At 37.6% G+C, this 72,089-nt stretch overlaps 2 protein-coding genes, 1 long non-coding RNA gene and 1 pseudogene across 3 annotated transcripts; 3 read left to right on the plus strand and 1 right to left on the minus strand.

Moving 5' to 3' along the window:
• The first annotated feature begins 22,711 nt into the window (after window positions 1-22,711).
• LOC133788975 (L-type lectin-domain containing receptor kinase VII.1-like) lies at window positions 22,712-25,657 on the plus strand. Its single transcript, XM_062226675.1, has one exon. The coding sequence runs from the start codon at window positions 22,840-22,842 to the stop codon at window positions 24,922-24,924; it is 2,085 nt and encodes a 694-aa protein (XP_062082659.1). The 5' UTR covers window positions 22,712-22,839; the 3' UTR covers window positions 24,925-25,657.
• Window positions 25,658-32,202: 6,545 nt separating this feature from the next.
• LOC133790055 (uncharacterized) lies at window positions 32,203-34,170 on the plus strand. Its single transcript, XR_009873868.1, has 4 exons — window positions 32,203-32,526; window positions 32,606-32,680; window positions 33,151-33,212; window positions 33,930-34,170. It is a non-coding gene; the product is annotated as an uncharacterized LOC133790055 (long non-coding RNA).
• A 21,341-nt stretch (window positions 34,171-55,511) lies between these two features.
• Window positions 55,512-55,623, minus strand: LOC133792904 (small nucleolar RNA Z247; annotated as a pseudogene).
• A 2,291-nt stretch (window positions 55,624-57,914) lies between these two features.
• On the plus strand, window positions 57,915-60,247 carry LOC133788976 (uncharacterized). Its single transcript, XM_062226676.1, has 2 exons — window positions 57,915-58,193; window positions 59,808-60,247. The coding sequence occupies exons 1-2, from the start codon at window positions 57,974-57,976 to the stop codon at window positions 59,960-59,962; spliced, it is 375 nt and encodes a 124-aa protein (XP_062082660.1). The 5' UTR covers window positions 57,915-57,973; the 3' UTR covers window positions 59,963-60,247.
• The last annotated feature ends 11,842 nt before the right edge of the window (window positions 60,248-72,089 follow it).

Below are 72,089 nucleotides of genomic sequence, written 5' to 3' on the forward strand. Positions count from 1 at the left end.
TGGTGAATTCCTCGACTCTTGTAGCGATGACTGCCGAATTGTAATACTTCTTGTGAAAGAGCTCCACAAATCTAGTCCATGTTATAGTGCGCGACATCATGAGTCTGCTGAACTAGGTCCCACCATATTCTAGCATCTTTCTTTAAAAGAGACAAAATTCGCGTTGCGGAGGTTCATGTGCACTAGGATCGGCTCTACATTTCTGAGCCATTCTTCCACCTTGAAGGGGTCGGTTGTCCCTTCAAAGTTTGGAGTGTGTTGCTTATGAAACCGCTCGTAGATTGGCTCCATGTACTGAGCTGGGTAGGGTGCATAGTTGGCCATTGGCCATCCCCCATAAGAACCTACTTGTTGGGGTGCTTGAGCAATTTATTGAAGCTGTGGTTGCGGCTGAGGCTGGGCCTACTGTCGCTGTTGCTGCAGCAATTCCTCCACTTGTTGTCGTAGCCTGACAATTTCTGTGGTGTTGTCAACCGGAGGCGGTAATGCACTTCTGTTAGCAGCAGTATTGGTAGCACGCGCTCCCCTTCTGCGAACTGGAGGGGCTTCAGTAGTCTCATGAGTGGCGCTAGAGGCATTGGCATTTGTGCATGCAGACCTTCTGAGTGACATCTTCAGCGGAGTTCTAACAGTCGAGAAAAACATGTTAGAACTTACCCTAATAGGCTCCAAGGCAAAAACTTAATCTAAGCAAACATAACTTGGACCTATTAATTATGATTTCTTATGAAAAAAATTATATAAGCCTTCTTTATAATTAGGGTGTGTTTCTATACTTAGAAAATTAGCCATCTTTATTATTTTCTAAGTCTGTTTCTAATCATCCTATATGACTTAATTCTCAGGCTCGAAACTCGTCGCTGTTCCAAAGTTAACCATATTGAGGGAGGGCTAGGATCAATAAAATTGTTCCCACTACTATGGCCCCCTAACTCTCAATATAGAACTTGGTCCATTGATTTGTATCCACTCTCACTGAACTTGGTCATTATTTATTAAATTTATTATTTATTATGATTGTAAAAGAAAATCAAACTCATACATGTCATTCAAAAATAACAATAATATTCATTTGGAAAAGGTTTTCACTAAATACAATCATAAATGCAAAGATAATAAATAAATAAACTAATCTAAAAATCAGGATCTTCTACATCTGATCCTTCATCTAACATATCATCATCTATCTCCTCATAATCATCATTATCTTGAGCCTCAAAATTTCCTCGAGGAAGATTCGTAAAGATTCTATGTTTTTGCTCATTAGTGAATTGGAATTTCATCTTAGAGGTGAACCTAAGTATGAGAAAATAATATCTCATGGCTATTGGTAATTCATCTTCATCATCTATAGTCTCCCATATTTCATCTAAAGCTGAAATTACAGAAGGACAATCTTTAAAAAGCCTAATCACTAAAACATATTGCTCGCTCTCGTCATGATTTGCTTAGTAGTTTGGAGGTGAACTATCTCCTTGTGGAATAAGAGTAATCTCCGAGTGATTCTTTCTAACACTCCTACTGTATTCCTTGGCTCTCTAATCCTTTTTAATGCCTTAATGGCTCGGATATCTTCATAGGTCATGGCTCCATCCATTCTTAACTTAAAACATAAGGGCTAAAACGTTAGCTATACACATAAACATAATAACTATAACGTAAACACTTACATTGGCGGTTAGATTCGGAGCTTGGGCGTGTGTATCAAGGAGAACTTCATGTATATGGACCATTGCTCTAATACCAACTGTAATGACCCAACTATTTCTAAGACCTTGGACCATTAAAACTACTAGCCATAGCTACTATTTTGATACAAACATAAGAAATAACATAACTTTATTGAAAACCCAAGATATTGTATCAAATACAAGACTATAAAAATAAAATAAAATGTGATATAGTATGGGATCCCATTGTTATAAAACGAAAACATAAACTTTAATTGTTTAAATACTATTTGCAGAATTACATCGAACATAATTTAAAAGATTTAAAAATAATTAACGTCATCCTCGATCGACACGCAGTCCATTCAATCCATTCATCCTTAACACACAAGCCAAGCTGCCATGAATCCTTCCGCCTTCCATAATCATTTTCTTGTATCACACTAAAAATAAAGGAATGAGCCTAATGCCCAACAAGGAAAATATACTAAAAGCATACATCATAAATCATAAACATAAGACTATATCATAAACATATACTATAAAAAACATATATCATATAGGACTACAATATTAATGTTCATTAACTCATTAACATGACATGTGATAAACCATCTAGGTCCTTTGTCTACTAATCGAGGTAGGTTAGATCACATGGTAATATATGATAACCCATCTAGGTCATCTACTAGTCGAGGTAGGGTCAATCATAACTCTAACCCATGAAATGATAAATAATCTTGGGGTTTGCTATCTAAGCAACTATAAGCCCCAAGCGACATAAAAACATTGGGGTTTGCTAGCTAAGCAACTATAAGCCCCAAGCAACATAAAAACATTGGGGTTTGCTAGCTAAGCAACTATAAGCCCCAAAGACTACAAGACATATTCATACATAAATATACATATCATAAAATAAAACATATAATAACATAAACATAAAAGCACGTATAATCTATCCTATTTTCCTTACCAAAACTTGGATATTTTGGAACAAGAACGGGATTAGAACACTCTGTTAGGAGTGTGTCCTAAAAGCATGTAAAAGACATTTGTTTTTTCTGTGAATAAATAAATACAATGGTTTATTATTATTGTTATATTTAGATTGTTAAATTATTGTTTGAATAATTTTGTAAATATCAGAAAAATTCCATATTCATTATTGAGGATGTGATCTTGTATTAGTACGAGAGAATTAAGATCACATGAATGAATAAAAATAGTCAACAACAACAAATTCAAGTTATGGAATTCTTTAATTGGAGTTGTAAGTACAGTTTACTGAGTATCATAATGATACAAATAATCTAGATTCAGATTATTGATGTGGTAAGACATCTCGGTAAATGTGCTTTATATAATATAATTATATAATACATGGACATTGTAATGCCCCGGATTCCCTATTATGGTTAATGGCTGGTTTAGTAGGCAGGGAGGGCCATAACTGTTTAATTATGCCATTTAAATGTGCTTATGCATGTTTATGAGAATTATATTATAATATAATGTTAAATGCATGCATGTGAGTCCACATTTGTTTACAGGGGTATTATGGTAAATTTGGCCCGTTGAGGGTATAATTGAATATTTGTTGTATGTTAATGACATATTGTGAGACCACATTATAATGTGGATTGGTTCGAGTATTCCGACATGAGACGATCGTTAAACGTGATTTATCGGTTAGGTCATAACAGGTTTGAGCCCGGGGCTCGGGGTGAGTCTCGGGGTGATATTAATGGCTATAGCGTTACCGGGGATTTTAGGGTAACGGGATATAAATTGTTGGTGTTTGAGGATATTGAGTTTAGCGAGAATTGGGAAGCGTTAATTATAATTAACGGGTTTAGCGGAATGTACCAATTTTGCCCTTGAGTTGGTTTAAGAGGCTTTGGGTGGCATAAGGGCATTTTGGTCATTTTAGTGAGGATTTATATAAGGTTTAGTGGCTGAAGGCTGTAGAACAAATAGAGTAAAAAAACAGAGTTTGCCTCTTCCATTCCCGTACATCCTCCTTGCTTCATCTTCTTCATTGCTTCTTTGAGGGTTTTGAGTTCTTGGTGGAGATTCAAGCTAGGGAAACTTAAGGGCTGGATTGGAGACTTGTTTTAGCTTGTGTGGGAGGTTTAAAGCTAGTTTCAAGGTGAGTTTTGGCTATATAACACAGCTGGTACTATGTTTTCGTTTTAGTTTTTAATTCATGGTTTTGATGTGGGAAGTGTGAATCAAAGGGGTTTTTTGTGTTGTTTTGATTGGGGTTTGATGAGGGTGAGCTATGGGTGTTATTTGGGGGTTTAATTGAGTGTTTGGGGGAGGTTTGGAGTTGGTTCGAAGGGTTAGTTCCAAGGGAAAACGCAGGGGCGGTTTGCTGGTGCGTTGCTGGTTTTAGGCTGAAAAGGCATAATGAGCCGCGGCCTGTCTATGGCGTGCCGCGGCCTGAGATGGCTGGAAATGTGAAAATGGCCCTGTCAGGAGGGTGAGCCGCGGCCCATCAGGGAAAATTTAGCCAAAAGTGGTTTTTAGCTTAGGGATTCGAACCATAGGCCTCGGGGTTGGACCTAGTACCCGGTTGGGTAGTATTTGATGTCTCGGGGGCTGGGATTTGGTTTGGGAACCCTTGGTTATCATTTTTATTGATGAATCCTATATTTTGGTTATGACCAGGTGACCGTCGAGGAATTTAAAGGTTGATCGTTCTCAGGGGTCGTTCATATTATAATACTCACTCGAACCAGAGGTAAGAAAACAGTGTATGAGTATAGTTGCACCCTGTACAGGTATATGGCATGTGTGATTTGATATTTGAGACATGCTGGTTGATATATGTGGACATGGATTGCATATTAAGTGCTCGTGAACGCTGATTACCTGCTTGAGACACTGACTAGTCAGGGACCGACTCTAAAGTTGAGAATCATGCATTGAATGGTTCTATAGCATTAATGCTTGACCGACCCTAAGGGTCGAGAAACTTACAAGCGCTTGCCTGGTCTATGACCAGATGATTATAGCCAAGGTATATGACCCCGGTGACCGTTTGTCACAAGGCTAAGGGACGTTGTCCATAGTTTCGACTCTAGAGTCGTGAGGAAGGTTATGTTGGTGACTAATCACCTTGCACCTGTCCTAAACAAACTTATAAATGAAACACTTATCGATTAAGCCCTGGTGACCCTATCGTCACATGGCTAGAGGAGCGATGCTCACTATTGTGACTTTTGGCTATTGTCACCTATTTGTTGGACTGATAGTCCTGAAGGAATAACTATGATTATTGTTGATATTATATCATGCTATATTGTGTTTTCTTGCTGGGCCTTGGCTCATGGGTGCTATGTGGTGCAGGTAAAGGGAAGGAAAATATTGGCCAACCCTGAGTGGAGAGCTTGGGCGATGTGATGTACATACAGGGCCGCTTGACTGCCACGGTCAAGGAGTTCTCAGAGGGACTAGGGGTTTACCCTATTTTTGCCGCTTAGGCCGGCGGAGTTTGTATATTTGGAACTATAGCAACTCTTTTGTAACTTGAACTACTTGTAAACATTTTTTAAAAGGCTCATGAGCAGTTTATTTACTTAATGAAATGTACCCTTTCCTTTTTATCGGTTTTTCACCTTAACCTGTTAATGGTACCTAGATCACGTTTTTAACCAAAGGACTCGGGTAGCGGGTCAAATTTCCGGTTCACCGTTCACCGTAACTGTTCTGGGGTAACCAGGGCGTTACAACTTGGTATCAGAGCAATGCCAAGGTTAGGGTTCCTGTAGACTGGCTGGGTATGTACACACATCGTCAAAGACAAGCTCGACTCACGGTTTGGTAACTATTTACGTGGTTACATGAATAATTGTTTAAACGTGATATATATGTGTTACCTGCGTGCATGAGATATTATGCTGAGCCTGTGCCCTGAAATATCATATCTTCAGCAAATGTGTACTGATTAGTACTGAGATTGCTGGCGCCTGCTTATCAGTATGGTTGTTTATGAGTTATTATGTGATACATGCTGAGTGCTGAATGCCATGAACATGTATCTGATTGTGAATATTGAATGACTGTGGAATGTGACTATTATCTGTTTGTTCTTGGACCGTAAGGCGGCAAGAGGTTTAGTTATTACTACCTGACTGGCCGTGTTGATTGTTGTTTCAGTAAGGTATCAGTGACAGAATGAACCCAGAACAGACAGGCACCTCAGTTGGCCAGAATGGTCAGGGTCAGAATAATGACAGTAGTCAGGGTCAAGAGAATGACCAATCTCAGGTTCCACAGCCAGTACCTGCAAACTGGCAGCAGTTGTTTAATGATTTGCAGGCTATAGTGTTGAAACAAGGGGAGGAGCTTCGTCTCCTAAGACAGCAACAAGTGCCAGTGGTAGCCAGTGTTGCAGAGGCACCTTCTGTGTCGGTGCCAGTTATTGGGCCACTGCCTGGGGTTGAAAACAGAGTGGAACCTCTTTATGAGCGGTTCAGGAAACAGCAACCTCCTGTGTTTGAAGGCAGTGATGATCCCACCAAAGCTGAACAGTGGATGAGCATGCTTACCACTATGCTTGACTTTATGAGGGTAGTTGGTAATGAGAGGGTGGCCTGTGCTGCCTATATGTTTCGGGAAGATGCCCGGATTTGGTGGGAAGTGGTTGGTCAGACCAAGGATGTTAATCTCCTGAGCTGGGAGGAATTTCAAACCTTGTTTAATGAAAAGTATTATAATGACGCCATTAGAGCGGCGAAGGCTGATGAATTTATGAGGCTACTTCAGGGGAACTTATCAGTAACCAAGTATGCCTTAAGGTTTGACCGTTTGGCAAAGTTTGCCAAGGAGCTGGTGCCCACAGATGGGACCAGGAGAGAGCGTTTCTTACAGGGGCTACAGCCCAGGTTAGCCCGAGATGTGCGCATCACCACTGTGGCAGGAGTGACTATTTATGCACAAGCGGTGGAAAAGGCACTTACAGCTGAAACTGCAGAGATTAAGATCTGGCGTGAGAATGCAGCCAGAAGAGATTTCAGGAGGCCAGGTCCTCCATTTATGGGTTCTGGTAGGGGTATTGGCCCCAGTGATCAGAAGATGAAGGTTCCTGACACCTTCTCAGTTTCAGGTCCTGACAGGAGACCTCGTGGTGTTACAATAGGTCGTCCTGGGGGCAGTGAAGCCTGGAAGTCCTATCCCGAGTGTCCTAGATGCAAGAGGCATCACTTGGGAGAGTGTAAGGCAAGGGCCTGCTTCTCTTGTGGAGCAGTGGGTCATCTCAAGAAGGATTGCCCTAAGGCAAGAAAGGAAGAGCCCAAGAAGGCAGACAGCTCGGCCCCAGCGCAAGTGTTTGCATTGACTCAGGCAGAAGCTGAGGCTTCCCCCTCAGTTGTTACAGGTCAGCTTCTTAGTGCAGGAACTGTTTATAATGTATTGATTGACTCAGGTGCTACGCATTCCTTTGTTGCTAGTAGCGTTATTGATAGATTGTGTAGACCTTGTGATTTTCATGCTGTGGGGTTTGGTACTTTGTTACCCACTGGGGAGCTGGTTGTATCCAGGAGGTGGGTCAGATCTTTGCCAGTGATAGTGGAGGGCAGAGAGTTGTCAGTGGATCTTATAGAGTTGGTTATGACTGACTTCGATATGATACTGGGTATGGATTGGTTGGCAAAGTATGGGGCAACCATAGACTGTAGAAGGAAGATGGTCACCTTTGAGCCTGAGGGTGAGGATCCTTTTGTATTTGTTGGTACTGTGCATGGACCCCGTATTCCTATGATTTCAGTATTGAGGGCTAGGGATTTATTGCAAGGGGGTTGCATTGGATTCTTAGCCAGTGTGGTTGATACCACCAAGGTCGTGCCAGTGAGACCAGAGGATACTAGACTTGTGTGTGAGTTTCTGGATGTGTTTCCAGAGGATTTGCCAAGGTTGCCACCACACAGAGAGATTGAGTTCGTTATAGAACTGGCCCCGGGGACGGAGCCAGTGTCTAGAGCACCATACAGAATGGCCCCAACTGAGTTGAAAGAATTAAAGGTACAACTGCAAGAGCTGTTGGATTTGGGTTTTATCAGACCTAGCTTTTCACCTTGGGGTGCGCCAGTTCTGTTTGTAAAGAAGAAAGATGGTTCTCTGAGGATGTGTATAGATTATAGAGAACTGAATAAGCTGACAATTAAGAACCGGTATCCTTTGCCAAGGATAGATGATCTGTTTGATCAATTGCAGGGTAAGACGGTATTCTCTAAGATCGACCTTCATTCTGGTTATCATCAGTTGAGGGTCAAGGAGGGAGACATACCGAAGACCGCTTTTCGCACTAGGTATGGGCATTATGAGTTTTTAGTTATGTCATTTGGGTTGACTAATGCCCCTGCCGCTTTTATGGATATGATGAACAGGGTGTTCAAAGATTATCTGGACCAGTTTGTGATCGTCTTTATCGATGATATTCTGGTGTATTCTCAGACTGAGTCAGAGCATGAGTATCATCTGAGGTTGGTTCTACAGAGGTTGAGGGAACACAGATTGTTTGCAAAGTTCAAGAAATGTGAATTCTGGTTGTCTCAGGTGTCCTTCCTTGGGCACATTGTCAGTAAGGAGGGGATTAAAGTGGATCCATCAAAGATTGAAGCGGTCAGAGATTGGCCAAGGCCAAAGAATGCTTCTGAGGTTAGGAGTTTCCTTGGATTGGCAGGGTATTACAGACGGATCGTGGAGGGGTTCTCAAAGATTACTACTTCGTTGACTGAGTTGACACGCAAAGGTCAGAAGTTTGTGTGGTCAGACAAATGTGAGAACAGCTTCCAGGAGTTGAAACAGAGATTGATTACAGCTCCAGTTCTGAGTCTTCCTATAGACCAGGAGAAGTTTGTGATATACTGTGATGCTTCTCATCAGGGCTTGGGCTGTGTTTTGATGCAATCAGAGAGAGTTATAGCTTATGCTTCTCGTCAGTTGAAGGAGTATGAGAAGAGGTATCCTACTCATGACTTAGAGTTGGCAGCGGTGGTTTTTGCTTTAAAGATATGGAGGCACTATCTCTATGGAGAGAAGTGTGAGATTTATACAGACCACAAGAGCCTGAAGTACTTCTTCACCCAGAAGGACTTGAACATGAGGCAAAGGCGTTGGCTGGAATTAGTGAAAGATTATGATTGTGAGATTCTGTATCACCCAGGGAAAGCCAACGTGGTAGCTGATGCTTTAAGCCGGAAGGGTCCGGGACAGATTCATGGTATTAGACTGATAGCCAGAGAGTTAGCTGATGATATGACCAGAGCTGGTATAGAGTTGCTGGTGGGCCAGTTGGCCAATGTTACGCTACAGTCTACGCTGCTAGAGAGGATTAAAGAGGGTCAGTTGAGTGATCCACAGCTGGTCAAGATTAGAGAGGATGTCTTGGCTGGAGCATCCAGGGATTATACAGTGTCTGATTTGGGGTTGTTGAGGTACAAAGGACGGATATGTGTTCCGTTAGACACTGCATTGAGGCGGGAGATTCTGGATGAATCTCATACTACACCTTACTCTTTGCATCTAGGCACCACGAAGATGTACTAGGATGTAAGATCATTGTACTGGTGGCCAGGGATGAAGAGAGATGTAGTAGAGTATGTGGCTAAGTGCTTGACTTGTCAACAGGTCAAGGCTGAGCATCAGAGGCCGGCAGGGTTATTGCAGCCTCTGGATATCCCAGAGTGGAAGTGGGAAGACATCACAATGGACTTTGTGGTGGGCTTGCCCAGAACAGTTGGTCAACATGATTCTATTTGGGTGATAGTGGATCGTTATACCAAGTCAGCTCACTTTCTACCAGTGAGGACTACTTATACTGTTGATCAGTATGCAGATCTCTATGTGAGAGAGATCGTGCGCCTCCATGGAGCTCCTAGGTCGATCGTGTCAGATCGGGACCCTACATTCACTTCCAAGTTTTGGAAGAGTTTGCAGACAGCCATGGGTACACGACTGAAGTTCAGTACAGCCTATCATCCTCAGACAGATGGGCAATCTGAGAGGACGATCCAGATATTAGAAGACATGCTGAGGGCATGTGTGCTGGACTTTGGTGGTTCGTGGAGTAAGTATCTGCCTTTGATAGAGTTCTCCTATAATAACAGTTATCAGTCTACCATTGGTGTTGCACCTTATGAGATGTTGTATGGTAGGAAGTGTAGATCTCCCATTCATTGGGATGAGACAGGTGAAAGGAGATACTTAGGTCCTGAGGCGGTTCAGAGGACCAGTGAGGCTATTGATAAGATTAGAGCTCGGATGCTTACTTCTCAGAGTAGACAGAAGAGCTATGCAGATCCCAAACGCAGGAACGTGGAGTTCCAGGTAGGAGACTATGTCTTCCTTAGAGTCTCACCATGGAAAGGGGTGAGAAGGTTTGGGAAGAAAGGCAAGCTGAGTCCCAGGTTCGTAGGTCCATTTGAGATCCTGGAGAGGGTTGGTCAAGTGGCTTACAGGCTAGCTTTGCCTCCGGCGTTGTCGGCCGTGCATAATGTATTTCATGTTTCCGCTCTTCGGAGGTATGTATCTGATGAGAGTCATGTTTTGAGTTATGAGGATCTGGAGCTTGAGCCAGATCTCTCCTTTGAGGAGCAGCCTGTTCAGATACTTGATTAGAAGGATAAAGTCCTCAGGAATAAGACAATACCTTTGGTTAAGGTGTTGTGGAGGAACAACAAGGTCGAGGAGGCGACCTGGGAGCTGGAGTCTGATATGCGCAGTCAGTTTCCCGAGCTGTTCAGGTAAATTTCGAGGACGAAATTTCTGTAAGGAGGGGATAGTTGTAATGCCCCGGATTCCCTATTATGGTTAATGGCTGGTTTAGTAGGCCGGGAGGGCCATAACTGTTTAATTATGCCATTTAAATGTGTTTATGCATGTTTATGAGAATTATATTATAATATAATGTTAAATGCATGCATGTGAGTCCACATTTGTTTACAGGGGTATTATGGTAAATTTGGCCCGTTGAGGGTATAATTGAATATTTGTTGTATGTTAATGACATATTGTGAGACCACATTATAATGTGGATTGGTTCGAGTATTCCGACATGAGACGATCGTTAAACGTGATTTATCAGTTAGGTCATAACAGGTTTGAGCCCGGGGCTCGGGGTGAGTCTCGGGGTGATATTAATGGCTATAGCGTTACCGGGGATTTTAGGGTAACGGGATATAAATTGTTGGTGTTTGAGGATATTGAGTTTAGCGGGAATTGGGAAGCGTTAATTATAATTAACGGGTTTAGCGGAATGTACCAATTTTTCCCTTGAGTTGGTTTAAGAGGCTTTGGGTGGCATAAGGGCATTTTGGTCATTTTAGTGAGGATTTATATAAGGTTTAGTGGCTGAAGGCTGTAGAACAAATAGAGTAAAAAAACAGAGTTTGCCTCTTCCATTCCCGTACATCCTCCTTGCTTCATCTTCTTCATTGCTTCTTTGAGGGTTTTGAGTTCTTGGTGGAGATTCAAGCTAGGGAAACTTAAGGGCTGGATTGGAGACTTGTTTTAGCTTGTGTGGGAGGTTTAAAGCTAGTTTCAAGGTTAGTTTTGGCTATATAACACAGCTGGTACTCTGTTTTCGTTTTAGTTTTTAATTCATGGTTTTGATGTGGGAAGTGTGAATCAAAGGGGTTTTTTTGTGTTGTTTTGATTGGGGTTTGATGAGGGTGAGCTATGGGTGTTATTTGGGGGTTTAATTGAGTGTTTGGGGGAGGTTTGGAGTTGGTTCGAAGGGTTAGTTCCAAGGGAAAACGCAGGGGCGGTTTGCTGGTGCGTTGCTGGTTTTAGGCTGAAAAGGCATAATGAGCCGCGGCCTGTCTATGGCATGCCGCGGCCTGAGATGGCTGGAAATGTGAAAATGGCCCTGTCAGGAGGGTGAGCCGCGGCATGGCTCTTGTGAGCCATGGCCCATCAGGGCAGATTTAGCCAAAAGTGGTTTTTAGCTTAGGGATTCGAACCATAGGCCTCGGGGTTGGACCTAGTACCCGGTTGGGTAGTATTTGATGTCTCGGGGGCTGGGATTTGGTTTGGGAACCCTTGGTTATCATTTTTATTGATGAATCCTATATTTTGGTTATGACCAGGTGACCGTCGAGGAATTTAAAGGTTGATCGTTCTCAGGGGTCGTTCATATTATAATACTCACTCGAACCAGAGGTAAGAAAACAGTGTATGAGTATAGTTGCACCCTGTACAGGTATATGGCATGTGTGATTTGATATTTGAGACATGCTGGTTGATATATGTGGACATGGATTGCATATTAAGTGCTCGTGAACGCTGATTACCTGCTTGAGACACTGACTAGTCAGGGACCGACTCTAAAGTTGAGAATCATGCATTGAATGGTTCTATAGCATTAATGCCTGACCGACCCTAAGGGTCGAGAAACTTACAAGCGCTTGCCTGGTCTATGACCAGATGATTATAGCCAAGGTATATGACCCCGGTGACCGTTTGTCACAAGGCTAAGGGACGTTGTCCATAGTTTCGACTCTAGAGTCGTGAGGAAGGTTATGTTGGTGACTAATCACCTTGCACCTGTCCTAAACAAACTTATAAATGAAACACTTATCGATTAAGCCCTGGTGACCCTATCGTCACATGGCTAGAGGAGCGATGCTCACTATTGTGACTTTTGGCTATTGTCACCTATTTGTTGGACTGATAGTCCTGAAGGAATAACTATGATTATTGTTGATATTATATCATGCTATATTGTGTTTTCTTGCTGGGCCTTGGCTCATGGGTGCTATGTGGTGCAGGTAAAGGGAAGGAAAAGATTGGCCAACCCTGAGTGGAGAGCTTGGGCGATGTGATGTACATACAGGGCCGCTTGACTGCCACGGTCAAGGAGTTCTCAGAGGGACTAGGGGTTTACCCTATTTTTGCCGCTTAGGCCGGCGGAGTTTGTATATTTGGAACTGTAGCAACTCTTTTGTAACTTGAACTACTTGTAAACATTTTTTAAAAGGCTCATGAGCAGTTTATTTACTTAATGAAATGTACCCTTTCCTTTTTATCGGTTTTTCACCTTAACCTGTTAATGGTACCTAGATCACGTTTTTAACCAAAGGACTCGGGTAGCGGGTCAAATTTCCGGTTCACCGTTCACCGTAACTGTTCTGGGGTAACCAGGGCGTTACAGACATATATGAATTAAAGTCTTTATCCAAAAACCATTTAACAATAAAAACTTGTAATTCATATCACAACTGATGATCATTTATAGATCAACCTAAATCATGAGTGTTCATGAACTCCTGTTCATGTTTATTAAATCTTTTTATTCATTCGTTAAGGTCTCTTCATAGAATGAGGCTAATGACTTTTGTTTTGGAGATTTAATATCATGGATGGCTGGGAACATGTATCAACAATAAGGAATCTACTCTTTCCTAACAGATCGTATATTAGTTTCCTTAAAGGTTAATTCTGGAACTGAATGATTTCGAGCTCAAATCTATAATTAGATTATAGATTAATTATTCACTAGTGAATTAATGGTACTTAAGGAATAAGAAGTAAATTAGAAAGGTAAAATGGTAATTGTTCCATTCTAATTTATGAACTAATCAATTTGAGGGTTGAACTATTGTAAGATGGTTATATCAATGGACAACTTAAGATAAGATTTATGTAAAAGTATATCTATAACATAAAGAGTACAATTCTGAATTTATATTGGAGAAATATCAGAATTAATAAATTAACTATTATAATTAAAGAGTTTAATTATTTAGTTTCAATATATTGGAGCTTAATGTTATAGGTCCATGGTCCCCGAAATGGCTCAAACAAACACTGACAAAGGTAAATACAAAAAATGGGCAAAATGACTTATTTGATAAGTAAAATATTTTTCTATGCATCAAACATAATTATTGTATAATTATGTGTAATTAATTAATTATTTGATTTAACAAAAATATAATTAATTTTGAATTAATTTATTTTTGGGATTTTTGGTATTTAAATAATAATAAAAAATTTGGAAAAATCACATGTCATCCCTGGCATGTGGTACACGTGTAGCACAGTGCACAATCACTGTGTTACACGCATAAGAGACTCTGAGCAGTTTCTTGGTTCTACAATTTTAGTTATTTAAATATTAAATAAATAATGAGATATTGTAATATGATTAAAATATTATTATTTAAACAAAATTGATAACTGATTAGTTATTTTCAAATTGTTTAAAATAACTAATATTTTATTTTTAATATATTGGATATATTAAATATATGATATCAGTTTTTCAGAACGTAACTTTTCAGGGATAGAAAAATATCTTGAAATCTCTCTCAGAGAAAGAGAACAGTGATACAAACAAAAGTCATTGTTCTTCACAAAACCTAGGTCCAAATTTTATCAGATCTCATGTGTTGAGAACATCTGATAAATAGATTTTGCCTAATATTTTGTATAGCAAGCCCACACTCGTTCTTTGTGTGCTGAGAATATTTTGGAAGATCTTGGTGTGAGATCTCAAGGATTTTGCCATACAAAAAGATAGCAGCAAGGAAGGACCTGAAGTAATTTTCTATTCATGTCTTTGATTCAATATATATATATATATATGCATGTGAAGAAGTAGATCTAGAAATCTTGTGGGATTAAATTAATAATTTGATTGTTGCTCCGCTGCTTATAATCTCTAATTTGATCAATAAAAACCAACACACTCCTATAAACCAACAGTAAAAATGGTGAGTATCTCTAAAGAATAAAGATGAAATGAGAACTAAACCATCAAGAAGAACCTTAAGTTTCAAGAAACTTAAATACCTAATCAAGAATCATAAACAAGAGTTATGATCTGAATAAAAGAAAACTATAGAATCATAAAGAACTGAACTTAGGGATATGAATACCTTGAATGATCTTATGGATTGATCTAAACCTCAATACTGAAATCTCACTATATCTCACTTCCCAAGTGTTTAGAAAAGCTTAGAATGATAAAGCTTTTAACCCAAAACCCAAGTGTATCTCTCTATAATAACACTAGCAACTTGGAGGCTTTGAACAATTGCTTGAAGAATGAAGAAAATGGCTGAGTACTAGGTCCTATTTATAGAGTTCAAGGAGTGAAACTAACCCCTTTTAATTTGAATAAATAAATGATTATAAAATGAAAAAGATTTGAATTTTCATTCAACAGACGCTCAGAACTCGGTCAAAATTGTTCAAAGGCAGGTCCAAGTGGTTAAGGCTATTTTTAAATTCAAAATCACAAAATTTTCAAAAATCAAGCTTGGAGCCGATATATCGCCTCCCCCTATATTCCCGAGCCCCGTTCGATCATTTGTGCAAAGTCGACGTGTTTTCTGTATCTTCCATAGGCAATATATCGACCCCTATAGTTGCGATATATCAGCACACGTTGATATATCAAACACGTATTTGTACTTTTTCAGCATATTTTGAATTGGATAAACAGCTTTGACTGAGTCAAAATACGATCCTAACAGTTTCTGGAAGGTTCTAGAGCTTCTAGATCTTTCTTTTATTAAAACTATTCATCAAAATACTTAATTCCTTAATAATCATGATTATGAAAAGTGTCATGCTCTTAATGGTTCTATCTAAACTTTAAGTTATAATAAATATATTTCTATGACCACCAATATTAATCAAACCTTATGTTATAATTAATATTCTTATTCTATAGGTTAAACTTATAAAATCCATAACTGTCGCTATGAGTGTCCAACTAAGTCCCGGCTTGAACCAAAATCCACGTAATCTAACATACTACAAACTAATACTAACTACTACAACTGCTACTACTATCTAGCTAGCTAAGTAAACATTCTAGGACACTACATGATCTTATGTGTAGGGACATATAAAACAACTCCAAGTGGATTTGACTATTACTAACAAATTGGGGCTGAACCACTATAAAATTATTTGTGTCATTTATTTTCTATTCAAGGCTTACTGTCGTTTTTTCGTATACTCGTTGTTGGCCAAAATCGTGGTCAACACTTGTGAATCATAAATTTTCCCACCATTACTCTACATGCCCACACACGTCTTAAGGTGTAGAGATACATCTTTGGAGATCTTGGTCTAAGTATTCACAAGGCTGCTTTGGATTGGAGGTTCGTTGGAGATACTAAAAGATAGCGAAGTTTCATGATTGTTCTACAACTGACAAATCCTCATCTTTTTCTTTCCCTATGATTAATGTTTTGCATATTAATGGATCCGGTTATTTAAAGATTGTTTAAATAAAAAAATTTGAAATCTCTGGGCCTACCACCCGTGCTTTCCACTGCGCATATGGTAAACCAGTTACCGACACATTCTTCTTCGATTTTGTATTTCTTCTCAAGAGTTTCCCATATCTCCTTTGTCGATGTAGTGTTTGTTGAGATCATAGAGACGATCCAACAAAGAATTGAGTATGTGACCTCTACAAATGAGATCATCTTCTTTCATGTTCTTCATTTCTTTAATCACTTCTTGAGAATCATCATCCTTTGGAGGCTCCAAAGTCTTCAAGAATGTAGTGAACTTTCAATGATGTGAGGAGAAACTTGATCTTGTCTTGTCATCTTACAAAGTTTGAGCCATCAAACCTATCTAGTCTAACTAGATATTGAGACATGAACTTCAGGGCGAGAATGATGAGCTTTCTTCCATGACTTTCACTAGCACAAAAACCTTAAGAGATACACAAACTTTGACACAAAACAAAGGTTTAGGAATAGAGATTTTTGAATGTTGGGAGTTAGACTATAAACACCTTTGATTTTGTGATACAACTCAAGACAAAATATACAAGTAATTAACCTTAAATGATAGTAAAACACAAGTTACATAAACACAATGAGGTCAAATTTTAGGCTAGAACTTTCTTGAAGAACAAACCCTAAGAACATAAAATCACAAGGCTATGATTTTATGTGAAACACAAAAGTTGCAAGGCTTGACACAAATGTAGATTTGTTGTCTGAAAATCTCTATTTCTAGTCTTCTCTATGGATATGCTTGAAGCTACAATAATGAAATGAGATTGGGATACACAAGACTTGGATCTTCAAACAAGCCAAACTTTCTTGATGAAGATCTTGGAGAAAACTAATAATCTTGGAGCTAGAGTGTAATATCCCACATTTTCATAATACATTTCTTTATTATAAATCAGAGTTTCAATACATAAAATGTACAAGTTTACAAATTTAAGAAATAGTAATGGGAAAATAGTGTTTAAAATATGTTTTTATGTTTTTAATGAGATTAAAGAGAGAGAAACTTGAGTAGTCAAGTATTGGACCCAAATGTCATATAATTATAATTGGAGATTTTTTTAAAAAAATTAAGAAATTTTTGCTAAAGGGCTTATTTGAAAAGAATTTTAATATTTTGGGTCCAAGTGTAATTTCAAAAATAAATAAATAAATAATTAAAAAAAAGAAAAAAAGAAAAGGCTTCAGCCTTTTAACCGAGCCTCTCTCTCTCTCTCCTCAGAAAAAAAATTTCTTCTCCTTCTCTTCCTCTTTCTTTCTCTCTCTTTCTCCTCTGCGTGCTACTGTTGCCGACGACGCAGGAGTACTTTCCGGCCACCAATTATAGCCACGCGCCGGACCGTTGGATTCAGAGGCCTCCGAACTATCGACCACACGGGAATCTAGAGCTCACTCACCGATTAAACACATCAACTGGTCGATTTAAGTTCAGCCACCCCGCGACTTCAAAGTTGCGATTCGGCCACCTCGGGCATCCGTTTGCCGATCCATCACCACCATCGTGTTCCTCGTGTTGTGGGCTTCAAAACCCAATAACTTGTTCCTACATCTACCATAGTTGGGTGGTGGGCCCACCACGAGCTACCGCGATCCACCGTAGACCGACGGTCGAAACTTAGTGTTCGAGGTTTCGAAGTACGTTTTGAGTTTCAAAAAATCACCGTTTGACTTGTTGTGGAACCCGATCATTGTGGTATAATTTCTTTGACCTATATATTATGATTTAATTGTGATTGATTAGAGTAATTGTTATTATGTGTATTTATAGTATATAATTATATATTATTGATATGTGGAATATTTTTTCTGTAATTATACTGGCTGTTTGGGATTATATATATTTCTGATACAAGTTTTGATTTTGGGTTTGTCCATTTTATAGCCGTTGTGCTGTCCAATTTTCTAGAAAATATTAGATATTAAATAGAGTATAAAAATACATATTTAATTGATTTTATATTAATATGGAAATTATTATGATTAAGTAATTTTAATTATTATTGTTATTATTTTGTTAAGTAAATTAAGAATATAGTTTCATATATATATATATATATATGAAAAGTGTGATTTATAGTAAACCTATTATTTAACAATTATTATTATATATTAATATTTTGTTAATATTTGAATATTAAAATAATATCAATATTAGTTTCTTACAGCTATTGATATTTGTAAGACCAGTGAATTTTGGATAAAGTATAATTATTATATCATTGGAATTGATATTATGACTAATTAATAATAATAATATAAATATTTATATTTATATTATTATCATTATATCGATTATTACAACTTTATGTTAAAAATATGATTTCTTTTATAAAATGACTATTTGAATATATACATTCATATATGTATTGTTATTGAAGTATTTTTGTTATTAATATTGAAGTAAGTTTATTTATAGACGATAATTATTATTCTTGTTATTATTATCATAAGAGTACATTATCTTATGAGCAAGGTTTAAAGCATGGTTTTACATGAAGAGTTATTTGCATTACGTTGATAATAATTATTATTATCATTTATATAGTTTCTGGTATTGTTAATATACACTATCAATAGTGTATATTTACGATTTTGATAGGATTTAATAAATGATGTGCCTTGAATAGGATTTGTATGGATTTGATTGATTGACTCTTGGTGAGAACTTTTAAAATAAGCTAAGGATCTAAGGTAAGTGAATCTCACCTTTTGTGCTTAAGTGTAAGATGCATGACTACATTGATTGTGTATATCTGATGAGTTAAGTATGGGATGATGATGATGCATATGATAAGTATGTGAAGAATGGTTATATGAATATCATAATAGCGTTGTGTGATATGAAATTGATGAATTTCGTGATATGTGAAAGATGTCTTACTTGGTTAAGATTTATATGAATTATGTGCAAGTATGTGTTCTTATGTTGATGAATATGTGGATTACTATTATGTTCATGATTTTGTTATATGTTATGATATATGAAGCGTTTAGGCTGGAAACCTTAGACCTGAGCCATAGCTCTACGTTAAGGTATAACAACGCCACCAACCCAAAGCTTCATGTATTATGACTAAAGATGTTTTGAGTTATATGAGATGTAATACAATGCCTTGATTGAATACCATCAACATGAATCATGAACATGAACATTGGCATTTCAGCATCAGCATGTATGCATGGCATGTATAGTTATGTGATACATTATTATGTGATATAAGACCATGCATATGAATATGAGAAAAGTTATGAAATGCCTTGAAAAGTCTTATGTAAAATGAAACATTTTAATGACACAAGACTTAAGCAAAGTGATAATAATATGTTTAAAAAGGGTGCCACTGTTTTGATGAAGCAATTAAGTAAGTTCAGCAAAGAAGACGGAGGTCTATAAGACTAATAGTGGCTGCCCACTAGTATGGGCTAGGTCAGAGTTGACCATTCAGACATGCTTGTCATGTTCCCGTCTTTCTCCTCCATATGTGTAATAAGTATGGCAGCTATGGCAACGATGAAATGAGTGTTATGATGAGCCTAGTTGTGATAATGGCTAGCCGGAGGAGAACCCATGGGATTCTATATGATATGTGTAACAAGCCCTGCAGGCATTGGCCGAATCAAACAGTGTGCACAAGTGATATTGGGCCCATAAAAAAATGTGAAACTAAAAGAAAGATCATAAAAGTAAAGTTTGAAAGTGCATGAGCAATAAACGAAATGCATAAGTATATAAGTCAGCATACTAGTATATGGGCACTTCAAACTCACGACATTCATGTGTATGTGTATGCATGAGATTTGCTTACTGAGCGTTAGCTCATTATGTTATTTTCCAACATTTTTCCAGGTGTGGCTTTAGCTGTTGAGCAACTTGTGGAGCACGGACTCAGTAGCAATGCAATAATGGTTTAGAGTTTTCATATGGCTACATTAAATTTAAAGTATTCATACGTGTAATAATTTATACTAATAAGTTTATATAAAAGTTTTAAATTTTTCTGTATTTCTTTGTATCATTTTATTTAAATTCATTTGGTCAAGTGCCTTACATACTCGTAAACTCTCGAATTACGAGTATGTGGCGGACGTACCTTACATTAGGGATGTTACATAGAGAGAGAGAGAGAGAATTCTTCTTTTAGAGAGAGAGAGGTGGGTGATCAAGTCACCAATTAACTCATATTAACCCCTTAAATATTATAGGACCCTCATTAGACTCAACCAATGAGATTAGAGCATTTAAATTTAAGTTTTGGAATTTACGTAACTATACGGACATTCTATAACGGCCTAGGCAATGCATCGCCTAATACCAGGTGATATGTTGTCTGGTCTGTCTAGGGAAACTTTTCAAGGCCTAGGCTACGCGTCGCCTCCTAGGGGGCGACGCATCGCCGATGCCCCTGACTTTGCACTCCAAAATATGTCTAAAAAAATCTCCAAATACTCCCAAACTTCTTGGGCACTCTTATACAGTCCAAATTAACATTTTGGACCCAAAAAAGTTGATTTATAAATGTCTATACCGAAAGTCAACTTTCACATGTTGACTTTTGTGAAATCGTTATTGTTTTAGTACATCTTCGTGTCTAAACAATTCCATTATGTATTTAACTAATCTCAATAGCTCCGACCTCTGACTATGCAAGAAGAAGAAAACATCTCATTGTGCAAGAAGAAGAATAATAATAATAAGAAGAGATGAAAGTGATTTAGGGTTACGTTTTTTTATTAGTTAAAAAATTATTTTAGATTAGATAATATAAAAATTTTATCTGATTTTAATTATAAAATTTTCTTTTTAGTAATTTTTAAAATTTTAAATTAAATATATTTTATTTGATTTTAATTCTTAAATTTTAGATTCTAATTATTTTTTAAATTTTAAATTAATTTTTTATTAAAATAATTATGTGGCAGTGACACCTCAATTTTGTCAGAACACATTGATGCCATGAAAGTACCATTTAACTGTGTTAATGAGTGAGTAGTAACGAAGATACATTTTTAGTGAGTTTGAGTATTTTCATTGCCAAAAAAAATTGGGTGTAAAAGCAAAACATTGACTCTTTATATTAATATAAGTATTAATTTTGTATTAAATATTATTATAATATTTTAATTTATATTAGTATAATTACTAAATATTTATTCTATTGAAATTTTATAAAAATTAGGATGATATATTATATATTATTATAATTATAATAATATTTTTATAACATTTGAATTTATTTTAATATAATTATTAAATATTTAGTTTTATATTAAATATTATTATAATAATGATATTTTATAATATTTAAATTTATATTAATATAATTACTAAATATTTATTCTACAGTATTTTTTAATTAATTTTAAATGTATTTTTTTTTTAAATATTTGTAATATTTCGTTAAGTTAATAAAAGAAATCATTATAACCAAGAAAATAGTTAAATACACATTTTTATAGGAAAAATACTATTTTGATCTCTGTATTTTTCTCGAATACGCAATCGACCCATGCATTCTATTAAATGACCATTTGGACTCTGTATTTTACAAAATAGATCAAAATAATACATTAGAACCGATTTTGGTCAAAATATTTTCAATTATAAAATTAATTCTTAGGTCATTAGTGATGCGATTGGTTCAGAGAAATGACGAAAGTAACTGAAGAGTTGAAAATGAAATATTACATTTGAATTTTTTCTGACCAAAATTGAGTATAAGTTACTATTTTGATTAATTTTGTAAAATACATAGTTTGAATCATTTAACAAAACACAATGACCGATCACATATTTAGGAAAAACACAAAAATCAAACTAGTATTTTTTTTTTTTTTTTATAAAAGAAATAAAAGTGGGACAATATTTTTCTTTCGTTATAATTAATGAGTAATGTTGTGGCGTATGAAAATAAATTTTCAAATGTTACGGGTTTATCTAATAAGCAATGGAAGTCTTCATAAATGTGTCATTGTTTATAATATCATTTGACTTTTAATTAAAACATTGATGTAGTCAATATTGATACAATCAATATTGATCATTCCTAACTTTTTCTTTATATATATTTTCATACATTATATATATTTTTTAAAAATAATATAAATTTACATATTTGCTCCTCTAAACTAAAAAAAAAATATTTATTCATATATTTTCTATATATTGTAATATAATTATTATTTTTTTTCTTTCAGCCTCTCTATGTTTTAGTCCTGGCCTAATTGTGGATACAATTACTTGATAATGGCAAGATAAAGCATTTTCTTGGCTATTGTCCAACTCTAACATCAAATCTGTCTCAATTTATAAATTATTTTATTAATAAACATCAATCTATCCACCAATAATAATTTTTGTATATTTTCTTACGAAATATTACTGAATATAAATATGATTATGTAATAGTTAAGAAACTATTCGTTTAGCACGTAATCTTGACATTTGTTGAAAAGTTGAGTCAATTAACAGCCATCTCTTCAATAAAATAATAATAATAAAAATTAAAATCAAACTTGTATTTTGAAAATCTTAGTGTGCTACAATTCCTTGTCTTAAAAATATCGTGTGACAAAATGATACACGAATAGTTGACATTATCTCAAGCTATTTATGTAGAAAGAATTTTAAAGGCCACTATTATTTGAGGTGTGACCCTACCACATTTTAAATATATTTATATTTAAAAAAAAAGTAATAATCATTTTGAGTATTTGAGTTTGACCGAACTTAGCTTTCAACATTTATTATCTTCTTCCCTCCTCTCTCTCTCTCTCTCTCCTTCATTTTTTCACACCTAAACTTTCCCCTGTTTGATTCATTGTTTTTACATGACATGAAACCATCTTCACCTTCGTCGTCATCTTCTTCTTCTTCATCTTAATTTTTTTCTGTACCAGCCATGGAAACACCATCCTCAAAGCTTATTTCTTTCCTTCTCATACTGCTGACCCTTCTTCTACCTCTTCCCTCAGCTCTGGCTCTGGACTTCGTCTTCAATGGCTTCAACGACTCAAGCAAGCTTCTTCTCTTTGGAAACGCCACCGTCGATTCCCACATTCTAACGCTAACAAACGATACCCACTTCTCCATCGGCAGAGCCCTCTTTCACTTAAAGGTCCCCACCAAACGACCCAACTCCTCTTTCGTCCTCCCTTTCTCCACCTCCTTCATCTTCTCCATGGCTCCTTATAAGAACGTTCTTCCCGGGCACGGCTTGGTTTTCATCTTCGTCCCCTCTACTGGCCTCGACGGCGCCGTCGCGGTTCAGCACCTGGGTTTCCTAAACCGCACCAACGAAGGTAGTGTCGATAACCACGTGTTTGGGGTCGAGTTCGACGTGTTTAAGAACGAGGAATTCAATGACATAAACGACAACCACGTTGGGATCGATGTAAACGCGCTTAAATCCAAGAAAGACCACGAAGCTGGGTACTGGCCAGACGACAGTGATGGTAAGACTGAAACGTTTTTCAAGACACTGAATCTCAATAGTGGAGAAAATTACCAAGTTTGGATTGATTATAATGATTCTTTGATTAGTGTTAGTATGGTTCTAGCTGGGATGAAGAGGCCTAGATTTCCTCTGTTAAACTTTACGTACAATCTCTCTGAGGTTTTTGAGGATGAAATGTATATTGGGTTCACAAGCTCAACTGGGCAGTTAGTACAGAGCCATAAGATTCTAGCTTGGCGTTTTAGCAACACCAACTTTTCGTTGGGCGAGAGTTTAATCACCACGGGTTTGCCTTCTTTCGTTCTTCCAAAAGATCCTATTTTTAAGTCAAAAGGTTTCATTTTGGGAACCACTGCGGGGGGTTTCTTGGCAATTGTTGTTTTTGCTGTGTTGGCCATGTGTTTGATAAAAAGACAGAGACGAAGAGCGAGGGAAAGAGCAGAAATGGAGGACTGGGAATTGGAATACTGGCCACACAGAATCACATACCATGAAATAGAGAACGCAACGAAGGGATTCGATGAAGCTAATGTGATTGGAATAGGAGGGAACGGGAAAGTGTACAAGGGTATTCTTTCACCAGGAAAAGTAGAAGTGGCTGTAAAACGCATGTCTCATGAGAACGACGGGCTGAGGGAGTTCTTGGCTGAAGTTTCAAGCCTTGGAAGGTTGAAACACAGAAACGTAGTGGGGTTGAGAGGTTGGTGCAAGAGAGAGAGGGGAGTGTTCATGTTGGTTTATGATTACATGGAGAATGGAAGCTTAGACAAGAGGGTATTCGAGGGTGATGATGAGAGCAAGTTGTTGGGTTGCGAGGACAGAATCAGAATACTTAAAGACGTAGCTTCAGGAGTATTGTACTTGCATGAAGGTTGGGAATCCAAAGTTCTACACAGGGACATAAAGTCCAGCAATGTGTTACTAGACAAGGAAATGAATGGAAGGTTAGGTGACTTTGGTTTAGCCAGGATGCATGGGCATGGTCAGGTGCCTAGCACCACCCGTGTGGTTGGGACAGTAGGGTACATGGCTCCGGAAGTGGTCAAGAACGGTCGAGCTTCGACTCAAACAGATGTGTTCTGTTTTGGGGTCTTGATTTTGGAGGTGATGTGTGGGAGGAGACCTATAGAGGATGGGAAAGTGCCCTTAGTGGAGTGGGTTTGGAACATGATGGCCCAAGGGGAATTATGGACTTGTCTTGATGAGAGGTTAAGGGCAAAAGGTGAGTTTGACCAAGAAGAAGTGGAGAGAGTGTTGCAATTGGGATTGTTATGTGCTTATCCGGAACCAACTTCCAGACCTACTATGAGACATGTTGTGAAATTGTTAGAGGGAAAAAATGAGGTCAACGATGCTGAAACAGAAGATATGGATGCGTATTTGATCAAGAAGATGCAAAAGGGTAAGTTTTGGAATGAGTTTCCACAGAGTTTTGGAATTGGTTCACACCCCACTTTTGAAGATATGAAGGACTCCTTGTCTTGTTCATTGTCTCTGTCTTGGTCCAATACCATAGCGGATAGTAGGTGAATCTCCACTATGAATATATGTCCCAAATTTTGATTGTATATTCACTGTCAGGACAGGAATGCTTGCATATGGAAAAAGACTACCATTTATTAGTGTGTAAAAAAAACATACGATATAGTCCAAAAACAGAGAAGAGATTTTGCCCTCCCTCCCTCCTATTCCTTCACATTAGGTCTCCGAGAGGAGCACTATTTGTTTTTTCTTTCTTAAATCTCGTAGTGTTGAAATGTATTGTGTACATATAAATATATTTTATCATACTTTTACGGGTAGGTGGCCATTTGGTACCGAGTATTTTTGCAAAGTATCATTTTGGTACTTTCTGTTTTCAATAACGCTCATATGGTATTCTGTATTTTAAAATCATATATATTTGGTACCCTAAACTCAAATTTAATTAATAAAATTTTAGCAATTTAATCAAACTGCTAAGTTCCAAATTTAAATTTAATTACTTAATTACATATAACTGATGACAGTTTGATCATATTGATAAAAAAATTTATATCAAATTTGAGTCTAGGGTATCAAATATGTATAATTTTAAAATACAGGATATTATATGAGCATTATTGAAAACAGAGAATACTAAAATAATATTTTGCAAAAATATAAGATAAGTAAATTCCCTACTTTTACTCATATAATATCGATATAGAAAGAATGATATTTAGTTGTGGTTACATCATGTGATTGCTCATATTCAGTAAAGTTTCTTCAATTATAAGAGATATTTTATAGCGATGATTTGCAATGAGCATATATACCATATATTTTGCTTTATTCTTTCTTTCCTTATGTTGATATGGCTATTTACTCTTCTTGATGCAACTTTATCATCATGGGAATCATCATGTCCTTGTCCAAAACCAGAACAAACCATATTTTCTACTGCCTTTGGAACTTAATGATGATGCTTCAAAAAAGGTTGTTTATAGGTCAAGAAGAGTTTGGTAAGAATCACTGAACCAAAACATGTCTTGTATAGATTCATAATCTAATATAATGAAGAAACTCAAAAAAGAATAGAAACTCAAGAAAGAATTGATATTGAATAAGCCCTCCTAAGAATCGCAAGAGTAAACGATTGTATTTATAAGCATAGAATTAACAAAGGGGTTGTTACAACTGCAATATAACAGACTCAGCAAACTAACTAAAAGCGCTGCTGCTACTACTAGAAGGTTTCTCAACAAATATCATGAAAATACAAGTACATATAAATATGTAAGTGCTAGTGGTCAAGTATGCAATCCAAATCTAGAATGTGGGCACATTATTTTTAAGGTAAAGACGTGAAAGAGCTAACCAGGTTGTTGAATATTGGCGTTGTAATCATGCTTGTGTACCTAAAACACCATCAACAATGTCATGATTCCTTAATTGTAAACAATAATAAACCCACGTTGTTTTGGATTGGATGGTATTGTGTGGGGCTTGAAAGTAAAATGCATAATATAATTAATGGTCTCATGGTTTTACTTAACTTTAATCTATAAAATTGGTTTAGCTTTAACGTGTTTTAGACAGAAAAAAGTGGTACCCACTAGACTACCTACCCAGTACCCATCTTTGTAAAAAAATGAGAAAGAAATGCTCTAATAGGTTGCATGTGGAACCCCTGCACTTTTTGTTTTCATTCTATAATATATAAATGAGTTTATATTTTTTTCGACCCTGTATTTTTATTCATTATCTGTTTGGACCCTATGTTTTGACAAATTACTTTTTGGACCCTATGTTTTGTAAAATGATTAAAATAGAACCCAAAACCCAATTTTGGTCAATGTTTTCTCAACTAAAATTACAAATAATTTATCAAACTAACAATTCAAAACAAAAATAAAATCATTCTGCTTAAAAACTGTGTTGTTATATTCAATTTTTTCTTCATCAAAATTGAGTTTAGGGTTCTATTTTAACTATTTTACAAAACATAAAGTCCAAAAAGTAATTTGTCAAAACACAAGGTCCAAACAGGTAATGGAAAAAAACACAAGGTCCAAAAAAGTATAAACCCTATATAAATTTGCATAAATTCTCCACAAATTTTCAATTTCATTTTAAAGGAACCCCATGTTGTTATGAGTTATGGATGAAAGCACAAGTCAATGACAAAAGAAAAATTGTAAATAATTAACCAAATCGATTCAAAAACAAAAAATGACAGATGACAATCCAACACCAATGATTTTCTAGTTATATATTATGTTTGAGATTTAAAATTTGCTTGGTTTCATTCCTTTTGTTTTACCCAAAGTCAGTTGTCAATTCATTTGTTTAAAGAACCAATAAATAAATAAAATCTCTCGAAGTTCTTCCACCTCCAAAGTCATATAGAAAAGTTTACTTTACCACCAAACTTTCACTTTGACCACCCTCTCAAGTTCAAAATTTGACATATTTTTGTCCAATAACAAAAAACTACTGTGTGAGCAGAGTTGTTTACGACGGAAGGGAAATTTTATATTATATGCATGATAAATTAGTGAAACTTTTTAATATTCTAACATAAGTTACTATCCCAAATATATGACAATTTCAAATTTTTGGATAAAAATACCCCTAACATTCAAATACCACTTTTCTCTCTCAGTCCAAACTCTTTATCTCTCTAACTTCTCTCATTCTCTCGCTCTCTTGCTCTCTCTCTCGTTCTAATCTTGTAGATCTTGAAAAAAAATACCAAAATAAAAAAAAAAAAAATCATCTGAAACAGACATTTCAGTGAAAAAATATGAACCTCCAAAGTTTTCGTCGAATTTCAGTGTAAAGCATCGAAAAAACATCGTTTTGGCCAAAAATCAAGTTTTCATGATTGCATCGCAACACCATCGATTTTTGCATCGAAAAATCATCATTTTGGCCAAAAAAAAAACAAGTTTTAATGATTGCATTGCAAGAGCATCGAAACACCATCAATTTTGAATTGAAACATCATTGATTTTGCATCGAAATAGCATCGTTTTGCCCAAAAATTAAGTCTCGTGATTGTATCGCAAGAGCATCGAATAGGCATCGTTTTGGCCAAAAATCAAGTTTTCATGATTGCATCGAAACACTATCGATTTTGCATCATGGTGTTTCGATGCTCTTGTGATGCAATCATGAAATTTTGTTTTTTTTTTTGCTAAAACAATGCTTTTTTGATGCAAATTGATGGTGTTTCGATGCTTTTGCGATGCAATCATGAAACTTGATTTTTGGTCAAAACGATGTTTTTTCGATGCAAAATCGATGGTGTTTCGATGCTATTGTGATACAATCATGAAAACTTATTTTTTTTAGCCAAAACGATACTTTTTCGATGCAAAATCGATACAATTTCGATGCAAAATTGATGGTGTTTCGATGTTCTTGCGATGCAATCATGAAAACTTATTTTTTGGCCAGGCCAAAACGATGCTTTTTTGATGCAAAATCGATGCAATTTCGAAATCGATGGTGTTTCGATACAAAATCAATGGTGTTTCGATGCTCTTGTGATGCAATCATGAAAACTTATTTTTTGGCCAAAATGATGCTTTTTCGATGCAATTTCGATGTAAAATCGATGGTGTTTCGATGCAAAATCGATGGTGTTTCGATGGAAACTTGATTTTTGGCCAAAACGATGCTTTTTCGATGCTCTGCACTGAAATTTGACGAAAACTTTGGAGGTTCATATTTTTTCACTCAAATGTCCGTTTGAGATTATTTTTTTAAAATTTTGGTATTTTTTTCGAGATCTACAAGATTAGAATGAGAGAGAGAGAGAGAGAGAGTGATGCAATGAGAGATGTTAGAGAGAGAGTTCAAACTAAGAGAGAAAGGGTGTGAATGTTAGGGGTATTTTTGTCCAAAAAATTGAAATTGTCATATATTTGGGATAGTTAGTTATGTTGGCATATTAAAAAATTTCACTAAGTTATCATGCATATAACATGACATTTCAATGATGGGATTGTTGTTTGGTTTTCCATAATTTCAATTTTGATTCTTCTTTTGTGTCGAATCATATTTTGTGTTTGAAGCTATTCCTTTTTATGCCACCTTCAAAATTATGTGTTTGGAGCTATGCATATCATCTACAATATTTTTTTTTTAAATATCGTCTACAATGTGTTGTTGTTTTCCTAAATCAATGTCATTTTTCTTACATTTTTAGAATTACTGTCGTTTTAGCAATTGCTGTCGTTTTCAGAATCATTGTTGTTTTTCTAATATTTGTCGTTTCTTGCAATAATTATCGTTTTAAGAAATCAATGTCATCTTTTGCAATCATTGTTGTTTTTGAGAATTAATGTCGCTTTTTTTCAATGTTGTCATTTTAAGGAATTAATTTCGTTATGATTAATTAGTGTCGTTTCTTTTGAAATCGTTGTCGTTTTCCAGAAGTTTTGTCGTTTCAGTTTTTTATTTTTTTCCTGGGTCATAGAGTCACCTGATTAGTGGTGAAAAATGCATATTTATTGATTTTAATGGCCAAAATAAATTAAGTTTAATTAATATTTTCATTGAATTAATATAATTTATTTTATAAATGAAAATGTTTGATTATGATTTACTTTATTGTTATTTTGTAGGAATTAAAGATGCATTTTGAAGAAAGAAATAAATAAAGTTGAAGAAAGGATGAAAAGTTGGCATTTTTGTAAAATTGAAGTCTAAAATTCGGCCCAAATAGCCCAAGCTCAGCAAAATATGTCTCTTTTTCTCCTTGCCCAGCCGCCACCTGGCGACCCCCTGTTGCGCCACCTGTCCGCCTGATCCTGATGTGCTTCTCAGCTACTGACATGCTGACAAGTACACGAATATGTCTACAGAAATTCCTTCACAGAAATTTCTTTGGGACCTGATACCATTTAGATGCATATGGATATGCACAGTTAATTAATGGGTATACTAATCACATATGCATATCCATTTAGATTCATATGGATATGCACAGTTAATGAATATGCATATTAATCTTTAGAGATTCCTCCTTGCTAATGGTCTGATACCATTAGCCAAAGTGCAAGACGGTAACTTCTGAGATTCTGATCCGTGGATCGACCAAATCCATCCCCGAAGTGACTGGTCGGCCAAGACAACTCACTGGTCGACATAGGCAAGCACCTCTCGTCGGTATATGCAAAGCACACCTCTGGTCGGTATAGGCAAAGCATTCCTCTAGCACACTAGCATGACACATCTTTGGTCTAGTATGACATATTTCTAGTCTAGCATGACACATTTCTGGTCTAGCAAAACACTTTACTGGTCGGGCAAAACAAATGACTGGTCGGCCAAAATTCTCCACTGATCGGCCAGAACATTTTACTGGTCAGTCAAAAATCTTTACCGGTCGGACAAAAATTCTACCTGGTGGGTCAAATCACTTCCAAACCAGATAAATTATTTTTATGACCAGTAATATCACAACTTCGAATAGCCAATACATTTATTGACTATTAATGTGTCATTTACTGACTATGCATTGCCATTTGTCACTTCTGATTGCCACGTTATCGAACTAAAATTTTAGGGATAACAAAGCTAAATATTTTTTAAATCAAAATTAAATAAAATTTGATTAAATAAAAAAAAAAGTCTTAGATTTAGTGTTGAACGAGGAGAAAATGGTATCTTGGATAGTTTTTCTCTAAGTTTATACACAGTTAATTAATTTAAGTCTCCTCTATTTTGGAGGTCCTAAGAAATGAAGAAAATTAATTTAACATATTATTTTAAACTTTTGAGTCATACAACATAACAGTTTATATTAAAGAGAAAAAGGAAAGAAAAAAAAACAAAGAAAATAAGGAAAACTGAAACTTGTTTAGGAACTATGTATTTATGATTAAATATCAAACCAGGTCAGGATAGGATAGGATAGTATAGTATATATTTATATATATATATATAATTACAGAAAATAGGATTAATGCCAATATCTTATATATATATATATATATACATACATACTCAATTACAGAAAATAGAGACTAATAAGATTCAAATAAAACTTAGTGAGGTGCATAGGTTCATCTTGTGGCAGTCAGTTTTGGGTCATCTTCTGACTAGGGATAACTTAGTGAGGTGCCAAGTGGCTAGTGTCTCTGTGTTGTGCCCGGTTTGTGAGCAGGAGGAGGAATCGCATCAGCACCTGTTCTTTGTTTGTTGGTTTTCTCAGCAGGTCTGGTCTTTGCTCAAGGGGTGGTTAGGATCTGGTATGTGGCCGGCTCATTTTGCTGACTGGAAAGATTGGCTCAACAGGAAGCCTAGGAGTGTTTTGCATAGCATTTATATTGCTGTGTTGGCTGCTTCAGTTTATGGAGTGTGGTATAACAGGAAGTCTTGCATTTTTTCGGGTTGTTCTTATACTCCCTGGTATGTTGTGAGGATGATTAAGCTGGCAGTGAAGTATAGATTGTATGGTCGGCTGAGTCAGAAAATTCTTAGGTAAAATTGTTCTCTAGCATCTTTTGTTGATAATATGTAATCTGTTTGTATTTGTTTATTTCGGCTGATGTAGCAGCTTTTTGATCTGGTTTTTGTACTGCTTGTAGTTGTTTGTTTTGGTGCAATATAATTCCTTTTCATCAAAAAAAAAAAATTCAAATAAAACTTTTTCTTTATGGGGTGATCAATAAATAAAAATAAAGTAACTTTAGACACTCACTCAAATTGTATATACTTTTTACATATAATAATGTGTGTTAAATTTTAATCATAAATAATTTTAAGTGGGGACCACATTATATTTGTAGCACCCACGTTATTTTGATATAATATAGCCAATAATCACATGATTGCATTGCATTACATATCATACAATATGTATAATTTGAGCATATGCATATTCTTATAAGTGTTTTCATGTATAAGTATAAAAGTTGTGTATGTGATGTCTATATGTATGCTCAATATTATTAACCTTGTGGCATTTGAGTTGTCTTTTATGGGTGTTTGATGTGCTCAAGATATAAGAAAATATGAAAAATATGGACAAGGCATGGAATTAAGTGATGAAAGTGAGATATAGAAGGCAAAATAGGTTAAGTAGTGAAAAATAGTACAATGTCGATTACTAGTATTTCGGTGTAAAATTGAGTATTTATGAATTTACCAAATGTAATCGAGGTATGATTAAGGTCTCATTGATGATGTAAAAATGGTTTTAGAACCATTAGATCAATTCTTGATGGGAGGTATACATAATCGGTGGTATTGATGCAAAGTCAAAACGAGCTTAGCATAAGTGTGCTACGCTCAATCGGGTAAGCATAACTATTGGGTATGAATTCATATGGACCTAAGGTTTGGTGTGAGTGTTTTACACATAAGGATAATAGGCCTAGCAGATGATTAAGTCGAAATTATTGAAGTGATAAGGTTTTCATAAGTCAAAAGGTGAAATGATGAGATGAAAGGTGTCAAATTTTGATACAATAAGGCTAAATCATTGAAAATAAAGAATTTTCATCAACCTTATCACTTTGCACGACCATTACTCTGAAAAACAGAGAGAAAAGAAAACCAAAAACCATTTCTTGGCTGGTTTGAAGAAATTCTAAGGAGATCCAAGTGAAAGCAAAGCCAAAGAAGTAGATTAAGCTTAGTTCTAGCCTTTTTATGGTAAGTTCTTGTACTTGGAAGTTAAACCATGTTTTTGAATTTTTCTGAAAGCTTATATATGGTGTTTTATTTTTATAAGATATTTCTTGGGGTTTCCAAGTGGTTTGAGGTTTAAAAAAGCTTGAAGAGAGTGTTTTCGCCGAAAAGTTGCTCGGTAAGTGAAATTTTGTGTTTTATGAGGTTTTTGGGGTTCTTGGAGTACAAGATGATTTTTGGTTATTTGATTGAGTTTATAAGAGAGTATATATGTTTATAAATGTTTGAATAGATGTGGAGACTCATTTAATTTAGGTGATGATCTAGGAAATTATAATTTTATCAAAATCGGTATATGATAACTTTATGATGAATTATGTTGGTATTTGGGATATATATGGTTATGGCAGGTTATTTGATGTTGATTATTGGTTGATTTTGATATTTGAGGATAGCTAAAATTAAGGGGAAACTCTGTCAAAATTTCTCCAAATGTCTAAGATAAATCTAATGCTCGATCTAGGTGGTTTAAGGCATTTTAGGCAAGTTTTGGGTATGAAATTTGATATGATGTTTTATGGGTATTTTTAAATGAGAGTTCAATGTATTACTGCCATCATTATGATGAGAAATCCATGCTATTGTCAGGATAAGCACATCAATGCCTAAGACACCACTTGTTTCACGGTGAATTATATTTTGGACAGAAGGTAAGTAAAGTACTCAACTGCAACACAAGAATTACATGTTATGTGAAAGTATGCATTATATGAATATTTTGTGAGTAAGTGGTATTAACATACATTGACACTTCATCATAAATTTGTATGCATGGCATAGTAGTGATATGGTAAATTATTATATGATATAAGGCCATGCATGATATTATGATGATTAATCATATGATGCCTTTGCAAGTTTTGTGCAACATAAAAGAAATTTGTAATAAGAAGTTTAAGTTCAGTGCCACTGTTTTGAAAAGGCAAATGAAAGTGTTAATAAGTGTAAACGGAGACCTATAGTAGGCTTATAGTGGCTGCCCAATAATTTGGGCTAGGTTTTAGTGAACCAATTATATTGTTTGCCATATTTCCGTTTTTATTTCTCCTCCATATGAGTATTGTTATATGGATTGACACCATAGTGTGTGGCCGCCTTAACTCTTGAGCCCGACGGGACAACGATGGAATAAGGTTTTTAATGTGCCTTACTGTGGTGATGGCTAGCCGGAGGAGAACCCATGGGATTTTATATTATATGTGTAACAAGCCCTGCAGGCATTGACCAATTCAAACAGTGTGCACAATATTAAGGGGCCCAAAATTTAAAAAGAAGTTGTGTACGTCCATTGATATTGGGTAATCATTAGCATTGCATGTATTACTTTGCTTACTGAGCTTTAGGCTCACAGTTGTCTTGTGTTGCAGGTAGAGAAAGAAATGTGTGAATGACATGAGGAGAACTGAAGCATGGTCCTGACCCTGATTTGTACATATGAACATGTCGACCTTTTGTGGGTTATTTCAGTTATCAGTGAGATGTTTGTAATAAAGTGTGAAGTTATGTTTTGAAAATAAATTGAGTTATTTAATACTTATGTATAATATGTTTGAGACACACTTTATGTTTAATGTAAATAATGTGAAATAAGTTTTCAAGTTTAAAAAAAAAAAATGCCCAGACTTCCGTAATAATAAATTATGATATAGTTTTAAAACGTAACACCTCAAATATGATTTTAACTAAAATAAGTAAGGGTGTTACAATATTTAATTGTGTAGTTGAGATTAATTACACATCATTTTATATAAATAATGTATGTCATTTGAATGTATCTCAATCATTACTTATAAAAAAAAACATAATGTATGTCATTTGAATGTATCTCAATCATTACTTATAAAAAAAAACATAACAGAGAATAACAACTGAATTTTCACTTAGTTGAAAAGGGTCTCCATAGACTTTGATGAACTAGCGTACACAAACTTGCTCATAGTCCTCTGTCAAGAAAGTAGTGATAAGACAAGTATCACCATGGAAGGTTGATGAACACCTTTGCAAATACGATTAGAACACAAACCTTATATAGATATATACACATGTTAACCTTTTACTCACCCATTAATGCATTTTTATTCATTAATATATTAAGAAAATAGAAAAAAAATAACACAGATAGAAAATCTGACCGTTTTTAATAAATGTTCAACAAAGCTATTCTGAAATTTCTGACTAACCTTTCCAATAGTGTGACTGTGCAGCCTATATAAAAAAATAAAATAATAGAAAAAAGATGAAAAAATAGTAACATAGATATTGAGAAAGTAAAAATCTTTATGAAGAATAAAAAAAATTGAGAACACTAGTTTGCTCTAACTTTTGCAATATGATGAAACAAAGATTGATTGACTCATTGAAGAAAAAATAAGAGAAAAAGATAATGAAAGTCATTTTTGTAAGGAACAAAAAGGAAGAAAAAGAGAAGTATGCAAATTTCGTTTAACATTTCATACAGAATAAATATAAAATCAGAGCAAAAAGAATAAAAAAGATAGTAATATGTTACACTCAGATTTCAAGCCTTGAGAATTGTGATCTCGAAAGCTGGATTCGTCAAGTGTGAGCTCGCAATATCTAGAATACGTGTTCGCAACCTAGGTGTCGAGTCTTCATAGTTGGTGGCAACCTCGAAGATGGGTGACCTCGAAGTCCTTATGAGCTCGAAAGAATCAACATCGGAAAACGTCCATTTTCGGGTGACCTCGGATCAAGAGGTCCGAGCCTGACACGAGTGTGAGCTCGAAACAATGTGGTCTCGGAGAAAATAATGTAACTCGTAAGTTACCCAGAGACCTAGACAGGCATGATGCTGATGATGTTGATTATTGATTTCGAATAGCTTAGTGAGCCACTTGAAGAGACGCAGTCTACATTTATTGTTGTAACTTCCCTATAATAAATGGATATTTATTAGTCAGTTACACGCCCCCTGGTATTCAGGGGACGTTTCCTTGTATATAGGAGTTATTACAGGCTTCAAGGCCATTAAATTTATTAAGATATAGGAGAACTTCCCGGAACGTGTGGGAGAGTATTCTGAGGCTTCCTCTATAAATAGAGAAGTCATGTACCTTTGTAAAGGACTGAAATTTTGTGATCTTAAGAGAAACTCTAGAGAATTCATCCTTGAAGAATTTCCAGAAATTTCCTAAGTTCTAATAACAAAGACTCGTGGACTAGGCAGAGTTAACTGCTGAACCACGTTAAAAAATCTCCTTGTTTTATTGTATTTTTCTGGCCATAATTCTTTACTGTTTACGTGCTCTATATTTTAAGTTGACGAAAAATGGTGTCAACAGTTTGGTACTTTCATTGAGAGGCTTAAGCAGTGCGATCCCTGAACAGTTATGGCCGCAAACAATCAAAACATTCCTGAAGAAAACTACCCAAGACGCCCTGGGAAGCAACCAATGGTGAACCTAGATACTGAAGAGAGAAGTGAATCCTCCGATTCTCGGGGACCTCCAGCACCTCCAAGGGATGAGGATATGTACTACAATCCTGAACGGTACGTCCCCATTGTGGAACTTGAAAACCGACAGCTGAAAAAAAAAATTGGCTGAAGCTAATAAGCGGAATGAGGAGTTGGCTAGGTTAGCCGCAGAGGCTCAGGTGGCTCAGTCCCCACCTCTGCGTGAAAACCAAGCCCCTCCTCCAAGGGACGTGCATGTTCCTCCCCGCAAGCCTCGTGGACGTCCTCGAAAAAATGCTGCCACGAGGAGACCAGAGCAACCTCCGGCACCAGCAGAGCAATCCGCTCCCTCGAGACCCCGACGAAGTACCCGAGCTAGGGCTCCGGTTAATTCAACTACGGAGGTACCAGCGGGAACTGGGAATAACCAAGCCCCTGCAGAGGCTCGGACTCAAATCCCTGGTAACACGCAGAATGCAACCGACCCGTCTCGGGCAAACTCCAGACCATCTAGGCCTCGAAATGGGTGGCAGCCACTATCACCCATACGTTTCCCGCCATCGCCTATAAGATACCCTTCACTGCCTCGCAGGAATGCTCAACCAGTTCGAGATGATGAGGAAAGACGTGTGGGAAGGAGGCAAGGGAACAGAGAAGCCTTCAGGGAGCGGAGAGGCGCCCAGTCTACAAGAAGTCAAATGTCCTGGTCTCGAACTACAAAGACGAGGCAGGATGAGAGAGACCCATCTCGAAATAATCATGCAACGAGTCTCACCAGTGATGACTCAGGAGATACTAGATCAGTCAGTATGTATGATCGAGGTCGAAAGAATACTGGGAACCACAGGAACCGCTCCGACCTGCGAGAACACTTGAATCAGAATCAGGGTAATGTTAACCCGTCAAACCCAGATCTAAGAGATCGCCTAAATGGGCGTAAAGATCCCTTACGAAGGCACGAGCCTGGAATTGTGATAAACGACAGCCAATTTCAGGCAAGACTCCTCGCGGACCCGGTCCAGGAAAGAATTGATCAGTTGGAAAAGGCCTTCAGACGTTTGCAAAATGAGCAAGGTCGAAGTCGGCATGAGGATTCCGACGAGGAGCTCGAACCGTTCGCTCCCCAAATTTCCAACACTCCGTTTCCCCAAGGATTTCAGATCCCTCATGTCCCAACTTTTGAGGGAAATTCCGACCCATACAGCCATCTAAGTACATTCAATACCATAATGAGAGCAAGTAACGTGGGTTACGAGCTCAAATGCATGTTATTTCCAGCATCGCTTACGGGACCAGCCAAAAGTTGGTTTGAGAAATATAAAAGACATTCAATCACTTCTTGGGATCAGCTATCAAAGGATTTCAAGAAGCAGTTCAGAGCCATGATGGGGATTAGACCTGAGGCGTCAACCCTGGCTAACGTTCGACAGCAGCCAGGCGAGACATTGAAAAGTTACCTTACGAGGTTTAAGTTGGAAGTTGCCCGAGCTCGAAATGTGGATGACAACGGTCATCTAATGGATGTCCAGGCTAGAGTAATGCCGGGAAGTGCTCTCTTGGACGATATGCAGAGAAAACCGGTGAAGTCCCTAACCGAGTTTAATAAACGAGCGCAGAGGTTTGTCAATGTAGAGGAGGCGAGGTCGACACTGAATATGACCTCCCAGCTCGTAACTACAACGATAAACGTAAACTCTGCCTCAACCTCGGCGGACCCACCAGCCTCAAAGCCTACTGCGGAAAATCCTTCCAAGAGAAAGAAGAACGAAGGGAGTAACCCCGAGGCCGAACGGGGAAAGATATTTCTCCGTGTACAAAGTGTACACCGAGCTCAACGAGTCTCGGGAGAACATATACCTGGCTAATGTAAACCAGGTCCCCTTCCGGCGTCCAGACCCCATGAGAAATCAGAAGTCCAAGAGAGACTCCAGCAAATATTGTCGATTTCACAAAGACACTGGGCACACCACTGATGAGTGCCGATAGTTGAAAGACGAGATCAAAGGATTGATCTCGAGAGGCTATTTCTGACAATATGTCAAAAACCAGAATACTAATCAGGCGTCTACAAGCCAGAGGGCAGCTGCACCACAACCTGCACAAAACAAGAATTTCCCGAGCCAGGGAAGAAGATAGGCCCCCTCCAATTGATGGAGAAGACGTGATAACCATCTCGGGAGGGCCTCATCTCGCAGGTATGGGCAGGAATGCCCAAAAACGATACGTGAACGAGCTAAAGACTGGGGACGGGTCTCCTTACGAACTCGAACCTAGATCTCCAAAAAACCAAAAGATCGATTCTCAACCAATAACCTTTACTGAGGACGACGCATCCCATGTTCAGTTTCCTCACCATGACCCACTAGTCATCACTCTCCAGCTTGCGAATAAGAGAGTTCACCGAGTTCTCATAGACAATGGGAGCTCAGTGAACATTCTCTATAAGGCCACCTTAGAGAAAATGGGACTCACTCTTCGCGACCTGAAAGCCTGTGCGACAACACTGTACGATTTTTCAGGAGAAGGGACCGCTTGCATGGGTCCATCGAACTCCCCGTAACCTTGGGAGACTACCCAGTCTCAACAACCAAGATGATGGAGTTCATAGTAGTAGATCTACCTTCGGCCTACAACGTGCTGCTCGGAAGACCCGCCCTAGTAGGGCTGGGGGAAGTCTTATCTGTAAGGCATCTGGCCGTTAAGTTCCCAACTCCTAGTGGCGTCGGGATGTTGAAGGGAGACCAGTTGGCTGGAAGGGATTGCTATAGCATTTCCTTGAGAGGAAAGAAACAGACGAGCGCACAGGCACTCGTCATTGTTCAAAATAAAGATGGGACGATCTTGGAGATAGATGAAGAAATCGACCCAAGGGTGGAGGATAAAGCTGACCTCAAACCATTAGAAGAGCTCAAAGAAATCAAGCTCGAAGAGTCAGATCCCTCCAAAATGGTAAGAGTCGGGAAACATCTCCAGGAGGAAACTAAATAGCAATTAATTTGCTTCTTGAAGAAAAATTAGGATGTCTTCGCGTGGTCACATTCGGACATGGTAGGAATAAGTCCGAACATAGTGAGCCACGCTCTAAATATCGATAAGAGCTTCCCACCGAAGCAACAAAAGCGAAGACAACTGGACGACGATAGAAAAAAGGCACTGAAAGAGAAGGTCGACAGGTTAAAAGCAAACCGATTCATTAGGGATGCTTTTTACCCTGACTGGGTAACCAATCCGGTACTGGTCCCAAAGCCTAATGGGACGTGGCGAACCTGCATTGACTATTCAGACCTCAACAAGGCTTGTCCAAAAGATTGCTTCCCCTTACCAAGGATTGACCAGCTCGTGGATGCCACGGCAGGGCATGGACTGATGTCGTTCATGGATGCCTATTTTGGATATAACCAGATTGCCATGCATGCCCCTGACCAGGAACATACGAGCTTTATAACAAACAAAGGACTATATTGTTATAACGTCATGCCTTTCGGGCTCAAAAATGCTGGGGCCACATACCAGCGGCTCGTGAACATGATGTTTTCGAAGCAAATATGGAACAACATGGAGGTTTATGTTGATGACATGTTAGTCAAGTCTAAACTTAACGATAACCATGTTGATGATCTCGAAGAATGCTTTGCCGTGCTCCGGAAGTAAAACATGAAGCTTAACCCTCAGAAATGCTCCTTTGGGGTATCATCCGGAAAATTCCTGGGTTTCATTGTAAACGCTCATGGAATAGAAGCTAACCCAGACAAGATCCAGGCCCTAATCGACATGCCCTCGCCTCGAAGGCACAAAGATGTCCAAAGTTTAACCGGCAAGATGGTGGCACTAAGTAGGTTTATCTCGAAATCTACAGACCATTGTCTTCCGTTTTTTAACCTATTGAGGGGAGGCAAGAAATTTGAATGGACAGAAGAGTGCGAGCTGGCCTTCCAGGAGCTTAAAAAGCACCTCGCAGAACCCCCCATCTTATCAAAACCTATTACGGGAGAAGTGCTATACTTATATCTTGCCACTACCGAGCACGCAATAAGTGTAGTGCTCGTGCGGGAGGGAGAGAAGGTGCAGAGGCCCGTATATTACATCAGTAAAAGATTACTGGGGCCAGAGTCGAGGTACCCCTTGATGGAAAAGCTAGCTCTCAGCTTAATTCATTCATCTCGAAAACTTCAACCCTACTTTCAGGCGCACCCCATCCATGTATTAACTGATCAACCACTAAGACAAGTCTTGTCTAAGCCAGAAGCTTCAGGTCGACTTCTTAAATGGGCGGTTGAACTAGGGAAATTCTAGATCACCTACCACCCGAGGACAACCATTAGGGCACAGGCCTTGGCAGACTTTATAGTGGAGTGTACTGGCATGACCAACAATGAAGTTATAACCCTGGCCCATGAGCTGTGGAAACTTTACGTCGATGGGTCATCTAATGAAAATGGATCGGGGGCAGGGGTCATTTTGAGCACTCCCGCAGGAAGCAGATTTCATTATGCCTTAAGATTCGACTCCAATGCATCGAATAACGAGGCCGAATACGAGGCTTTACTGGCGGGACTTCGTATAGCCAAGGAGCTCAAAGCTAAAGCAATACGTTGCTACAGCGACTCTCAGCTAGTGGTTAACCAAATTTTGGGAGAATACTAGGCTTGTGGCACGAAAATGGCAGCTTACTTAGAAAAGGCAAAACCAGCGTTGGAACATTTTGAGTTTTATGCGATCGAACAGGTTCCCTGAGAGCAAAACTCGAATGCAGATGCTTTAGCTCGGCTAGCTACTTCCACCGAGAATGATGAGCTAAATGTTGTGCCAATTGAACATCTCTCGGCACCTAGTATTAACAGGCCAGAGCAGGAAGACATATGTATGATTGATTTCGAACCTACTTGGATGACTCCGATAATCGTATATCTCGAGACCGGCGTCCTTCCGAAAGATCGAAACCAGGCTCGCAAATTGATGTATCAAGTGCCCCGTTATACCATTTTGGATGGAAGGTTGTATAGAAGGGGATATTCCATGCCATTACTTCGGTGTGTGACTCCACCCGAAGCCAAGAAGATCATTGAAGAAATTCACGAAGGGTTCTGTGGGGACCATACTGGGGGGCATAACCTGTCCAAGAAAATCATACGCCAAGGTTATTTCTGGCCTACCATCAAATCAGATTCTTTCGAGTATGTAAAGAAGTGTGATAAGTGCCAGCGATTCGCCACGATTCCTCGAGCTCCACCATCCGAGCTGACCATGATGACTTCCCCATGGCCATTTGCGGTATGGGGAATCGACCTCATAGGCTCTCTCCCAACTGGCAAGGGCGGAGTGAAGTATGTTGTAGTTGTCGTAGACTATTTCACGAAGTGGACAGAAGCTGAACCGTTAGCAACAATAACTTCTAAAAAAGTCCTTGACTTTGTGGTAAAGAACATTGTATGCCGATATGGGATGCCGAGGAAAATTGTATCCGACAATGGAACCCAATTCGATAGCGATTTGTTCACCAACTTTTGCGAAAAAAAATGGAATAATAAAGAGTTTTTCGTCAGTAGCTCATCCCCAGGCGAATGGCCAGGTCGAAGCTGTAAACAAAACTCTCAAGAGTTCGCTGAAGAAAAAATTGGATGAAGCAAAAGAGCGATGGCCCGAAGAATTGCCCCAAGTCCTATGGGGATATAGGACTATGACCCGAACATCAACAGGACATACCCCGTTCTCTCTGGCGTACAGTTGCGAGGCTATTTTACCAATTGAGGTCAAAATTCCTACAATCCGAACCCACACTTATGACCAAGACTCGAACCACACTCAGCTCGAAGAAACCTTAGACCTGATCGAAGAAAGAAGAAACGAAGCTCAGCTAAGAAACGCTGCATACCAACAGCGAGCTACCAGGTACTTCAACGAGAGTTCGAGATTGAAAATTCGGTGTGGGAGATTTGGTGCTAAGGCGTGTATTTTTGGCAACGCGAGATCCAGCAGCTGGCGTGCTCGAGCCAAATTGGGAAGGACCCTACCAGATAGAGTCAGTCATCCGATCCGGTGTCTACAAGTTAGCGAGATTGGATGGGAGCCTAATACCGCGAGCATGGAATGGCGAACACCTAAGACCTTACTATCAATAGTATAGGAAGGATGTTGCCTGTAACCATGCTTGTTTATATGTACTGATTTTCCTACTTTTGGATTTTATCAAATAAAAATTTATTTCGTATAATATGGTTTATTTTTGCAATCTCTCTTAATCTAATAACCTATGGTCACATTCATAGGATATTAATGGGGCATCATTGGTATATATAAATACCACCAGCTTGAAAAATAAAGTTACATATACGAGATACATGCAAGTGTTTGGATATAACCAAATGCGCGAGCTAAGATAATTTGGATATAACCGAATTATCAAAAGCATACAAGTGTTTGGATATAACCAAATACGCTAGCTAAGATAATTTGGATATAACCGAATTATCAAAAACATACAAGTGTTTGGATGTAACCAAATGCGCAAGCTTAGATAGTTTGGACGTAACCAAATTATAAAATAATCAAAATGTTTGGATGTAACCAAATATGCGAACTAGATTAAAAATATAAGTGTATGGATTACAAACCAAACACGACCTTAACAGGTTTGGAGCAAACCAGCTAAAACTAATCGACGATAAGTTGGAACATAAACCCACTTCGAGTTAAGTCGAGATCGAGGCTAGAGTATCTTATAAAACAAATAGTTTCGAACTCATAACCTCGGAGAGATTACCGAGGACGAGAAAAAGTAACTAAAAAATAAGATATAACTAAACCGTTTGCATTACACACCATACAAGTACTTTCGGGTTCATGGTTAAAGTAATATCCGACCTTGACGAATAACGAGATCGGAAGCGGATAATTCGAGCAAACTGTGCATGAATGCATTGAACCTCGAGCCTAAATCCAAACTATGTTTGTGCGAATAAACAAACATACGCGATTCTTTAATATAAAATGTGCAAAATATTTCGAATCAAGAAATGCAAGGCATATATATTAAAAGAAAAGAAAAAGAAATTGTATCAGCCCTACGGGCATAAATTATTACAATTACAAAAATAAAGGGACGCAGCCCCGAGGTCATTTAAAGAGAAAGGGCAATCTCCTTGGCCTTCTCAACAATCTCCTTGGCCTTCTCAGCATCAGCATCCTCCCCAGCTCCCTCTGCATCATCATGAGCAGCCTCCTCCTCATTAAGCCGAGCCTGCCATTTGTCTACGAGTTTCGCCTCAAGAGGACCTAAGAAGCTGGTATCGAGGTCGACATTGTTGGCCCAGATTCTGTACATGACCAGGTCGACCGCTCGATCCTTTTTCTCCTTAAACTCTTCAAGAAGATGAGTCTTTTCACTCTCAATAATCTCAAAAGTGGCGGCCTTATCTTCTTCGAGTTTGGCATTGACCTCCATGAGCCGAGCATTCTCCTTCTCAAGCTCTGCGAGCTGGGTGTTCTGCTTCTCAAGCTCAGATATCTTGGCCTTAAGCTCCGCATCTCCTGCCTCAACCTTTGCCTGCGTTGCCTTGAGCTCATCACTTAGTTTGAGTTGAAGATCCTTCATCTCCTGAGCAAGAGTCATGCTCAAGTGGACTTCATTGGTCAACCTATAATTAAGCTGAGCATCGATAGCCTGAGCCTGACATACAAAACACACAAAGTTAGTATATGGACTAAGTATAAAAAATGCAACTAACTGGCAGGGGGAAAAAGGATTACTGTAGCATGGAGCTCAACACTCTTCTCGTAAAGAGTGTTGCAGTCTTTGGCATTGTTCAGAACTGCCAGTGGAGAGCGTCAAAGCTCCCAAAGCTTTGGCCCACCCGAGATAGGATGTCCGAGCCTAGTGTCGCCCAGTGGGATCCAGCAGCATTGTCGATCACATACTCGTCAACATGAGTAGAAATCGAGAGCAGTGGTATCTTCGAGGATGAAGGTTTCTTCGGAGGCAGGCCAGTTGGAGGATTGGCTTGGGATGCAGGAGGAGCCGGGGGTAGGCTCGACGAGGAAGTCCCGACCTGGGCAGATAGACTCAGAGCTGAGCTCGGAACTATCGGAGCTGGGGGAGGGGGTGTTTTCTCAGTCCTCTTAAGGACCTTGGCAGGCCGGTCGGTCTTTCGCGACCCCCTGGGACGCTTACTCCTCTTGGCTCCGCCACTCTCAAGGATATTGTCGAGATCAGAGTCCATAGCCTGCACAGTTGCACCATAATATGAGTTATCAAAAAATAAAATAATTCAGCATAATGCAAACATACAAGGGATAAAAAGACAAGTGGAGAAAAACCTAACTGGAACTCGCCCCCGAGCTTGAGCTCGGCGACCATGAAATTCCCCCATCTTCAGAAGAGGCGGGGGGAGTACCTTCCCTATAGGTGGACGTCAACCTCGAAAGGTCCCTATAGTCTTTGGTCCCATATTGGACGACTATTCCGTCCCATACCTCGTTCAGGCTATACATAGTGTCGTATTTCCTGAGCCAGTTATCGAACCTATGAACCCGTTCATCTACCCAAGTCCATACATAAAAATGGTCCCTATCGTCCTCGCACAATACTAACCTATCGGGTTTGTGTTTTAATAGGGTGGGGGACCACATTTTCGAGCTTAGGATGACTGTACCTTAATCATCCGAGCCCGAGCTCGAGGCTTCATCGTTGGCCTCGTTCCCTGATTGCGGGCTCCTTCGGCGAACTGGAGGCGGGGGTCTCATCTCTCTCCTTGGGGGGAGGATGCCTATTGGCAAAGGCACGAGCTCCCAGCGGTCATATTTTTTGTTGGACCAATCCGAGGTAGACTGGCCATCTCCCAAGAGCCCGCAAGCTCAGAGCTTACCTTCATGCAAAAGGTATGAGAGAGATCTCCTGCCATAAGGGAGTTGGAGCAGAGTCTCTCTATGCTCCTTCATCTCGTCGGAAGGAGTAGGACGATGATAGTTGGATGGAAAACAAAATACACTTCAACTAAGTACGAGCCTATAGACAAAAGTCTGAGCACAGAGATAAAGGAGGTTGGGGTACTTACGAATCCATCTGAATGAATAGTATCGAGACGGAGATAGGCCATCTGTCCAGAAGAAGGCCTTCTTAAAATTAGGAGGATGGTTGGGAAGGTCCTCAAACATCTTTTTCTCCTTGGGATAGCTCGAAAGGTAATAGAAGCCGTCTCCTCCCCAAGCTCGAGAGGGATTGCTCTTCAAACAGAAAAGATGCAGGATCTCCTTTGGCGACGGTCCATCCCACTTTAGCTCGTGGTATATCATCCTTAGGGCAGACATAACCCTGTAAGAATTAGTGTTGAGCTGGAATGGAGCCAACCCAACGATGTCCGTGAAGTCCTTGAAGAAAGACTTCAGAGGCAGTATTGCTCCTGCCTTCATATGCTCCTGGCTCCAAGCCGCATATCTCAGCTTGTTGTCAGGGTTTCTATCTCCTGGAGCGCGGCAGCTTCGCTCCTGGGAGGTAGGGGCTCGACACCTTAGCGAGCCTGATAATCTTATACCATGAAAGGCCAAAATATCGTTTATCTAACCTAGCGAGGTAACTGAGCTCCAATAATGCTCGGCCTCAAAAATTTCCCTCCTCGGCTGCGAGGTGGAGGGCTCCCCCATCAGTGAGAATCGAAGATCTCCCGGGCTGTACGCGACTGTCACTTTTAGCCTGGGATCAAGGGGGATCGGTCTAGGCCCTGAGTTGGATTCCGGATAAAGAGCCTCTCGAAGAATTTTTCTCTTCTTCTCTATGACCTCGACGATTTGACGGCGATAATGAGCTCGGGTTTCTTCTTGTTTGCAAGCTAGCTCGTGTTCACGAATCAGGCGCTGGTTCCGGGCAAACAACGACTCTGGGCTCAGAGGTTTTGGCGAGTACGGGACGGCAAGCAACGACTCCCACCGTCTTTCTAGATTCTATGACATCTAGCAAGAAATAAAAAAATGGCGAGGGCCATGCAAGCAAGGAATTAAGAATAACGAGCTTGGTGAGTCAAGCTCGATAGTGCGTGGGTACGAGATGAGTTCGATCCTGAGGACCTGATTTGCGCCATGACATGTATTTCACGAAAAAGGGAAGGAAGTGGATTTGATTTTTGAAAATCCCGAAATATCAGGGAAAAAAGGTGGTGGTTACTCAAAAATGGTATTTTTGAGTTTTGTGCATTCTTTAAAATCAAGATTTTGTACCCGATATCTTGGTGTACAAGATATGTCCTCCAAAATTTGAAAACCCAGACAAAAAAAAAAAAAGAGACCATATTTGGGTCTTCCCACATTTTAACTGGATTCAAAACCAGTAATGGGGCACCTAAGCTAATATCTATCGATCAAAGCGTCCTAATACATCAAACTAAAGAATAAACCAGCACATTCCCAGAAATGCAAAAGCAACAAAGGCAGAAACTGGTGTAAAGAAAAAGAAGATACACATACAAGTTAAGATCAGATACTTACACACGGAAAATGGTGGTTGCAGAGAAATGGATGACTGAAGAAGCAGGTATGATCTCACGGTCTCGAACAGGCTGGTGGTCCTTTGCTTCTTCGGTTGGGAAAACATGCAAAAGCGAAAACTTTCTGGGATGGCCTCTGGTTTTTTCTCTCTTCTTTTTTCTCAGATAAACGTAAAAGTAAGAGGAAGAAGATGACTGGAGTCTTATATATAGACTAACAGAAGTGGTAAAAAGGGATTAATCCAAGCCATTGGCCAGGATCCTTATCAAATCCGACGGCCAGGGATAAATGACAAGATGGTACTGAAAAGGTGGCAGGCGGACGATCGTGGGCAGATTTCCAAGGTACTCGAGTACCTTGGAGGAGCAATACCCAACTGACACGTGTCCATACTCGAGTATGTGTGACGGTGCAGCTCCCGAGAAAATTAGTTCAAAAGCTTCCTTCTCATAGGATTCGAACAAATACTTTTGAGGGGGCAAAATGTTACACCCAGATTTCGAGCCTTGAGAATTGTGATCTCGAAAGCTAGATTTGTCAGGTGTGAGCTCGCAATATCTAGAATACGTGTTCGCAACCTAGGCACCGAGTCTTCATAGTTGGTGGCAACCTCGAAGATGGGTGACCTCGAAGTCCTTATAAGCTCGAAAGAATCAACATCGGAAAACGTCCATTTTCGGGTGACCTCGGATCAAGAGGTCCGAGCCTGACACGAGTGTGAGCTCAAAATAATGTGGTCTCGGAGAAAATAATGTAACTCGTAAGTTACTCAGAGACCTAGACAGGCATGATGCTAATGATGTTGATTACTGATTTCGAACAACTTAGTGAGCCACTTGAAGAGACGCAGTCTACATTTATTGTTGTAACTTCCCTATAATAAAGGGATATTTATTAGTCAGTTACACGCCCCCTGGTATTCAGGGGACATTTCCTTGTATATAGGAGTTATTACAGGCTTCAAAGCCATTAAATTTATTAAGATATAGGAGAACTTCCTGGAACATGTGGGAGAGTATTTTGAGGCTTCCTCTATAAATAGAGAAGTCATGTACCTTTGTAAATGACCAAAATTTTGTGATCTTAAGAGAAACTCTAGAGAATTCATCCTTGAAGAATTTCCAGAAATTTCCTAAGTTCTAATAACAAAGACTCGTGGACTATGCAGAGTTAACTGCTAAACCACGTAAAAAACTCTCCTTGTTTTATTGTATTTTTCTGGCCATAATTCTTTACTGTTTACGTGCTCTACATTTTAAGTTGATGAAAAATGGCGTCAACATAATACCTAATGAAAATTGTATTTTTAAATCGAAATGCTTGTAGTTTAAGTGAGAACCTGAAAATGTGATATGAAAGAAAATGTATAAAGAAAGGGTGAGTAAAATGTCTCTATTTCGTTTATAAATCTGGTACACGAATGAAAAGAAAGTCGGTTGTGCGTCATTTTTTGTGTTTTTTTTTTCCAAAAAATAAGTCAACCAAACATGAAAAAGACATTTTTTTAAAAAAGATAAGAAAATAAATTACTAATCATCCATTCGGTTGGATTTTTACTGTAAAGTACCTACAAATTTATATTAATTACTAGATATAAGTAGCACGTTTACTTAGTTTTATTTATAGAATTTATTAATTATTTTTATTAAATTTATATTAATGTCATATAAATTTCAAACAAATATTCTATTTTAATTAAATAATTTATTTATTTTTGTTTTAGTATATGTTAGTTCTAGTTTTTTAATTCGGGAGTGACAACAAGAGATTATATATTATATGTTTAATATAATATTAAACATTATACGTGGACTTTAAATTTAAGTTTCGTGATAGTTTTTTTTCTTAAAAACAATTTGTTGCTAATTGACAGTAGATTATATTATATGTTTAATATAATATTATTCTAATAAGTGAGTTTAAGTTTAATTAAATTTTATTTGAGTTATAAAACATATGATTTTATTATTTTTAAATAATTATCATTGTAAAATATCTCAAAAATATCATATTTTAATTTGTTTAATTATTTATTATTTCTAAATAATTATCATTGTAAAATATATCAAAAATATCATATTTTAATTTTTTAACTACTTATTTTATTTTATTTAAGTCTAAGTGATATTTACAAACTACCGTTAAATATAAGAATATTCTATTAAATATAAGAATATTCCGTTAAAGTTAACATTAAAAAAATAAAAAACCGTTAAAACCAAAAATTTCCGTTATCTACACATTTTTTTTAATTATTTCTAACACCGTTAGTTTTAAAGTCTTCTAAATAAATTAAATCGATTAAAAAAACAATAAAGTCATCTAAATAAGATAAATAAATTAAAAATAAAAATAAAAAGTAATAAATGAGCCATAATAATTTTTCATCACATATTTTAGAATTTCATATTAAAGTATTTAAACTACTCTATCAATTATGTTTTCAAAACTACAAAAAAAACATTTATGTGTTTAAATTTATTCTTTTATTAATTATTTATTTTTTCACTTAATGTTTTATGTTTATCCAAACATATATGTAAGACATAAATATATATTTCTTATTTTGTCGTTTAATTTTTTTAATGAGAAATTACTTATTTTAATTGTTCTAGCCATTAATTGAATAATATATATTTATATATAACCTTTTGTTCGCTTTAAAACAAATTAATTAAATAGTTAAAATTTGATCAAATAAACTTTATAAATTCATAGTTTTAATTTATAAAGTTTATTTTAATTTAGTAGGGCCTCATGACGCTTTGATTTCGTCTCCCTACGAATGGTGTTTATTAGACTCATAACATGGTTAAATTTCTTAGAATAAATAGTCACATATCAAACTCTTATAGATTCTTCCCTACGGTGACTATCAAGAACTAAGTTCGTGATAATCAAAATTGTGGGTCAAGCTCATAAAGTAAGAAATAATTGGATTTCATTACTTTTATCGGAAGGTTGTTAATGAAAAGTTATAGATTTTTCATCAATTGAGATGATTTCTCTATTTAACTAAGTGATTTTGTGACTCTCGCCTAACGGAACACATATTTCTATCTAGAATCACCATATATAATATATAAATCAAAACATAAAAAGCATCAAACTTAAATTATTATGAATACTAAATTTTAAATTATTAAACAACATCAAATAATTTACTTTAAAACTAGAATGCATTATATTTTTATATGTCAGCTATTTGTTCATGGGTTGGAATGTGTCTGACTTCAACAGGACCATGTTTGATGAAATCACGAATGTAGTGCACATCAACTTCTATGTGCTAGGTTCGACTGTGAAAAACAGGGTCGGAGGTGAGTTGTTTGGCCCCTGCATTATCACACCAAATCATAGTAGGAACTTTGTGATTAAAGCCAAGTTCTTTGAAGAGTGAATGCAGCCAGGCCACGTCGGTGGTAGTGTGAGATAATGCCCTATATTAAGCTTCGGTTGATGATTTTACAACAACCTTCTGTTTCTTGGAGCACCAAGTAATTAGATTACCTCCCAGACACACACAATAACCAGTAGTCGACTTTCTATCGTCAATGGAATCAGCCCAATCCGCATCACTGAAGCATTCGACTGTCCAATGATTTGAGGGTTTAAAGACAAGTCCCTGGCCTATAGTTCCGCGAAGATATATGAGAAGTCTTTTACAAACAGTCCAGTGATGTTAAGTAGGACTATGCATAAATTGGCTTAATTTATTCACAATAAATGCTATATCGGGTCTGCTCAAGGTAAGATATTGAAGACCTCGCATGACACTTCGAAAGAAAGTAGGTTCATCAAAGAGTTTGCTATCTCCAATGCTCAGCTTTACGCCTTGAGATATAGGTGTGGGGCTTGAGTTACACTTGAGCATATTGGTCTTTCAAAGTAAATAAGTCGTGTATTTTTCTTGAGAAAGATGAATACCGTATGCTCCCCGAGTGATTTCAAAGCCAAGGAAGTAAGTCATAGACCCCAACGATTTCAGAGAGAAATATTGCTTGAGTTGAGTGATGATATTGTTGACCCTATGATGATTGCTGCCAGTTAAGAGGATGTCGTCAACATAAACTAAGAGATAGAGTTCAGCACCTTCATTTATGTAGTAGAAGAGAGATGAATCTGAGACAGAGTTCTTGAAATTCAGAGATAAGAGAACTTCTTTTAAACGATCGAACCACGCACGGGGAGCTTGACGAAGCCCATACAAAGCTTTATTAAGCTTACAGACATGATGAGGAAAGGCAGGATTGACATAGCCAAGGGGTTGAGACATGTAGACAGTTTCAGTGAGGGTGCCATTGAGAAAAGCATTGTCTATATCCACCTATTGAATATCCCAATTTCTGGCAAGAGCAAGAGCAAGAATAACTCAAATTGTAGAACTCTTCACAATAGAGCTAAAAGTCTCAAAGAAATCCACACCTGGTTTTTGTTGAAAACCTTTGGCAACAAGGCGTGCTTTGTAACGTTGAACAGTTCCATCTTGATTCTTTTTTATATGAAATACCCAACGATTGTCAACAATACTCATAGCAGGAGTCCGAGGAACAAGGGTCCAAATGTTGTTTTTCATAAGAGCCGAGTACTCATCATCCATGGCAGACTTCCAATGAGGAAGAGTAAGAGCGTGATCAGCACTTTCAGGTTCATATTCTATCATTAAAGCAATCAGTAATGGACAAAAATCATGAAAAACTCGAGGCTTCCTGATGTCGGCCTTGACTCGGGTAATCATGGGATGAGATGGTTTGGGAAGAGGCAGTGGAGATGGTAAAGGAGATGATAAAGATGAATGATTTGGTGTGTGTGGTGCTTCCTGCAAGGAAGACAAAGGTGAGAAACATGTAAATGGACAGTAGAATGAGAATGGGAACTACCTGGGTTGGTTTGGTTGGGTGACGGAGAAGAAGGAACATGTGAAAAAGGAGCAAGTTCTTCTGCAGGTGAAGAAGAGGAGTGCACTTTATCAACAACCATAGTTCCAGCTGCATGTTCAGAAGTTACGGTAGGCAAGTAAGGTAACCATTGGGGATATTGGGACGATTTTATAGCAGAATCTGTACAAGCTGCAGTGTAAGTGAAACCTGCAGCAAATGGAAAGTCAGATTCATCAAATGACACACTACTTGCAATATAGACATGTCCTGAAGAATGAAGGCACATATAACCTTTGTGACTTGGACTATAACCTATAAAAACACACTTAGCTTTGGAATTATAAGGACGAAGATAGGGATAACAAGCACAACCAAAAGCCTTTAAAAATTTATAATTTGGTGTGAGTTTAAATAACTTTTGGATCGAACTTTTGTAGTTCAAGACAGGAGTAACAAGGTGATTTATAAGAAAGGTGGCTATTTGAAAAGCCTCCCACCAAAACCGTTGAGGCATACTAGAGTGAGCAAGGAGAGTTAAACTGGTTTCAACGATTTGCCTACATTTTCGTTCGACTTTGCCATTTTTTTGGTGGGTATGTGGACAAGGATGACGAAACTTAATTCCTAAGTCTTGAAGGAAAGGCTCAAAAGAGTTATATTCACCTCCCCAATCGCTTTGGACAGTTTTGATTTGAGTGTTGAATTGGCGCTCAACTTGGGTTTGGAAGGTCTTGAAAACTTGGAGAGCTTCATTTTTAGTTTTTAATGGAAAGATCCAGGTATACTTGCTGAAATCGTCAATGGAATGGATATAATAACTATATCCATGTCTAGACATGATAGGAGCAGGTCCCCAAATATCAGAATGTACTAAGTCAAGGGCATGTTTGGTTTCTTTAATAGTTGAGGGATACGCTTTGTGATGAGCTTTACCCAATTGACAGCTAGAACAAAAATGCAAATTGGAAGGTAAAGTATTATTTTCATTGATTAAAACATGCTTGAATACATTGAAGGAAGGATGGCCTAACCTAAGGTGCCATAGCTCAGACTCATTGACAGAAACACTAAAACAAGACTTGACAGACTCTAGACGTGGACTAGAAATTTTATTTGCTGGAACTTGAGCTATGAGACAAGTGGAACCGTGACTTGGAGAACATGCTGGTGGAATTGTGAGTTGATAGAGTCCATTGCTAACCTTCCCTTGAAGAAGAACCTTCTTCGTATCCATGTCCTTCAAAAAACAAGAATTAGCAGAAAACTTGGCATATGCATTGTTATCTTTGGTAAGTTGAGAAATACTTAATCGATTTTTGGTAATAGAGGGGACACAAAGAATGTTGTTGAGTTTAAAAGATGTTGCATCACCAACCGATTTAAGAACAAAATTTCCAATATGAGAAATTGAAAGAGACTGACCATTGCCTACTGTCAATTAAGTCTTACCATGATACTCAGTTGGAGCTTTGAGATTTTTAGCATTATCGGTGATGTGGTTTGTGGCACCATTGTCAAGGTACCAATGCGTATCCGCAAATGGAGAGTGCTGGTCTGAGTTAGCTAGATAAGCTTGCTGTCCGTGACCACCAAAATTGACAGCCACATTATGGTGAGGATGTGCAGACGGATTGGGATTGAAGGGAGTTGGAGTAAAGGCCTTATCAAAACGATAGTAACATTTGGCTACTGGGTGGCCTGGTTTGTTGCAAAGTTTGCAAACAAGACGACCATTGTAATGCCCCGAATTCTCCGATGTGGTTTAATGGCAGGATTAGTAGGCCGGGAGGGCCATACTTGCTTAATTATGCCATTAATTAATAATATGTATGTATATGTGAATTATATTATGATATGATATTATATGCATGCATATGGGTCCACATTTGAATATTAGGGTGTTTTGATAATTTGACCGTTAAGGGTATATTTGTGTATTTGGGTGCATATTGTGATTTGTGAATGAGATCCCATTATTATGGAGATATTTTTGAGCTATTCTGCATGAGACGGTCTTATATTATGAGTTAGCGGTTTTTTCATAACGGGGGTCTTTTATTGGGATATTGAGTAATGAGAATGTTATTTGATGATAAATTGGGAGTTATTGAGATCAGGATGGAATTCTGGAAGTTTTGACTATAATGTCCTCGGGGGTGCTTTTGGGGCCCCGAGCACTAGGTTTTATTTGAGGTTACTTAAGCTTGAAGTAGCTTGTCAGATAGAACGTACATTAGAAAACCTCTCGTTCTTTCCCGTTAGTTCATTTTTACCGTTCGAAGCGTATTCGAAGAAATCTCGAGTTCTAGGAGTTAGAATCAAGCGAGGATCGAGGCATAGCGATCCTAGGAAAGATTAGAAGCTTCTTGACCGAAGGATTTGACGAGAAACAACCTAATTGAAGGTAATCTAAGTTTAAGTTTTGAGATTTTAGAGTTTCTAAGCTTTGAATTTGATTTTGTGAATCGTTGAGTTCTTGGTTCGATTGAGCCTTGGGTTTTGATGGTTTTGGACCATTGGGAAGCTTGGGAACTTTGATTTGATGATTTGGTAATGTTTAGGCATGATTTTGGAGGCTTTGGGATGTTGAAAATCATGTTTGGGGATGGCTCTAGGTTGGGGGCCGCGGCCCTGTTCTTGGGCGCCGCAGCCCTAGCTCGATGAAGCAGGTGGAGCAATTTTGCCCTTGCTGGGCGCCGCGGCCCTTGGTGTTGGGCACTGCGGCCCTTTCTCCTGAAGTGGCTGGGGGCCGCGGCCCAAGGTGTCAGGGCCGCAACCCTTGAGCAGGGTTGACCCCGTTTGAGTGTTTTGACCCCGAGAACATAGTTTTAGGCCTCGGGATTGTTCCTACTACTTGGATTAGTTTGGATTGATGTCCTGGAGGCTAGATATTGGTTTGGAAACCTATGTTGATCATTTTTATTGATGATGTCCCGTATTTGGTTATGACTAGGTGACTGCTAAAGGACTAAAGGTTGATCGTTCTCAAGGGTCGTTCTTTTAGTCATTCTAGCTCGAATCTGAGGTAAGAAAACTGCACCCTGTGTATGTGACATGCATGATTGTTATTGAGGTATGTTGGTTGATAAATGTGGACAAGGATTGCATATTACATGCTAGCGAATATTGTTTACTTGTATATAGCACTGACTAGTTAGGGATACTGACCTAAGAGTTAGAACTGGCATAAGCGTCCTGAACGCAGGGCCGAATGAAGATTAGATCTAATCGATATCAGCATTGAATGGCTCTAAGGCATTAATGCTGGACTGACCCTAAGGTCGATGAAACTTATAAACGCTTGGCTAGTCTAAGACTAGTTACTGAGAGCCAGGGCCAAAGGCCTAGGTGACTGCTTGTCACATGGCTAGGGAACAGAGTTCCATAGTTATGACTCTAGAGTCATGAGGAAGGTTATGTTGGTGACTAATCACCATGCACCTATCCTGTTTAAGCTAGTGAAAGGTTCACTTATCTGTTAAGCCCTAGTGACCCTATCGTCACATGGCTAAAGGGAGTTGTACCCACTTTAGTGACTTTTGCGACTGTCACCTATCTGTTTTGGACTGAAAGTCCTGAATGATTATTATGATCATTGTTGATATTATATCATGCTATATTGTGTTTTCTTGTTGGGCCTTGGCTCATGGGTGCTATGTGGTGCAGGTAAAGGGAAAGAAAAGCTCACCCAGCCTTGAGTGGAGAGCTTAGGTGGTGATGTGTACATATGCGGCCGCTTAACCACCACGGCCAAGGCGTTCTCAGAGGAACTAGGGGGTTTACCCTATTTTTGCCGCTTATTAGGTCGGCGGGGTTGTAAATTTGAAACAGTAATGACCATTTTGTACTATAAACAACTTGTAAATGTTTTGATTAGCTCATGAGCAGTTTATATACTTAATGAAATATATCATTTCCTTTTGATTGGTTTTCCACCTTAGCCTGTTAATCACACTTAGAGCACGTTTTTAACCAAAGGACTCGGGTAGTGGGTCAAATTTCCGGTTCACCGTAACTGTTCTGGGGTAACCAGGGCGTTACAACCATGGTTGCTTCGACCATGGCCACGACCCCAACCACGGAAAGAGGATCTGCCAGAGTGAGAAAAAGCAAAAGTTCAGTGGTAACAACAAAGTTGATTTGGTCAAGCCTCATCTCTTGACTCTGTAAGAGAAACTGAACTTCAGAGAGGGTGATGTGGTCAATCCTGGAAGTAAGATTAATGACAACCGAGTCATACTCGGGTCCAAGGCCACCAAGAATGTAAAGAATCAGATCATCATCACTAAAGACCTGTCCTGCAGCAGTGAGACCATCAGCAATAGTTTTCATTTTTAAAATATAATCATGAACAGACAGAGCTCCCTTTTTTAGAGACTGGAGTTGAAATCGCAGCTGGAGAATGCGTGCACGAGGCTGGGTCGTGAAAAGATTTTCAAGAAGAAGCCATAGTTCTTGGGAAAAATTGCAGCGAAGAACATGGCCCAGTATAGCTTCAGAGATAGAGTTTAAAAGCCAACTCAAGATAGCTTGGTCGGTTCGAATCCAAAGAGTAAATTGGGGGTTTAGCTGCCTGGGCACGATAGCAGTAGGATCAGCAGGAAGATCAAGGAATTGCGGTGGGCAAGGTTGGGTACCAAGGAGAAACCCCTCAAAGTCGTGAGCACGAACGGCAGGAAGAACTTGGGAACGCCAATAAGGATAGTTGTCACGGTCTAGACGAACTGTGATAGAAGCAAGCAAAGGAGCAACATGGGCTTGCACAACGGGAACAGCAGGAGCTTCAACAACCGGCGGAGCGGGGGGCCGATTATCAGTGTCGATGACCGGTGGAGCGGGTGGAGGATCTTGGCGGCGTTCTTGACTAATGGAAGAAACGGATTGAGACCCTAAAGACGCCATTGGCTCTGATACCAAATCAAAGAAAATATTGAAAAAGGAAAGAAGGAAGAGAGGCGTAAATAATGTTTTGAATGTTTATCTGTATATTAATTTCCTCACTTAATTGATACAATATCTGGACTGGGTATTTATAATACAGTAGACATAACAGAAAAATATTCCAAAACAATATGATTGATACGTGTATAGAGAAATTCCTAAAAGTGTGGGATGTGCCTAATTCTAGAACCATCTGTGTACAGTTGTATACAATGGAATATTCTGAGGTATCAAATTTTATTTTTCAACAAACATTAAATAATTTACTTTAAAACTAGAATGTATTATATTTTTATATATAAAAAATGTATATCTAACGGATTCTTAGTTTAACGAATTTTTTAAAATAAAAAATAAAAATTATGATGTTATTTATTTTAAAAAATACTATAGACAATGTTTTGATTTACTTTTTTTTAATATGTTTGTGTCAATTTTTTTTATAGTATATGATATTATTTATTTATTTAAAATTTAAATGACAATTAAAAATATAATAAAAATAAATTAATATATTTTCTAAATAAATCTAAACAATTGTTTTTACCGGTAATATAATAAAATGTGGCATGATTTTACCTTTTTCTAACTATTGAATTTTTATTAGGCCTTAATCTAATTGTTGTTTTGTTTGTTTGGATGTATAAAAATAATTAATAACATATATAATTAAGAATACAAAACTCTAATACAATAATTGGTTAATCATTCATTGTTTTCTCCTAAAATATACTCTTTCTCAATAAGTCAAAATTTAAAACGTGTCATTCACATTTTAGAAAAGAAAATATACCTTATTTTTCTCAATTCATTTTCTACATTCTCATTAAATATATATATATATATATATAAATTGGTACTTGTTTATACGTATTATTAAAAAATAAATTATATTAATATATGTATTTTTATATTATTAACTTTTTAATATAATTTATATATCCATAGCATTAATATTGTTTGTTTTTATAAGATTTTTTTTAATGTTTTAATATTTATGGATAGTGATTAAAAATATTATTATTGAATATTTAATTTTTTATATTTGATATTAAGAAATGACAATAAAAAGTTAATTTACTCACCAATACATAAAATATTACTAAATGACCAAAGAAGAAAAAAAAGATAAGAATAAATAATACTAATATTTAAAATAAATATTATTAAGAAATAAAAAATATATAACATACAATATATTCAAAAGCACATTTCGTGCTAAAAGGCAAAAAGAAAAAAAAGGATGAGTTTGGAAATGAGAATTGCTAAGCCTAAGTGACATACTTTTATTTATGTAATTTAATATTGGATCCCACTTATTTGAATTTAATAAGTATTATAAATTATCACTAACTAATTAAGTGCTACCTTATATGATGATGATGATAGACAAATTACGGCGCCAAATAACAACACTTTTCATAAATAAAAACTTGGACAAATAATTGTAGTAAAAGGGTATATAGTCCCTTAGTATATAGTAATGACATATGTAATGCATTTTACTGCATAGTGCATGACTGGCCTTTCTTTAATTATTCAAGCATTATTATTTTTAAAATAATATATGCTACAAGTAAAATTTAATTAAAAGATTTTTTATTACCGTTTTTTATATTAAAAAAACAATAATAAGTATATTGTAGTAGAGAGAAGAACAAAGGTATTTTTGGCTTTGTGGGCTGTACTACTACTCCTACTAATGGCTGTGTCTCTGACTCTGTATCACACTCCATCTCTTCCTCGATTGCTTCCGCGCCATCAAAACCAGCAGAGACCCACTTGGAGATTTCTTCAGCTGCGGTGCTCCATCGACCCAATTAAGAAAACGACCCTTAGAACTTGCAAGAATTGCAAAACCCAGTTCGACATTTCTTTCAATCACCCTCGAGCTTGTCGTTTCCATACTTCTCATTTTGGTGGTATTTCTTCTTCACTGTTATCTGTCTCTTAAAATTAATTGTTGGTGTTTCTGGTTGAAGAGGGTTATAGAAATGCTTTGTTTCTTGTGAATGTTTCCCTGTGATTTTGTGTTTCTAACCCCTTATACTGGCTCTGATTGAGAGGGTCTGTCTTAGTTTTTGTATAAATTTAAAACCAAAAGAAAAGAAGATACCTTCTGCTGGTCTGGGTTGGGTTGCACCCTTTCTGAATTTCCATGTTCTATTAAGTACACTTCCAGTATTCTGAATTAATCTGGCTAATAGCTATACAATTTTATGTTAAATAGATTCTTGCATTGATGGTTTTTTTTTTTTTGTTGGTAATCCTTGGTATTTTTTTTTGGATACTAGTTGGTCAGATTGTTAGGTGGAAAATTTTCTTTTTGACTCCACCAAAATTAAAGATACTTTAGTATTTCTTACATTTAGTAATAGAAGATGTTTTTGAGCATGAACTTTGTAGTTACTGGGAAAAGAAACAAGCTTGTCTTAAGACGAGAAAAAATACAAAAGGAAAGGAGGTCAGAATTGATTTCAGAACAACCAAAAACATAGATGAAATAACATTGTAGTACAAAGCTACCCCATTTTTTATACGAAAAACTTCCCCATTCTCTACTAAGGTCTAGATAGGATACTCCCTCAAAACCTTGACTTTATAAACCCAGGTTGCAACCCAAAGTTTAATCTTCTCCCATAGCTTTTCTGCTGATTCTTCTCCCTACTTCAAATATTCTGCTATTCCTTTCAAATTATACAGCCCAAAAGATAGCAAGAATGGCTGCTGTCCACAACTTTGATATCCTCCTGCCTCCCTTCAATTTACACACTAACAGCTGACTGCAGGATCGAAATGCCAAACTCTTTGAGCAGCTTAGAACAGTCTTTTGAATTAGTGTGCACTACATGAGTGATCGTCTCCCCATTCGACCTATGGCAAGCGCACCTCCCTGGGGACAATGATTGGTACGGGCACCTATGTTGTATATTCTCATGAACGTTCAACTTCTCCAACACCAATAGCCAATCAAACACTTTCACTCTAGATGGAATACTTGGTATTAGTGATTAAATTGTCTTTTATTTACTCTGGGTAGTTTATATAGCCTCATTTCGTCATTCTCTATCTGGTTTTCTTCATTATTTCCTTTTGTAAAAGATTTAAACATATATTCAAAGTCGTTCAGCACTTTTATTCCCCCATTTTTTTTATCTTATTATTATTATTTCTAGGTTAGTATATTAAGTTAAGAAAAACAATGTTGGGACCAACCAACTTAACATTATCATTTTTCTGATGATTGAAAAATAAAGTATGACTAAGCTTAACCTCTCTTTGTTTCAACTAGTGACTATTGAAAACAAAATAAGTCTCTACTAACATTTAAACTATATACAGGGTTTTACATTTATCATCCCTTTCGTGGCACAACAATTGCTTTGATTTTAATTAGCTTTGGTTTTCTTTTATTGTGATTTTCCTCAAGCTTGTAAAATGTCATTTCTGTATTGTGTGTCATTTTATTACAAGTTGCTGTGTTCAGATTCTCACTTGCATAATTTCTGTTCTGATGACCCTATGCTATGCCACAGGAGAAACGAAGAGGAAATTCGAGAGTGTGTATTCTGGGGGCACAATGGATACTCCTGACTCTGGCCAGGTTTTCCAATATTGGCATTGTTGTGGATCTGAAGATCCCTTAAGCCCTGGATGCACTGCTGCTCCTCACGCATCCTACGACGACTGAATTCACACTGAATTCAGTAAACAATCTTCCACACTGAATTCACTTCCTTCCTTCCCTTAACATAATTGATGTTTTGTTCATTCTGTGACTTTGTATATCTATATTGAACAACAGTTTATTCCTATTTAGGGTTTAAATTATTACCAATATGAGGTTGATGCTGTAGTTTGAAGACATGTTACCTACCCTTTACTAGAATCCTGACTTGCTACTTATCTCCTTTGCTCCTCTGTTTGTATGCAAAATAATAAAGAAGTTTTGGGAAGGAGTCTCATTTTGGCCTCACTACATCTTTTTTTTTCCTCCCACTGATTTTAGGGCGTGGACTCGAAGTTCTATCATATTTATGATGATCATTGATTATTGTCTAGGGACACATCAAATTTTTTTTGTATAATATTTATGATTATCATTAATTCTTCTCTAGGGAAATATAAAAGAAAAAGTTATTTTTTTGGTAGAAATAAGAATAGAAAACAGCAAAGCTAGAAGAGAAGTGTTGATGGTAAGAACTCATCAACGAATTAAGGTCGGAAAACTCAAATGATTTAGTAAGAAATTTTATAAACTTAGATGGACTTAGAAAATTTAGAGAAAAGTTGCAGAACAATAGTGGAAGAAAACTTATGTATCTCTTATAATGATATGATGTTACAAGAATTTTCCAACCCCTTTTTTGGAGTGGAGAGGTTCTTTTTATAGGTGAGCACTGGTGGCTCTCTGTACATAGTGGTCCCAGGGGATAAAAGGGTGCAGCTCCAGGCTGCAAGTGATTGTGGTGTAGGTGGTAGTGGTGGTTGGGTCCAGTACATATTAGATGTTAGTAGATAATGCCCAGTCTTTGTACTACTTCATACCACCACTATTTGTCCAATACGGGTGTCAGGAGCGTGGTAGTGGAGGTTTAACCATGTACTATCCTTGTATTGCCACTACTTGTTTGGCGTGGATGCTTGGTTTGTACGTTGTGCTTCCCAGGCTCGTACACACTCGTCCTCATGTGCTCCATACTTAGGTTTTCACCTTTGTTCATTTTGGGTTGGTATGGCTTTGCCATTTATACCTATCAAAGATTGATAAAGTTGATGCACAATTTCCTCCTTGGAGACTTGCAGTGAACAAGTCATTGTGCTCTGGTAAGATTGGTGGAGTTATTTTGATTGGATGTTAAGCGAAGGAGGCTTTGTTGGTGGCACGAGGCTTATGCGGCAAGCAACAATCTCATCAGTGTTGTGAGCATCACGAAGTGAGGTGGGCTTGTTCCGTGTGGTGCTATCACGAAGCGCCCGTGTGGCAGGATTGATAAGGATGCCTCGCGAGATCCACCAAACAGCTCTTGTAAATGGGTTCTCGAGATGCTTTCCATGTTCAGATCTAACCACTGCATATAAAGTACTATTAGTTTCAAAAGTAACATTTCTTATTGACCATACTGGTAAAATACTATTAGAGTTTCTTTTTTACAATAAAATTATCTACACTTGCAGTGAAGTAAGATAATGGTAAAAGGATACATGATTGAGATTATAAAGAAATTTCATCAACCTAATAATATAATATAATCAACAGAAGCACACTAAAAGACAATCAGTTAAAGAAGACACCAAAACATCTTTACTTGTATGTATAATGTAGTAAACACCTCATCATCATTTTCAACCTCAACCCTAATCTCCTAATCCTCATCACCCTCGACGTTATTGGGTTCCTCAACATCTTCACCATGCATAACATCTACATCATTGTACTCTGATAATATTACTCAAAATTAGCTCTTCTAGGTATACAATGTGATTTTTGCACGACAACAAAAGTAGTTTCTTTCCTCAAATAAGAGCACTGTATAGTGTATACTGCCAGTACCAAGAACCAATGAAGCAATAGCCAACATATCCTGTTGATAAATGATCCATCTATATACTTACAAATGCAAAAAGCTTAAAGGAAAGGGATTATCTGTTTGACTTCTAAACAAACATATATTATCATGCAAGTGAAAGCTTGTTATGTATTGATAACTATATATCATTCAACCATAACAGGAATTGTAACCTCTTTTATAGAGAAAAAGATAGCTGAAGCGAGTAGTTTTCCAACCTGCATCAACTTGTTGGTGTTCTTCTTAATGAAGCATTACATTGTCTTTATTGTGCCTCCACTGTTTTTTCAAAGCTTTTGGTAGCAACACCAAAACTAATTTTAGGATATATATACATAGGAACTTTACTGTAATGTGACATCTCAAGCTATCCGGTTGTGAAAACCATCCACTTCCATGCTGCAATTACATAGAACAAGATAAAAATGGCATGATAAAAAACATGGCTTGAACTCTCAACAAAAGCATACTATTTATAATAGCTTATCCCAGACCATCTTAGAGAGAAAATAATTCCTAGAAGTGAAGAAAATGAAATCCTTCATTGATGATGGGAGGAGTGACTTCTTGGTTGGATGTTATGTCTGAAGTAGATAAAGTATCAAGGATGATCATTGTGTATTTTACCATTGGAAAAATAAAGATACGAAGTCAAGTTTGTACCTCTGAAGAGGGACCAACATCAACTTTGGTCTTCTCTTCAATTTCTGATGCTTCTTGTTCTGTATTTTCATGGAGTTCACCATCATAGAAAACTTTCTATTTGTTTAACGGCACGTGAAAATGCCATATATATTAGAAGTTGCTGCACATTTCTTGAATATATTTGTAGAATACTTTACTCAAGAATTTTCTAAAAATTTGTAGAATAGAAGAACTTCAAAGACATTTTCTAAAATACTCTATAGTCTAGAACTTCCTAGAAGTTATATGCTTAAATAGTCTAGAATCTTTATTGTGTAGATTAGTCTAGAAGTTGTATTTGAAAATCAAATACACTAGAAAAATCTAGAACAAATAATTCTAGCCACAAATGTAAAGTGGGTTAGCCATTATAAATACCTCATCATGAGTAGCAAAATGGTGTAACTACAAACAACAAACCATCAATAAAGGGGCTGTTTGGTAACACTTAAAAAATAATTTTTTATTTAATTAATTAGAAATTTGAAAATTAAACATAAAATGTGTTTGATAATTCTATTTTTATTTATTATTTTTTTAAATTTTAATTAAAATTTATTAAATTTTGAAAATAGAATTTTTTCACTTTCAAAATTTTTTTAAACAGTTTTAAATTTTTCCTTTCTTTTTTTTCTTCTCTTCTTCAAATCAACACCTTATATTGTTAAACAAAAAATAAAAACAAAGTTATCAAACACGTTTATTATTTTTAAAAACAAAAAACAAAAATAGTTACCAAACATATTTTTATTTTTTAAAAATAAAGAAACAAAAATAAAATTATATTTCTATTTTTATGTTTAAAAAATTCAAAAACAAAAATTTTACCAAACGGGCCCAAAATTTTACTACTACCCATTACTCTCTAAAACATAAACCTTATTCCTCTAAACCCAAATTTCTTCACTTGTCCACTCAATAACATCAACTATAATATCATAACCCATCATTACTCTAGCCACTACTACTACTTATCAAATATTCTAAACTACAACAAATCATCACTATTTTCTCTATCCCAAATTCACAAACTATCAATATAACTACTCACTTTCTCAGAACCCTGTTCAGAGGAATGAACCTCACTTTCAGTATATCTTCACTTGGTTGTATGATGCTGGTTAGGTAACAGGAAAAGCTTTATTATCATGGAAAGCAATATCTAAACCTGAATAATCTTTTTTCAAACTAGAGGTCATGTCAGTCTCCAACTTTTTTTCCTTTCTTCTATTAGATAATGGTGCCAGAAACTCCCGGTGTCATTTCTTGAAAATGGCTGGTGCAGCATCATGACCATCATCACGAGTTGGTGAATCCCACAAGTGAGCAAACCGCAGCTGCATATGCCAATGCTTTTATGTTTGGAAAATGATAGCTTGTATATCGTTGATGAAAGGAAGGACAACAAGATTTTAAGAAAGACATCGGGAGTTTTTGACACCATTATCTAATAGAATAGAAGAAAGGACATGGAGTTATTCACGTTTCGATATTGCTTTGAATGATAATACGATAGGAACAGAAGTATGAGAAAGTTTGAGAGTGAAAGGAGAACTCTAGCACTTGAGATTGAGAAAATTACAAGTGCAGCTTTCAATCCAAAATTGGACCACTCCCAGTCCCATCTACAAAGTTTTTGGAGGACCATCTCCTCTTCTGATCCACAACCTTTGAAAATGGTCCGCTTGAGGAGTAGTATGCTATGCAACTCTAGAAAGAAGCCTGCAAAAAACACATTAAGTTAAGCCCCTGCCAACAACTAGAATCATCACTTTTTTTATTATTCTCTTAGTTATCTGTAGGAATGCTTAAAAATAACAAAAAGAAGCCAGATATTGGCTCATATTCATTCAGTCTTCCTAACTTCCCATCTCCATAAAGACTCGAAAAGACGATACATCTATATATGTATCGCCGAGCCATTGAAATGCATGAATATTTGGGAAGGACTTGCCTTATCAAGAGATATTCATGTTGTATCATCACATAACTCTATTCTATACCCGAAATTTGTGTTTCATAATTGAATAATAATTCAGTTGGGCCATACATACAAGAAGTAGAAACATGGCAATAGTTATATAAAGAAAGAAAGAAAAAGGAAAATGTTACTTTTGTCAGTAGAGAGACGTTATTTATATTTAGGACATAAATAACAGCAGAACTAAAAAGTAAAAAAGAACAAGTACCCTACCTTCTACACATACACATACACATCTCTCCAGACACATATTACATCAAACAAATATTTCAAATATAAATTGATACACAAGTCTAGCTCAGTCTAAACTTTCACTATGCACATTATTTTGTTTTCATCTTGAAAAAGTTTCATAATGGAGTTACGAAACTTTATTTTGTATCAACTGACTAAAATGTGCATGTTTCAAGCCAATATCAGATAGAGAGATTAAAAAAAAGGAAGTCATTCTAAATCAACAAATTACTAAAGAATCTTACACTAAAAAGCACACCATATAACAGCAACAAAAGGGTTAAAATTATATATATAATAATTTAGAATTCACTTCCAAGAAATTGAAAAAGAGAAGAAACATAAAAAAACTTCACACCAACTCAAAACTGCAGAAAGGTTTGTTAGCTAAAACAGTGCGCAAGTTCCTAACTGGACTCCAACTAAAATTTATATTATAAAACATAATTTTAATAGTATATATTACAAAATATAATAAATGAATTAAAAAACTGAAAATACATATTCATTCATAAAAATAATTAAAATAATACTTAAATTAGCAATGCTAATGCTAAGGCACTGTAAAGTGTCCAACACCACAAAAATATTAGTGCAACTTAATATGAGAAACCATACATTTTAGTGTAATAAAAAATATTGGGAATTCAATAACTTGACTCTAAAATTCAGTTACAAAAGCAGAGAAAATTGGAAATGGAATATCTCAACACTTAGGGAAAGAGAGACGCGAACAACCTGTGCACTTGGGAAAAAAGATAAAAGAATAGAAATAACACTGTTTTGTTTGCTATAAAAAAAAACACTGTTTTGTTAACAAAAATAAAATAAATTAAAACAACACTATTAAACTGTAAAAGCTCACTTAAAAGCCCCAAATTAGAAAATGAATTTATATATTTCTTCTATATAATAAATGTATAGATAACGAAATTTTTTTGTTTTAACAGTTTTTTATTTATTTTTCGTTAATTTTAACGGAATATTCTTATATATAACAGAATATTCTTATATTTAACAGTAGATTGTAAATATTTAAAATTAAATCAAATTAAGTAATTAAATAAATTAAAATAAGATATTTTTGAGATATTTTACAATAAAAATTATTTAAAAATAATAAAAAACATACGTTTTATAACTTAAATAAAATTTAATTAAACTTAAACTTAAACTTTACGTATTAGGATAATATCATATTAAACATATAACATAATATAATCTACTATCAACTAAAAACAAATTTTTTAAAAAAAAAAAAAAAAAACTAGCAACAAACTTAAATTAAAAATTCATGTATAATATATAATCTCTTGTTATCACTGCCAAATTCAAAAATTAGAACAAACATAAATTTAAACAAAAATTAATTAAAATAAGATATTTTAAAGATATTTTATGATAATTTAAATAATTAAATCATATTTATTTAAAAATAATAAAGCCATAGATATCATTTTTTTTATCTTATAAATTTGTGTGATAGTTTATTTTTTATCAAGTGATTGAAACTTTTTTTTCTTCATCAAATTCACCAAAGGACATTGCGAGTTACATTAGAAACTAAAAATAGTTGATGTATGTATACTACTCTACACTATGACTTATTTTATTCTTATTTTATTCTATTAGTAATTTCCTTTTAAATATTATTGTAATTTATATATATGTCATGTAGCCATGTAAATATATATCTATGTCAATGTTGTGTTTAGATGTCATTTGTAGAGATTATTGATATAAATATTTATATATACTATAGAACCGTAATTCATTCTATTATATATTGAAGAAAATAAGTGAAGCGGTTTTTATTAATTTTTTAATACATTTATGTCATACATTATATTAAACATATTGTACGCCCTGGTATTTAGTTCGGGTCTTTTATGCAGCTCGAGTACAGCTGGCTAGCTAAGAACAGTACTAAAGGACACACAAGTTGATATTTCCTCTGCGAAGGCAGTGCGACTCCCCAGGTAATAACACGAGCTGAGGAATATGAAGCGTTAAGGCACGAGTTGGAGATAGATATAAAACACAGCATCCTGGGCACGAGCTGGCGTTATGTTCAGGTCGTGATACTCTGATAACCTGCCATGTCCAAGAGTTTTTATAAACTTGGACACATTATTTAGGAACGTGTGTGGTCAGGCATTACATGTCCGTTATCCCTGAATTCTCGGACACGTAACATAAACGTGCGTGATCAAACATCACATGTCCGATTATGCCAGACGACCCATGATCAATTTTACCTAATGATTAGACCATACCTTAATATATATTGTAATATTCATCATTTGTGGAAGACCGATCACATATAGGATGGGTATCCACGTGATGACCCCTGCACCTATCCTGAGACGGTTCTTCTATAAATACCAAGACCTTGGATAGAGAAGGGGTTGGGTTTTCTCAGTACAATGCAAATACTCTGTCAAAATATAGATATACAATAATAATATCGACTCGTGGACTAGGGAGATTTTAACCTCCAAACCACGTAAAAAGGAACGAATGTTCTTACTATATCATTCTAAGCATCCTTAAGAGTTATTATTCTTATTACGGCTTACCCTTAAGCACTAGTTTATTCCAGCTAATTACGTAATACACTATGGGCAAAAAATCGCACCAACAGTTTGGTGCTTTCATTGAGAGCTGCAAATTAGTGCCATTGAAAAAGATTCAGAACAAAGTTCATCATGGTGGTCATTTGTTCAAGGCACGGTAACGAAACGAATCAGCATGGTGGGCAGGAGGCTCACCATGCCACTATTTCCGACGAACAAAACCCGGAGATTCAGTAGTGGTCGGGAAAGCAACCAATGTGCCACGACGACACTGAAAGTTCAGTACCTCTACCGCCGAATCTGAACCTGGATTACTTGACTGCGATGGAGATGGAGAACATGCAGTTGAGGAGCCATCTAGCCAAAGCAAACAAGAAAATCGAGGAAGTCTTGGCTCGGCTACCCCCTCTTGCAACCGATGTTAACGTCGGAAAGAGGCAAGGCGGGACTTACTCGTAAGTCCCGCCGGGATAGTCGACCCAGGCCCAGTTGGTCGGTTAGAACCTCAACTCCATGTTCTACGCCCGTTTCGCACAATCACCAAGAAACCCCGTGTGGTGGCTTTCCTAGAGATCATCATCGAGTTAGCCAGTAGTTCAGAACCTCGACTCTGAGTTCAGCGCCATCGTCAAATGCCCATGGCAACCCACACAAATGGTCAAGGACGAACTCGCAAAGACAACATGTCCCAACTGACTTCCCAGTACCGCGATCAGATCGCCAGGCACAGGGAACTAGGAATGGTGGAGCAGAGCGACCCGATACTAACTTGGTCCGACCTGATGGGACGAGAATTGCCTCACCAATCAGACACCCTCCGTCTCCGATAAGGCATCTGTCCCCACCTTGTTCAGCTCGAGATGTTCCTACCTACGGAAACGGTAGGAGGAGTCCTCCTCCCGCTGCCCCTGCTCATGTTCCGTGAGCATGCAGGAATATCCCAGATCCTCATCCTCGGCCGCAAGCTCTGAGCTTTTCTAATGGAAGCTATTGGACGGAGGGCCGTCGAAGTGATTGGACCAGCGCAGATTTGAGGAATCAGCTGAGTTCGGATCAGAACCCTCGAGTTGATCCACAGACCGATCTGCGAGATCGCCTAAACTCACAAAGAATTGCGATGGAGTCAGCGGTACACACCACGAGGGAAGTCCTTCCGAAGTGCACGATAACGGGAATGCCCCATCAAACCAAGCTCGAACTTGGAGGGATAATAACCCACCAAACACGTATGGTCAAATAGGAGTTGTTGAACAGCCCCAGGGAACCAAGGACCCAACCCTCGAAAGGTTGGCCTAGATGGAGGAATTGATGAAAATACTCCTATCAGAAAAGGAGAAAGACGAGTATGATTCAGGGGACGAGCTCGAGCTCTTCGCCCCCAACATCGCGGCAACCTCATATCTGTCGGGTTTCAGGATGCCCAATTTATCAAAATTCGATGGAGATGGAGATCCGTCCGACCACTTGGGGATGTTCAATACCCTGATGGTGGCCCATAACATCGGACCTGAGTTAAGGTGCTTGGTATTCCCCTCAAATTTGGTCGGACCGGCTAGGCAATGGTTCAATCAATACAAAAAGCATTCTATCAGCTCATGGAAGAGCTTCTCCGTTGACTTCAAGAGGGCGTTCTAGGCTTCTCAAGCAGCTCGGATAAAGGCAGACTCCCTTGCAAACGTAAAGCAGCAGCTCGGAGAGCCTCTGAAAGCTTACTTGAGTAGGTTCGCCAACATTGTTGCACGAGCTAGAGATGCAGATGAAAGCTCTAGGCTTATGGCGATGAGAACAGGAATCCTTGTTAGAGGTGACCTGTGGAAAGAGATCTAGAGAAAGGGATTCAACACTGTGGATGAGTTCCTGAATAGGGCTCAAAGATGGATCAACCTGGAAGAGGCGCGAGCTTCGGTCGTAGGAACCAACCAAGTCCCTACCCAACCCGTTGGAGCGGTAACGGACGTTGCAGCTACGGCTCAAACTGTTACCCAGAATAATCAAGGGGGAGGAAGCAAGAGGAAGGGAAGTGGCAAGGGCAGCTAGAACGGTTCTAAGAAGAATAAGCCCATGGAGAAGTTCAGACCAATCTATGCAACTTACGCCGACCTCACGGATGCCAGGGAGTGCATCTTCTTGGAAAATTCTGCCCGCCTTCCGTGGAAGAAGCCGGAGCCTCTAAAAAATCAAAGGGCGAAGAGAGACCCTTCAAAATTTTGTCGATTCCACAATGACATTGGTCACAACACCGATGACTACAAGCACTTAAAAGATGAGATCGAGACACTCATCAGAGCCGGGCCTCTAGCTCAATACGCTCGAAATTGAGTCACCCCTAATCAGCTCGCTGGGCAAAACATTCAATCAGCTCCGGAAACCCCCGCAAATCATACTAGAGCTTTGGTGAATCAGGATACCCCTCCTCCGATAATAGGGGGAGAAATAACCACCATCTTTGGAGGCCTTCATCTGGCAGGCATGAGCAAAAATGCCCAGAAGAGGTATGTCAATGAACTGAGGTCTCACAATGGAGTTGAGTTCGTCCCAGAGTAGCATTTGTCTAAACAACAACGATTGGAGAAACAACCAATCAGTTTTATTGAAGAAGACGCTAGTCATGTCCAGTTCCCGCATAACAAGCCTCTGGTCATAACCGTCCAGCTCGCCAATCAGAGAGTTAGGCAGACACTAGTTGATAACGAGAGTTCTGTGAACCTGCTATTCAGGTCCACACTGGAGAAAATGGGATTGTCAATGACCGAGCTGAAGGCAACCTCCATGATGCTGTATGGGTTTTCCGGCGAAGGTTCGACAGTTATCGGAATGATCGAGTTGGTGATAACCTTGGGTGAGGGACCACGAACTATTTCCAAGCGACTTGAGTTTGTGGTCATCGATTGTCCGACTGCATACAATGCAATCTTGGGTAGGCCCACGCTGATGGCATTCGAAGCGATAACTTATGTCTGCTACCTCGTGATCAAATTCCCTTCATCCACGGGAATATGTACTGTCCGAGGTGATCAGCTCGCTACCAGGGAATGCTATAGCCTTTTTATGAAGGGAAAATCAAAACCCGGGCAGCAAACGATGGTCGTGCAGGATGGGGGCGAGGAATCCTAGGAAGTCAAAGCTGATCCTGGGATGGAAGAACCTCAGCAAGTCGATGGCAGGGGAACCACCCTGGGTGAGGATATTGATCCCCAAATAGGTGAAGACAGGTTCGATCTCCAGGCTATTGAAGAACTCAATGAAGTAAACATCGATCCCAAAGATGCTTCGAGGGTGGTTAAGCTCGGAAAAAATCTTGATGCCGAAAGAAAGGCGGAGCTGGTAGAATTTTTACAAAAAAATCTAGATATTTTTTCTTAGTCCCATGAAGACATGGTAGGGATCAGTCTGAATATCATCGTGCATACGCTTAACTTGGACAAAAGCATGCCTACGAAATCCCAGAAACAGAGGTGTCTGGGTACAACCTGTGCTGAGGCCGTGGAAGAGGAGCTGGCTCGACTTTTGAAGTGCGGTTTTATTCGCGAGGCTAAATACCCGACCTGGGTTGTCAATCCTGTCCTGGTCCCAAAGCCAAATGGAAAATAGCGGACCTGCATCAATTTCTTTGATTTGAACAAATCTTGTCCCAAGGATTGTTTCCCTTGCCAAGGATTGACCAATTGGTGGATGCCATCGCGGGGCACGAGCTCATGTCCTTCATGGATGCATACTATGGATATAACCAGATCGCTATGAACCCCGCGGACCAGGAGCATACTAGCTTCATGACTCCAACCAACATGTACTGTTATAAAGTCATGCCATTCGGGCTGAAGAACGCTGGGGCGACCTACCAGAGATTGGTCAATAGAATGTTCGCTGATCAGATCGGGAAAAACATGGAAGTGTATGTTGATGATATGCTGGTCAAGTCAAAAACTGTCGATAAACATGTCTCCAATCTGAAGGAATGTTTTGGGATTCTAAGGAAGTATAGTATGAGGTTAAACCCCAAGAAATGTACTTTCAGAGTGGCGTCGGGAAAATTTCTGGGATTCATAGTCAACACCAGGGGGATAGAGGCGAACCCTATTAAAATCAGATCGCTGCTAGAAATGGCTTCGCCTAGGTCGTACAAAGATGTCCAAAGTCTGACAGGAAGAGTGGCAGCCCTTAATCGGTTTATCTCTAAGTCCACCGAAAAGTGTGTGCCATTCTATAGCTTGCTCTGGGGAAACAAAAAGTTTGAATGAACTGATGAGTGCGGGCAGGCTTTCCTCGACATGAAGACACATCTGGCCGAGCCGCCAGTGTTATCTAAACCAACGGCAGGAGAGCCCCTTTTTCTTTATTTGGCTATGACGGAGAACGCGGCCAGCGCAGTGCTAGTCCGGGAAGAGGATCGAGTTCAAAAGCCAGTGTATTATATAAGCAAAAGACTGCTCGGAGCTGAATCACGGTATCCCCTAATGGAAATAATGGTATTTTGCCTCATTACGGCCTCCAGGAAGATTAGGCCATATTTCCAATCCCATCCAATCCACGTCATGACCGATCAAACTTTAAGGCAGGTACTGCAGAAACCTGAGGCATCGGGACGACTATTGAAATGGGCAGTCGAGCTCAGCCAGTTTGAAACACTATACGTACCCCGAACTACGATCAAAAGCCAAGCCCTAGCTGATTTCGTGGCTGAATGCACTGGATTCCAGTAGGAGCCCTTAGAGAGAACCAATGTGGGAGTTGTGGAGAATCTTCGTGGACGGCTCATCTAATGAGAACGGTTCC

Source organism: Humulus lupulus, chromosome 7 (assembly GCF_963169125.1).
Source record: "Humulus lupulus chromosome 7, drHumLupu1.1, whole genome shotgun sequence".
Classification (NCBI taxonomy): domain Eukaryota; kingdom Viridiplantae; phylum Streptophyta; class Magnoliopsida; order Rosales; family Cannabaceae; genus Humulus; species Humulus lupulus.

What these genes read in the sequence shown, in the direction of transcription:
- LOC133788975 (XM_062226675.1), top strand. Translation starts at nt 22,840, where the DNA reads ATGGAAACACCATCCTCAAAGCTTATTTCTTTCCTTCTCATACTGCTG.
- LOC133788976 (XM_062226676.1), top strand. Translation starts at nt 57,974, where the DNA reads ATGGCTGTGTCTCTGACTCTGTATCACACTCCATCTCTTCCTCGATTG. An exon ending in CCATACTTCTCATTTTGGTG is followed by an intron (nt 58,194 to 59,807) that starts GTATTTCTTCTT and finishes GCTATGCCACAG; the next exon opens with GAGAAACGAAGAGGAAATTC.